The following is a 72,089-nucleotide window of genomic DNA, read 5'->3' as shown; positions in this document are numbered from 1 at the left end:
TCTTAGACTATTTGTTCTTGTGAGGGCTGAATGATTAAAAGTGCCTAGCACCTCCCTCCTCTCTCTCTCTCTCTCTGTCTCTCTCTCTCTCTCTTGCTTCCTCTCTCACCATGTAATCTCTGCACATGCTGGCTCTCTTTTGCCTTCTGCCATGAGTGGAAGCAGGCAGTCAAGCAGATGCTTGTGACATGCTTCTTGTACAGCCCGAAAAATCATGAGCCAATTAACCTATTTTCTTTATAAATTTCTCAGTCTCAGGTATTCCTTTATAGCAACACAAATGGACTAAGATAGGAAATTGGTACTGAAGAATGAAGTGTTGCCATAAGGATACCTGAAAATACAGAAGTAGCTTTGGAACTGGGTAATGGTCAGAGGTTGAAAGAATTTGGAGGGCAAAGAGAGGATAGGAAGATGAAGTAAAGTCTGGAACTTATTAGAGACTGCTTAAGTAGTTGTGACCAAAATGTTGATAGAAATATTGACAGTAAAGACCATGCTGACAAGGTCTCAGATGAAAATGACAAACTGATTGTAAACTGGAGCAAAGGTCATCCTTTTTTACTCCCTAGTAAAGAACTTGGCTACATTCTGTCCATGCCTTAGGGCTTTATGGAAGGCTGAAGGGTGATGACCTAGGGTATCTGGTGGAAGAAATTAATAAGCAGCAAAGCTTTCAAGAAGTGGCATGGCTGCTTCTGATAGCCTATAATCAGATATGGCAGCAAAGGAATGACCTAAAGATGAAATTAATAATTAAAAAGGAGCAGAGTATAGAAATTTGAAAAATCTGTGGCCTGTCCATATGATGGAGAAGGAAAGGGTTTTGAGGAGGGGAAAAAAAGGTTGCTGCTGAGAAACCACTTGCTAAAGAGATCAGCATGACTAAAAGGGAGCCAAGTGCTAACAGTCAGGACAACGGGGAAAAGGCCCTGAAAGTATTTCCAAAATCTTCAAGACTGCCCCTCCCTTCAGAGTCCCAGAGGCCTAGGAGCACACAATGGTTTGGGGGACACCTCTAGGGCACTTCTGCCCTGTGCCATCTGGGAATGATGTTCCCCACATCCTAGCCACTCCAGCTCCAGCTGTGGCTGAAAGGGCCCCAGGTACTGCTCTGTCTCCAAATGGTGCAAGTGGTAAGCCTTGGCAGCTTCTATATGGTGTTAAGTCTGCAGGTGCACAGAATACAAAAGTCATGGAGGCTTTTCAGTTTCCACTTGGATTTCAGAGGATATACTGGAAAGCATGAGAACCCAGGCAAAAGTCTGCAACAGATGTGGAGCTACCACAATCAGGTCAGTGTCTAGTGGAGTCATAGGAGCAAGACTGCTACCCTCAAGACCTCAGTATTATATAGCCACCGGTAGCATGAAACTACAGCCTGACAAACCTCTGTCATTTGACTCCAACCTGTGAGAGTAGCTATGTGGTCTGTGCCTAGGAAAACCAGGAGGCTGGGGCTGCTCAAGGCCTTGGGAACTTACCTTTCACATCAGTATGCCCAGAATGTGGAGCCCAGAGTTAAGAAAGATGATTTTGGAGCTTTAAGAGGTAATGTCTGTCTTGCTGGATTTCAGACTTGTGTGGGGCCTGCTACCCCTTTCTTTTGGCCATGAGTGAAGTGTAACATTCCCACTGCAAATGTAATTATACCCTATGAAATGGGAATGTTTTCCCAATTTCAGAGGTTGGAAGCATTTGGAGGGCTCAGAAGAAGATAGTAAATCTCCATTTCAAATGGGAATGTTTACCCAATTCCTGTACAATCCTTATATCTTGGAATTATATAACTTCTTTTTTAAATTTTATAGTCTCATAGCTGGAAGAAACTTGCCTTGACTCTCAGATGAGACTTTGGACTTTTAAGTTGGTAGTGGAACAAGTTAAGACTTGGAGGACTCTTGGGAATGGATGGTTGTATTTTGCATGTAAGAAGGACATGAGATTTAGGGGGCTAGGGGAAGAATGCCATAGTGGTTTTCATAAGAGCTGGTTGTTTAAAAGAGCCTCACCCCTTACACACTCCTCTCTCACCTTGTGATCTCTGCTCATGCTTGGTCCCTTTTGCCTCTGCCATGAGTGGAAGCCGCCTGAGGGCCTCAACAGAAGCTGAAAGTCTCACCTACTTGTGAAAATTTATCATAATCTTCAAATTGATACTCATGGCACTTTCATAGTCATTTGTGGACATGTGCAGAGGGATGAAAAATAGGAGTTGCCTGATGCACACATTTCCACCTGAAATCAAACAGAGTAAGGATACTTGTGAACAAGTATCCTTTCATGGTCTATTGAATGCTATGTTTTTGCATTTTTGTGCCTTTGTGTTACTTTAGCTATTTAAATGGCCCTGAAGTATTGTGCTGAAGTGCACCTAGTGTTTTCAAAGACAAGAGGACTGTAATGTGCCTCACAAATAAAACACAGTCATGGTGTCATTTAACAATAGGGATATATTCTGAGACACACATTGTGAGACAATTTTGTTGTTGTGTGAACATTACAGAGTATGCTTACATAAAACTAGATGGTATAGCCTACTAAACAACTAGGCTACATGGTCCAGCCTGTTTTCCCTAGGCTACAAACCTGGACCGTACTTTACTGTATTAAATACTGCAGAATACTGCAAAATAATGGTAAGTATCTGTGTATCCAAACATATAAATAATACAGTAAAAATATGGTATTATAATTTTACCAGACCACTGCTGTATATGCAGTCCATCATTGACTGAAATGTTGTTGTATGATGCATAACTGTACTCATTGTAGCTAAGCTTTTTTCTAGCATGAGTTACAGTGCTGTGAGCCATGAGTTCAATGTTAATCAATCAACAATAGAAAACAAATAACTTGTCCTTAAACGATATAAAACAAAGTTGAGTATTGATCAGTTGATGAAAATGTTGTAACCAGAGGCTTGAAGAAAACAAATCCCATAGTTTCTCTAAAAGCAATGGTTCAATATTTGCTAATTCAGCCTTTGTAATGACTTTATAGAACACAACAACCACAAACATTGGGAATCAATAGTACTTTGATGTCTGTCCCCTCACGAAAATGATTTGTGGTTGAGGTTTAGAGAATGAGAAAGATGTAAGAGTGGTATCTTTCTCTCTCTCTCTCTCTCTCTTTTTGAGATGGAGTCATGTTCTGTCACCGAGGCTGCAGTGCAATGGCACAATGCAGGTTCACTGCAACCTCTACCTCCCAGGTTCAAGCAATTCTTGTGCCTCAGCCTCTCAAGTAGCTGGGACTACAGGCGCCCGCCACTACGCCCAACTAATTATTGTAGTTTTAGTAGAGATAGGGTTTTACCACGTTGGTCAGGCTGATCACGAACTCCTGATCTCAAGTGATCTGCCTGCCTCAGCCTCCCAAAGTGCTGGGATTACAGGCGTGAGCCACTGCACCCAGTCAAGAGTGATCTCTCAATCTCTCTCTCTCTCTCTCTCTCTTTCTCTGGTGTGTGTGTGTGTGTGTGTGTGTGTGTGTATCTGCATTCTGAGAACCAATGGAAGGCAGAAACCCACAGAAGGCTTCAGAATATAAAAATTCTTCCTGCCTGTGAATGACACATATCTGAAGGGAAGAAGTATCATTATCGTGGTAAGGTAGAGATCAGTGAGTTCTGACCAGCAGCTATTCCTTCTGGTCCCTATCTGTGGTCAGAAATCAGCCCATTTCTCCTGAAAATAAGTGTATCACATAGGTTTGCAGTTCACCCAGTACTGATGTTATGCTGCTTTCCTAATGTTTATATAGTCTCATCCGCACTCATGACTTGTGTTGGAGGTCTAGGGAAAATGAAAGCAAATTTTGCCTGCACACTCTTAAATTGGCTTTTGCACCTAAGAGGTAAAATTATTGCATTCATGCCAATTCATCACTTTCCAGTTGGATGACATAAGTCCCTTTACTTAAACTAAAGAACAGCTCTATGTCTTGTTTTTGTTCAACATCCCAATGTGGGGTTGTTCTGAAGACAGTGGTGAGTCTCTAGAAATTTCTGTCTAGGGACTGTGATGTGGGATACAGATTCTAACATGAATGGAGGTACTTTAAAAGAAAGTGTGACATGAGAAACTGATATGGCCTGGGGTCATTCCTATTGGACCTGTTTTATTGGAGCCATCTTGGTTACTACATATGCCATTTTGTGTAATATGTATGATTGTGGTTTTTGGATTTTAGTCCAGCCATGGAAATACAAACCCTGGGCTCCTAAATTAATCTTAGTTCCCATTTCCCCTCTATGATCTTTCCTTTGTCTTCCATTGTGTGCCCATCCCAGCTTATACTTCATTCATTCCCTCTCACCTCTGTTGAGCATTTACCACCTAAACTGCTAGGTTCTGAAGGGACAAAGTCTTGTCTTTTGGAGACAGTTTTATTCAGTATGATTATTTTCTCTTGACTCTATTAGAAATTTCTTTTATTTTTTCCTGCATTATGTATTCCTCCCCTTCTATCTCATGTAACAACCATTTTCCAAGTGTTGGAGAGAGGAAGGTTAGAGAATTAAACATAATGGGACTGGGGAGAGAAGGATTAGACTAAAAGTCAGTGACAGTTTTGGTCTTCAAGTAATTCATAATCTAGTGAGTTTGCATCTTATTCCCCCAGACTATACTTTAGTGCTTTATTCTTCTTACATTTGCATCTTTGTGTATGAGCATCACTTGAATTTTTGTCATTCTCTCTCATCTCCTTTCCCTCTACTCTCTGCTTAGGCAATTTAATTCCACTTCCATGATTTACATTATCAGCCTTTTAATCACTATCCAAAATACTCCTTTAATCCTGACCTCTCTGTCTTTGCCAAGGTCTGGACCTGTGTTTCCATCTCTTTGTTGTGCATTTTCCCTTGGATAAGACCACTGAATTCTCACATGCTGTACTGCTTATGAAGACAGGGCTTGGGAATGAGCCTATTAATTGAATGACAAACCACGTTCTTGATACATTACTTCAAGGACTCAAGGAAACTTACCAATCCAAAAACTCTGCATTTTTTTTAAAATAAATATTTCAGTAATGTAAGCACTTGAGAAGACACTGGAAAACATTAAGTAAAATGAGATTTTTATGATGAACAATGGAAAAATTGCTCATGCTTTGGTTTTTATTAAACATAATTGCTCTAAGTCAAAGAAGTGGATACAGTTGAGAACAAACAATAAAAAATTGGAACACAAAGTTCCTTTCAAAATAGAAATGCAAATTTTAATGTGAGTACACTGAAGTCTTCCGTTGTGTATGAAGTATATTTCTATAATCCTACTATCAGTGAGCTTATAGTAAATGCTCCTGTTTGTTCTAAAGATTTCAAGTAGGCTGGGTGTGGTGGCTCATGCCTGTAATCCCAGTACTTTGGCAGCCCAAGGTGGGCATATCATCTGAGGTCAGGAGTTTGAGACCAGCCTGGCCAACATGGTGAAACCCCATCTTTACTAAAAAATACAAAAATTAGCCGGGCATGGTGTCAGGTGCCTGTAATTCCAGCTACTCAGGAGGTTGAGACAGGAGAATCACTTGAACCTCGCAGGCAGAGGTTGCAGTGAGCTGGGATCACACCATTGCACTCCAGCCTGGGTGACAAGAGCGAAACCCTGTCTCAAAAAACAAAAAAAAAAACAAAACAAAGCAGATTTCGAGTAAATGATTCAACATTTGAAAAGTTTAAACTAAAATCTTTAGCCCCCTGATTACACACATCTGTTTTGCTTCTTCTTCTTTTTTTTTTTTTTTAGAGTATTAGTTGATGGCACTATAAAAATAATATATGCACATTCTTTGAATAATTGAAAGTCAGTAGTAAGTAAAAAATTAACATTTCTTCATTCCCTATTTATACCCTCCTTTGTGAGTCCCATTTCTTAGTAGGATTACATATGGTTTTATTTCTTCTAATGGTTGATAAGATAATATTAAACAGTATATTATTGCATATTTCTTGACGTATCTGTTGACTCTTTGCTTTGACAAATAGGACTGGGTTCACATACAGTACTTCCCAGTTTTGTTAAATAGTATATTTAAAATTGTGTTTCTTGTTTCATCAAATTTGTAGAGTATATCTTGATTCCTCATTACTTCCAATAGGGAAATTAGGGCCATAGCACTACTACTGACCTCTCTTCTCCTTAGTATTTCCCAAATTGTTTCAGCTATACAATTATTTATTCTGTATCAGAGTCTTAGTATTTAAATTCTGTTTTGTGGTTGTATTTGTTTTATTTTTTACTTTTTAGAAAAATGATGCTAAAAGTTTGAAAGCAAACAGTCTTTATAATATTATGATGTTGTCAATGTAATAAGTATAAAGATGCTTTAGGAGCAAGTGGTAGGTTTGTAATCACAGTGAAAGAAATGTAATCCTTAGACCTAATACCATAAAAACCCTAGAAGAAAACCTACGTAGTACCATTCAGGACATAGGCATGGGCAAGGACTTCATGTCTAAAACACCAAAAGCAATGGCAGCAAAAGCCACAATTGACAAATGGGATCTCATTAAACTAAAGAGCTTCTGCACAGCAAAAGAAACTACCATCAGAGTGAACAGGCAACCTACAGAATGGGAGAAAATTTTTGCCATCTACTCATCTGACAAAGGGCTGATATCCAGAATCTACAAAGAACTCAAACAAATTTACAAGAAAAAAACTAACAACCCCATCAAAAAGTGGGCAAAAGATATGAACAGACATTTCTCAAAAGAAGACATTCATACAGCCAACAGACACATGAAAAAATGCTCATCATCACTGGCCATCAGAGAAATGCAAATCAAAACCACAATGAGATACCATCTCACACCAGTTAGAATGGCAATCATTCAAAAGTCAGGAAACAACAGGTGCTGGAGAGGATGTGGAGAAATAGGAACACTTTTACACTGTTGGTGGGATTGTAAACTAGTTCAACCATTATGGAAAACAGTATGGCGATTCCTCAAGGATCTAGAACTAGATGTACCATATGACCCAGCCATCCCACTACTGGGTATATACCCAAAGGATTATAAATCCTGCTGCTATAAAGACACATGCACATGTATGTTTATTGCGGCACTATTCACAATAGCAAAGACTTGGAATCAACCCAAATGTCCATCTGTCACAGACTGGATTAAGAAAATGTGGCACATATACACCATGGAATATTATGCAGCCATAAAAAAGGATGAGTTTGCGTCCTTTGTAGGGACATGGATGCAGCTGGAAACCATCATTCTTAGCAAACTATCACAAGAAGAGAAAACCAAACACCGCATGTTCTCACTCATAGGTGGGAACTGAACAAGGACATCACTTGGACTCGGGAAGGGGAACATCACACATCGGAGACTATCATGGGGAGGGGGGAGGGGGGAGGGATTGCATTGGGAGTTATACTTGATATAAATGACGAATTGATGGGTGCTGACGAGTTGATGGGTGCAGCACACCAACATGGCACAAGTATACATATGTAACAAACCTGCACGTTATGCACATGTACCCTAGAACTTAAAGTATAAAAAAAAAAAAAAAAAAAAAAAGAAATGTAGTCCTATGTTCTTTAGGATTGACAGAGAATGTTTCCAATGTTAATAAATTCAAATGGATTCTCCTTTCTTTTAATTGCTCAATATCATATCACATTTTAGTTTGCTTTCTACTTGAACAGTGATGTTCTTATACATCCTTTAATTTTTCTTGTTGATTCTGATTGCTATTTTTCACTTGCTGACAAAAGAAACACACACTTTTTCAACCAAGTCCATAGGGTTTTCTGGCTTTTCAATTCTATTATTAAATATTTAATAGTCTTCTTCCTTCTTAGAGATTAAACCATTAGAGTGCCCCAAATTACATTCAAATTTGGATTTAGTGTTTTATGATCCTGCTGCAGAGCTATTTTTCCAGAATTTCTTCCCATTTAATTCTTTATTAATCAGGCTAGTTTAAATGTTGTAGCATCTCCACGTTTCAGATGCTTAATTTTTTAAGAAGTCTGCTTTTTTTTCACTCCTATCCCAATCCACCTAGAACCAGAAGGGAGTTTCACTCCATTCAGACACTCCGAAGCAGAGATTTCCATCAGGTGAGTGAGCTGTCTTCTAAGTCTGCCTTCTCCTCTGCAATCAGCCAGTGGAAAAGAGAGGCAATGCAGAAAGCACATATGCTCTTAATTTTCTTGGGCCAGAAGTGGCACTCGTGACTTCTGATCATATTCCATTGTCAAGAGCAGTCATATGGTCTACCTTGTTGGAGAGATGACAGAAAACGGATCCATTGTTTGCCTCAGAAGAGATAAAGACCACAGGCTATACTCATACTCCTGAGTTAGTCCCATGGGTTGCTCTTTTTGTACTTTCTTTGGTTGTGTTGGAGTACATTATTAAGAATTTTTTTTCCTCAGAAGGCTGCATGAAGACAAATGGCCTGAGTCCTTTCCTGTCTGGGAACTCTTACACTTAGTATTGTGTCTGGGTGTGGAAATCTGGGTTAAAGAGAATATTTTCCTTAAAATGTTATAGTTATTGCCCTGCTGTCTTGCAGAATCTCCTTCATATTCTGTTCTCTTCTCTAAAACTCCTTTGGCTAGATGATGACTCTGAAACTGACCCAATCATTCATAGAACTAATATTTACATTTTTTGAATACACATACAAATTGAAACTCCTGGTTTTAAAACTTAAAACCCATTTTTGTCTCATCTGAGTTCCTTCCTCAGGAAACTAACCCTCAAGAAAGCAACTGAAACTCTTCAGATCACCACATCCAGACAATGAGATGCTAGGCCCTTCATCCATCATGATTGCTTCCTTACCCCTCTTTAATTCTTATTTTCCTGCCTTCTCTGCTATGCCCCCTCAGTTTTTGTCAGTTGGGGACATGGATTTGAGACTTTGTCTCTCGTTCTCTTCAGCTGCAGCACCTGATTTAAGCCTTCTTCCCTGGCAGTACTCAATGTCTCGGTGATTGGCTTTCTGTGTAGTGAGCAGCAGGACCTAGAAAAAATCCCTGACATTCTGGTAACAATCCTTCTGGAATGATCCTTTAAAACTTTACTTTTATATTTTCTTTTCTTTTTCTCTGCCTTACGTTCTGTGGTATTTTTCTCAGGCCATGCTACCAATTTTTAAAGAAATTTCAGCTATCATATTTTTAATTTCCATTAATATGTTCTTGTATCCTAGTCCTTTTATATCAACCCATTAATATTATTTTATTGATTTAATCTGTTCCAAAAGTCTCTGAGAAGTCTTATTAAAATAGTTTGAGAGAACCAGGCACAGTGGCTCACACTTGTATTCACAGCACTTTGGGAGGTCAAAGTGGGCAGATCACTTGAGTCAGGAGTTGGAGATCAGCCTGGCCAACATGGTGAAACTATCTCTACTAAAATCACAGAAATTTGCCGGGCATGGTGGCATGCACCTATAATCCCAGCTACTCAGGAGGCTGAGAACAAGAATTGCTTGAACTCAGGAGGCAGACATTGCGCCACTGCACTCTAGCCTAGGTGATGGAGTGAGACTCAAAAAAAAAAAAAAAAAGTTTTGGGAGATCTCATATTCTGTAGATTATCTATGTATTCCAGTATCAGGCATTTTGTGTGTGCGTGTCCATATTGATTTTTCTATCCTGTCCTCTTTTTCTCTCAATGTTTGGAGACAGATGATTAAAAGAAGTAACTTAAATGAACTTTCTTTATGGTTTAAGTCTGCTCTTCTAATATCTTAAATGTTCCTTATATAATTCTTATAAGGGAGACATTTTTCAGTACTAAGGCTTTTTGTACAGTATAGACCTAATGATGTAAGAAAAATATGTTTGGTGTTTGCCCTAGGTTCCTGCTGAAGAGCTCTTAAAACTGGGATAAGAACCTAAATCAGTGGCAAATACTGCTAAGCCATCATTATGCACTAAGTAGTTATGAGTCATCTCTTCGTTTTAAACAGAAAGCTTAAGGGTCTGAAGTCAAAAGCTTAGACTCCATTACAATGTCTTGTGAGACCGAATCCATAACTTGTGGGGTCTATGTTAACTTTGGGTAGTTAGTGTCAGAATTGCATTTTTTGACACAATACCCAACTGGTGTGGGAGAATTGAATTGGTTGGAGCTGGAAAAAGAAAACACAGTTATATAAAGCAGAAAGTTAGCCTGAGCTCTTCTCTTAATATTCTGTGAATATAACAAAGGAGCCTTAACTTTTCCCTAAAACATCTATCCTTGTCCTCAAAAGCAAAGTTCATCTTATTTGGTGTCAGTGGTAGGCAGAATAATGGTCTTCCAAAGATGGCTGCTTCCTAATCTCTTGTGAATATGTCATGTTGCATGGGGCAAGGTGGAAATTAAGTGAGCAGATAGAAATGAGGTTGCTAATCTGCTGACCTTGAGATAGTGACATTTTCCTGGGGTATCCTGGTGGGCCCATTATAATCATAAGCATCCCTACATGTGAAAGAGGAAGGTAGGAAAGTTAGTGTTAATGCCTGTGTTAGTCTGTAGATATACCTGAGACTGGGCTATTTACAAAAGAAAGAGGTTTAATGGACTTACAGTTTCATGTGACTGGGGAAGCCACACAATCATGGTGGAAGGAAAGGAGGAACAAGTCACGTCTTACATGGATGGCAGTAGGCGAAGAGAGAGCCTGTGCAGTGAAACTCCCCTTTTTAAAACCATCAGATCTCATGAGACTTATTCACTATCATGAGAACATCGTGGGAAAGAACCACACCCATGATTTAATTATCTCCCACTGGTTCCCTCCCATAACACATGGGGATTATGGGAGCTACAAGATGAGATTTGGGTGGGGACACAGAGCCAAACCATGTTGATGCCCAAGAATGATTTGAAATTGCTACAGTGTTGGCTTTGAAGATTTAAGAAGGGACCATAAGGCAAGAAATGAGGGTGGTTTCTGCAAGCAGAGAAAAATTAGAAAACTGGCATTCCCTTAAAGCTTCCAGAAGAAACACATTCTTGTTGATACTTTAACTTTAGCTTATTGAGGCCTATTTGAGACTTATGATCTCCAAAACTGTGAAATACATTTTGTAGTTTTAAAGTCCTAAAGTTCATAGTAATTTCTTATAGCAGCAGTAGAAAACTAATATAGTCTTCTATCAGTGTTTCACCCAGTTAAGTATTCGCTATGTATTTTTTAAAAATCTCCTTTCTTGGATGCTATACTCCCATGTCTTTCTGTTTTCTTGCCTCGTTTCTAATTCATCCTTCTTTGTTTTTGAAATTTCCATCTCATAACCTCTAAAAGTTGAAGAGTTTCATGATTGAGACAGAGGCACTTTTGTATCTTTCTTTCTATGTACTCTTCCTAGATGATTTCATTGGTACCCTTGGTTTTAAGTATAATGTTTATGCTGGTAACTCCAGAAGTTTCTTTTTAGTTGAGCCCTCATCTGTACATTTATGGAATTGTGTATCCAATTGCTTACTTGATTTCCTCACTTGGGTGTTTCACAGTTCTCCTAAATTTGACATTTGGATATTGGACTTAGGACTTTATTCTGAATCTTTTGATTCCTGCCTCAGTTAGTGTCTCACTTCATTTAGTGTTGCTCTAAAGGAATACCTGAGGCTGAGTAATTCATAAGAAAAAAGAGGTTTATTTGGCTTATGGTTCTGCAGACTGTACAAGAACCATGGCACCCACATCTGTTTCTGGTGAGGCCTCTGCTTGCACTCATGGCAGAAGTTGAAGGAGAGACTTTGCGTGCAGATATAACATTGTGGGGGAGGAAGCAAGAGAGCAAACGGGGAGATGCCAGGCTCTTTTTAACCACCAGCTATTGTAGGAACTAACAGAGCAATAATTCATTCATTAATGCAAGGATGGCATCAAGCCATTCATTTGAAATTTGCCCCGGTGGCCCACACATCTCCCACTGGACCCACCTCCCAACACTGCTACACTGGGGATTAAATTTCAACATGATATTTGGAATGATCAAATATCCAAACCATAGAAGTCAGCTATGACCATGATAAGGCTTCATGATAAACTGCCCCCAAATTTAGTAACAGTACACATTTATTCTGACATGCACAGGTCTGTAGAGGCTGAGTCATTGTGATTCCAGCTACAGACCAATAGTTGAACTCACCTGTCCTCCAAGAAGTTTTCTTTTCCCAGGAAATGCCTTTGCCAATTACCTTGTTGTTCAAGCTGGAAATGAGGATATTGATCTTCATTTGTCCTTCTCTCTCCATCTTTGCATCCATTTGCTCTGTAAGTCCTTTATTTTTGCCTCCAAAATAGATCTCAAATCTGCCTGCTTATCCTACTCTCTCCACTTTATTACTATAGCCAAGCTACTGTAATATTTTCTTCTGGAGTACAGTTATCTTCACTCATTCTTTTTTCATCAATAAATATTTATTGATAGAGTGTCTTTTCAGTGCCACATAGAGTACTTTTCTTATTGATCCTAAGTAAGGCTTTGCCTTTATTGACTATTAGAACGTGCTAATTTCTTGGGACATCTCTGTTTTAAGAACCACAGAGATATTTTGAATAAAACTGATGCAACTCTTTGCCTTCATGGAGCTTATAATCTAGGCAAGGGAGCAAAATATTTTACCTATGTTTCTTGTTCCTCTTGTGTCTTCCACCGTTCTATCTACCTCACTGAAGCCAGAGTAATTTTAATAGTGAGAGAAGAGTGTTGCTTAGACTCTTTAATGGCTTCATATTGCGAGTGAATCAACATCCAGATTCCTTTTCCGGACCTACCAAACCCCATGTGATCTCCGCTCAAGCAGCTGTCACCTGATCTCAGCCCCTTTCCATCTCACATACTGTGCCGCAGCTACAGTGAGCTCCTTTTCAATTTCTAGAATCCATCAAGCTCCTATCTAGCCTAGAGGGTAGCACATGCTAGTTTCCAGCTTAGAATACTGTGTCCCTGGGTCTTTCCAGATCTCTGCTTAAAGATTATCTTTTTGGTGGCTTTTCTAATGACCTTAATTAAGACTCAGACTTTTTATTTCTTAGAGTGCTTTGTTCACTAACCTTACAGTGCATGTATGTGTGTGCGTGTGTGTGTATATATATACACACACATATATACACATATATATACACATATATATATATACTTACCTATTTAATTTAGTGTGTTTCTGCCAGCTATATACTGCATAGGGTCTATGCTTGTTTTACCCACCCTTGTATACTTAATTCCTAGTACCATGTCTGGCATAAAGCAGGCATACAAAGCATGCTTGTAGATTAAATATACTCAGGAATGGTGGTGTTTCAGGTGTTGGTGCAAAGTAGAATGGGGAGATGTAAATATCATGGAACTGGACCTAAAGTCCCAGTGGTGCCGTCTTAGCAACTCTCAGAACCACAGAATGCAGGCTTACTAGTAAGCTTGGCCTCATTAAAAGAAATTATTTTGTAATTAGGCATAAATAGGGTTGGGCAGGGTGAATGACTTGTTTAGGGTAATACAGGAAAATCGCTGTGGAGCTGGGTGAGAGCCAGCAGCCCAGGCCCATCTGCTGGAAGCCAGGTCCTCACATGTAGTTCCCAATATAGGCCCCGTGGGATAGCTCAGCATCCCAACCCTGCTGTGACCCACTCACCCACGAGGGGGGTGGAAAGCGGAAGGCTCACACCGAGCTTGAGGGTTTCCAGGCCACTTTGCTTATGATTCGGCTTATGGTTCCTGCTTCTCTTCTTTAATGCTCCTTGGGCTCCTGACCTTAAATCAAGCTCTCAGGCTTTTCTTCTGCTCAGAATGAGCTGGTGACTTTTAATTGTATTTTTCCACTCGAGGTCTTTGAAATCTGCATTGCTTTGCATTTGTGGGTTTAGCGTGACCTTTAATGTTCTCTTGGCAGATTTCTGTTATTGGAAGGGATGGGATTTTTGATTTGTTAGAAAGAATGGAGTCTAAGCTTTGGACTTCAGACCCTTAAGCTTTCTGTTTAAAATGAGGAGATGACTAATAACTATTTAGTGTGTAATGATGGCTTAGCAGTATTTGCCACTGATTTAGGTTCTCTGGCTCCATTGCCTAGAATATTTTTCTGACTTAAACGTTTCTCAGTTCTTTAGCCAGCAGCTGTCCACATTTTTTAAATCCCCAAACCTCCAGAAATTATGATTTCACATTTCTAATAGGCCCCTTTCACTTTTCAATCAAAAAGACCTCTTGTACCTTGTAGTGTGTGTCCCAAAGTGAATTGAATACAAATCACAAGTGGAGAACACAAACAAAGGATACAGCCTAAATCTTCCCTAATGGGGCCCACACCCAGCACCACTATCCTTTACTCTTGGCTATGCCTGAAGTAGGTGTGTGAAAGAAATAAGGGGTAAGCACAGAAGAAAAAAAACACAAGAAGCCTCAGCTCTCAATGGAGTAGGAATGTGTGATTAAATCTTCCTCACCTTCATCAGCTGTGGGAGTCTCTTTCCCAGTGAGAGAGGAGAGAAGCCCACATAAGAACTCAAAGGCAATTATTCCCTTAGGATTTTATTTCAAATTAATGCCTTAGAATAGCAATTATTTGTTATTGAGACATCCAGGAAATATGAATTGATTTATGGCTGTAAAGACAAGAGAGATAGTCCCTGGTCTCAGTGGCACATGGATGTGTGTGTGCATGTGTATGCATTTTAAGTTTATAGTATGAAAAGGCAGGCAGGAGTGAAGAAAACACTAGAAGTTTAGAATCCTGAGGTTATAATAATAGTAATCACAACAATAAATAATTCCATAATATGTACCATGCACACTGAGGTTTCCATGTGATAGAAACTATGCTAATTGCTTTACCACACTTAATTCTCTTTACAAGCAGAAGAGGTAGGCACTTCCAGGACCTCTATAACACAGATATGAAAATGAAAATCAGCAAGATTTTTCATTTGCTTGTGACCACAAAGCCCAAAATTGATAGATTTTAATCCAAATCTCTCTGAACTTCCATTCTATGCTTTTAACCACAATATTGGTAGAAATTCTGGAGGGGTAGAGGTTGGGATTTCCAATGACTGTTCTAACTTCATAACTCTATGTCTTGGTAATATACAGGACTCTATCAGTGGAGACCCTGAGAGATGACACAGGTTCTGGGCATCAGGTCTGTGAGGTGGGGAAAGCGAAGCTCTGAGCTTGGGGTTAGAGGGCTGTGGTTTTGGTCCTCACTCTACTTTGTGGCTGTAAGACCTTGATTTATTCTTTAAAGTGATAGTTGTCACACCAACTTTGACTACTCTTGAGCAATGGGGAAATGGGAAAATGAGCTAATGGGTATGAAAATATTTTGAAAGTGTATTGAGTTTGCAGTTGTAAGGAAAGACCATTATTACACTCATATAAGACAATGTTAGATGTGGCTTCTGGTTCCATGGACAAATAAAATTATAAAGTAATGACAGCTGCCATCCATTCACTGCATATTGTGTGTCAGGAAATTGACCTGGTACACAATGTCTTAATTTAATCTTGGAAGGCAGTTCTTCAAGCTACATATCATTACACCATTATAGAGAAACACACAAGCTCACTGAGGCCGAGTGACTAGGCTGTTAGAATGAGGCAGTAGATAAGTTGCGATTCAAACTTAGGTCAGCCTGATTAACACAGTCACTGATCTACTATGTGGCTTTTCTTGGCCAGATTAGTTTTATCTTCTTTTTTAAGTTTCCTTTTTTGGTTGGTCAAGTTAGTTTTAAAGATACACCGAATGATAAAACTGGAATCTATCTTAGAGATTGTTAAGTCTGTCAAAACACCCACTAAAATTTCTTGAAAAGCAAATTCAAGGGCCAATGCTTGCCTTTAGTGTATAACTCATGGATCTTCTGGTTTCAGGTAGTAGAATCCCAATAGAAGCTGGCTTTACTAGACATGAAGAAGTCACTTCAGGCCTGGCTGAATTAAAGGACTCAGTCCATATCATCAGGATTCATGCGTTCCTTTGTGTTGGCTTGTTTTCATGTTTCATATGATGGCTCCTAGCAGTTCTAGGTTTACATCATCCTTGCTATGGGTAGTACCAGGAGAAGTCTCTCTCCAACCTTGAGCTAATTCTTACCAGCCTCAGATGGGTCATGTCCCATCACTGAGCCAGTCACTATATTCAGAGGAAAGACCATGTGGTTGATTGAGGCTTGACTACCCTATCCACTCCAAAACTATGTGTACCATGTGTAAAGGAGAAATTCTTCCCAAAAGTAAAGTTGGACTGCTGTTTCTGGAGGAAGTGGGTGTGAGTGGTGGATGAACAAAAACAACAGATGTTCCCCCATGCCTATGAAGGTACAAATTTATGTGAGGATGTCATTCAAGTTACTTCCTTGCTTGGCCTCCATCTTGAAATTTCCTCTTGACATCTCAGAGGTAGAGTCCATGGCTCTTATTTTGGCATAGTGCTTGCTACCTGATGCCTCCTTACTCACACACAGTATAGTATCTGCGAATGTTGATATGCCAAGCATAAGAAAGATTCCTGTAGATGGACTAGTGGGAAGGCAAGGCAGACATGGTAGAGTAGGAGAAACATTAAGCATCATACATTCCTAGCTGGTATTGTTGAGCAATGACAGTTACTCATACAGGTGACATAGAAATTGAGGAAGAGTGAAGATGCTCTTTCTGTTCAGACTACTGAATATCTCCAGGTAAAAAGCACTGATCCTATTTTCTATGTTAGAAATCCTTATTCAAGTGAAGTTTTAGTGATATTAAGTTGGAAGAGCCCTATAGAGAGACCTAGCTTAACTCACTGTTTGGATTTTTGACTGTGTCCCCACCCACATCTCATCTTGAATTGTGACTCCCACAGTTTCCACATGTCACGTGAGGAACCCAGTGGGAGGTAATTGAATCTTAGGGTCAGGTCTTTCCTGTGCTGTTCTCCTCATAGCGAATCAGTCCTATGGGATCTGATGGTTTTAAAAATTGAAGTTTCCCTGCACAAGCTCTCTCTCTTTGACTGCCGCTATCCACATAAGATGTGACTTGCTCCTGGCTTTCTGCCATGATTGTGAGGCCTCCCCAACCATGTGGAACTGTCAATCCATTAAGCCCTTTTTCCTGTATATATTACCCAGTCTGGGGTATGTCTTTATTAGCAGCATGAAAATGGACTAATACACTGATACTGAGTGAACTCAAGTGGCTTCCCTAACATCACACAACTAGTGAAAAACACAGCTCAGCCAAGAACCAAAAGCTCTTGACTTGATACTCACTGAAGGATGACTGGCTAATGCTGGTCCTCTGTAGCACATCCTATATGAATAAGTGAGAAACTGTACCCAGCAAGGATAGCAGTATCCACTGAGGACTCACATGTTCTTTCTTTCTTGGCCTTGAATGTTCCCATAAACATTTCAGTGTTGGAGAAATGGTTACAGAGTCAGACCTCAATGTTTGTGCTGCTGTTCTGCCTTAGATTAAGTTAAATATTGTTTGTAGATGATACAGATAAATTGGCTCAACTGTGAGCCTGTCTAGATGGTTAAAAGGATGCTGTTTATTTCTCTAAGGAGGTTGCCCAGCTGGGTAAGAGGGCTGTTGGATTATTGCCTTATTTTACACACAGTCTTCCTATTTATTTCAGGACTTCGCTTCAGAGAATGCACTTAACTAGTCTGCCTGGTTGTCATCTGTCATGCATCTATTGGATTCAGGTGCCCCAATTCCAATGACTTTGTCATCTTCCTCCCTCCTGACCACTGCCCGCCAGTGCCAAGGATGGTGCCAGCAATCTGTGGCTGTTCCATCAATGGAAACTAAATTTAGTATATATAAAAGTGTGATTGATTAATTAGAAAATTAGAAGCAGTTCTCAGGCTTCAAATGTCTGAAAGTGTAATAGATGAGTGACGGGGAACAGTTGGTCCCTGTGTTCATTCAGGCAAAGAAAACAATAAAAAGAGATTTATATAAAGCAGTTGGAATATGGATCAGCCATTAGGAAGGATATACTGGCAATGATTATGAAACTCGTTGAAAAACTTTTGGTTGCTGTAAGGAGACCAGATTTAAGAATCTACTCTGCCTATATTAACAGTATAGCCTTTGGAAAAATCACTGACTACCTCATCTTCTCCTCTGTAGAGTGGTTTGAGATGGAAATTAAACTCATGAGGCTGTTACAGCAATCAAAATCAGATGATATATGAAGATTCCCATCCAGGGTTCATGCGCAGTAGTTGCTTTATGTGTTAGCTCCTGTCTTTTTCTTTCCTTTTTAATTGTTAATATTTAACACTTTTTATTCAAATAAAATAGGCATTTAAATAAGAAAGTAAAAGATTATGAAGGCTTGGAAGAAGGCGGTATAAATGAAGAGGGAGATGATGGCAAGGATTGAAAAACACTAAGAAAGTTGGGTTGACCAGATTTGGGGTGTGAAGGAATGTGGAAGTTAAGGGAGAAGAAATGTCAGTGTCATTCCTAAAGACGATGCACTGGCTGGAGGGATGGTGTGTGACACTATCCAGGTGGGCTGACAAAGTAATAATCATACAGTCAAAGAAAGGATCTACCTTCTCATGCATGATATCAAATCATCTTAGAGTCACTTTTGCATACTGAGGAGCCCAAACCAGATGTGAAAAGGTTTTATTCCCCACTTCCCAACCCCTCAACCCAAATTCAGTGATGCTCTGCTGCAGTGTTTTCCACTCCTGGCTGTGATTCCTCAATGTACAGCTCCTGGGCTGTGCCCTCAGAGATTCTGTTCAGTGGTTTCGTGTGTGTTCTTGGCATCTGCATTTATACACAAGGTGATAGGAGTGCACAGCTAGGACTGAAGAATAGAAACAGGAGATACAGGGTTCACTGTCAACGTTCTATCAACCCAAGCCATGTTTTCAAAGTCTATTCCCTATAAAACACTCTAGGGTGTTCTAAAAAAGTATATTCCCCTAATTTGCATCTGTCTTTTTGATAACTCTGTGGTTGAGTTAAACCACTTTTCATTTTCTCTTTCCCCAGTCTCTGGGCCTGGATTCTCTTGGTCCTTCTGGGTTAGAGCATCACTGGTGGGGAGGATAGGAGATTGCTCATTCATCAATTTCTTTAGGACTGGCACAGAAGCCAGGGGCATCTCTTTTGGTTATCTCTGTACCCAAGAGCAGGTGAATACCCACAATTATACTTTTATTAAAGCACTTAACAAATTTCTGTTCTGTTCACAAAATAGGTATTATTGTGCCTATTTTATGGATATGAAAACTGAGCCTGAGAGAGTTCAGTAGCTGTCCCAAGGTAATCCAACAATGAAATCAGAGGCCATATTTACATCTGAGCTTCCTTCCTTCCTCCCCTCCCCTTCATTTCCCTTCACTTCCCTTCCCTTTCTTCTCTTCCTTTCCTCTTCTTGCCACACCATCTGTCTGCTTCTTGTACCTCATTAGAAGATTTTTGAAGAGAGGGCTCGTATATTCAGTTGTTTTCCTTTCATACCTACACCATATTTTGCACATAGTAGATATTTATCAAATGTATGGTAAATAAGGAAATAACTCATTTTCTTTTCTTAGTGATCACATTGATTTACTAACTAAAGTGAAACTCCCAATATCCTTCTTGGTTTTACCAGTGTGCGTACTTGAAAAACTGTACAATTAATATCAAATGTTCAGAAATACTTGTGAGATGAATATAAAAAGAATATCTGGCACAAAAAAAGAAACATCAGGTCCTATTGCCCATTGAAGCCTTACTTTAATGAGCTATTGGCTTAATCCAAACACTAAGTGGGGTCTGGGATCCATGCCTGCCTGAGTGCTGGCAATTGCCAAGACTCTCATGGTTTCCTTTTGTGCTCAGAAGCCAACAGAAATTGTAATTATAGAAGTCATCCCCTGTTCAAAGGCTGTCTGCATGACAGCCAAGGATTGCTCTCTCCTGAATCTACTCTGTCTACACAAAGTCTTGATCTCTCCTCTGGCCCCAGGGTGCATGCTTGGTGCCTACAAGGAAAAGGGTGGACCATGACAGGAGATTGAATCTTGCTCTCTGCCCAGGGCACAGCATGGAGCTTATGATCTGGACTTAGCTAAAGTCCATGCCAGCCTCAGTGGCATTATTCTGGGTACAGACCTTGAGTTACCACTTTCATAGCCACACCATCCCAGCTCATTGTGCAAAGGTTGCTTGTGAAAAATAATTCAATATTAAGCACACGGGTCTATCTCAATTGTAGTTCTACCAATCTTGGTAAGGCACTTCCTTCAATAAAATGTGACCCAACCATGATCTTCAAAACACTTTAGGCATTAATACTCTTTTAGAATGGACCTAGCCCTTGAGATTTTCTTAGGTGGACTCCATCTTTCTCATTAGCTTTCATCATGTATAACATATATGCAAATGCCTTTGCCATAGTCTACCAAGAATTACTCAGGTCCCTTATCTTAGACCCTAAAAACAATGAGTTATAAATGGACAAAGGAGTACAACAATATTTTGCAAAATGATGGATTTCTATTATCATTAGTATTTTGATAAAATGGATAATATTTTACGTGTGTGTTTATGTGTGTATGTATGTATTTATTTCTTTTTAGAGATGATACCTTGCTACATTGTCCAGGCTGCACTTCAACTTCTGGGCTCAAGCAATTCTCCTGCCTTAGCCCCCTGTGCAGCTAGTACTACAGGCATGAGCAACCATGCCTGGGTAAAGTATATAATACTAAATATGCATTTCAAGAGCAAATATTGAATGTGCACTCTGGAATTATATTATTTGAGATCGAATCCTTAGTCTGCCGTATATTAGCATAGTATTTCTCAACCTCAGCAGGATTGACGTTTTGGGCCACTTAGTTCTATGTTTGGGGGAGAGGGGCCTGTCTTACACACTGTAGGATATATGGTAGGATCCTGGGTTTCTACCTTCTAAATGAGAATAGCACCTGCCCAGTTACAACAATTCACAATGTCTTCAGACATTACTAAATAGCTCTTGGCTTGGAGTGGTTGCGGGGTGGGGGGTTGGTGGGTGGAAAGGGTACATTTGCCCTGATTAGAGAGCCACTGCATGAGGTGATGACCTTGGGAATGTTTAGATCCTTCTGGGATGCTATTCTTTTACCTGTAAATTGTGTATAATAAAACCCAACTTACACTATTGGATGTAAGCACAGAAATTCATTAGCATACACTTAGTATAGGAAAGAACACAACAAATATTACGTATTTATCAGACATTTACTATTGTTTTATGAAAGATACATACTGTAGCTAAGTAATAGAGGTCTATGTGTGTATGTAGCTGAAACTGAAATGAAGCCACCTTAAGTGTTTTTTCCTAAATTTATGTAGGAAGTTTGAATCACAGTCAGATTTCGAACAGTCAGATCTAGATTTTCAGCAGGAAACAAAGCCATAAAGTGGATGTGACTTTCACTGCAAGAAGTTTCTTTTGCCTCCAAAAGCACCTCTCAGAAAGGACCCAGTGGGAGTGAAAGGATGATGTTGACCATAACCCTGTTTCTTTGATTTGGGGAAAACTCATAAAACATGAATTTCCTGGTTTTGGTAGTCCCTCAGTACCCAATAATTTAGAAACTGTTCCTTTTTCCCCAAAGAGTAAGTGGTGCACTCGTATTTAACAAAAAAAAAAAAAAGAAGAAGAAAAAAGAAAAAAGAATTCAAATCTCAGAGGCAAATTTAGTTCAGTGGTGAAATCTTAGAAGACATAATATTGTTTTTCTTAAGAGCATGCAGTGAGAAAATAATTAGTTCCTGTTTAAGAATCAATTACTATTAATTAATACATTAGCCTTACCCTTGATTGATTATAATAGTATTACATTTGTTTTTTATTGTTATTAATGCCATCATAAAGATCAGGCTGGGGAAACAGAAAAATAATTTCCAGAGGGTTATTCTTTAGTCTTATAGGGAGAATAATTTACTTAGGTGATCTAGATTATTGCTAGTGTGTCTTCAGGCTCTGTCTGTGAGACATAAAGTAGGGTAAAGCTGAAAATAAAGTTTTATCTCCGGCTTGTGGTAGCTAGACAAAACCAGAGAATCCAGAAATCTGCAAGAAACAAGTGCTGGTTGAATAACAGACACTGGTGAGGGCAGAACAGTAACCTTGAACAAAGTTGCAGCAAGGTATGCTTCATTTCAATGAAAAGGTTTCATTAATTTCCATTGTTCAACAATGGTAGAGTAGCCAACACACTGCTTGTTTACTCAGGACTCAGGGCATCTGCAGGATGTGGGATTTTCAGCTTTAAAACCAGAAAAGTTCTGGGGATATCAGGCCGCATTGCCTACCGTAACAACAGATGGAGAAAGCTTTTAAAATCGTGAGTGCGCCCTCACTAGAGGTGTTCAAGCAGAGGCTGACTGATCAGTTCTCAGGGATGTGTCAGAGAAGTCTTTGTTTCAATGAAGGAGAGTGGGCTCAACAACTTCTGCAGGTGCCATCCAAGTCTGAGACACTGAGAACGCCTACAAAGAAAACCAATCCGTGCTAGATCCAGTCTCATTGCTAAATCCTCTGGATTAATAAATCCTTCCATATTTAGAACTCAAGCGAATTGAGTTTTCCAAGAACTTAATACCTTCCAGTATTAATCCCTTGGAGAAATTTCTGCAAAAAATCATCAATCATGAAAATATTTTATACAGAGGCAGACATTCATAATATTACAATGAGAAAAACAAAGGATTTGGAATCAAAAGACTCATGCTTTAATTCTAAGTCTAGCACTCACTATATTTGGACAATTTGTTTAATTTCCCTGGTCATTGATCTTCTTACCTCTGAAATGAAGATATTAATGTTTACCCTGCCTGTCTCTTGAGGCTGTGGGAAGGACCATACAAGCTAGTGTGTGTCAAAGCATTGTGAACTGCAAAGCACACTCATGTTAATTGCAGATTTTTGTTGACACCATTCTGCCTATCATTCTAAGATGTTGACAAAGCTTGTATTGTGCTCATAAGCCAAACTGGTGGATACAAGTTGTATTACTTAAAATAGGCTAAATTATGACACCAAAATAATGACATAATATATAACAGATCAATCCCAATGCAGGTATTTCTGGTTGGCATTGATTATTCATTGCAGTAATTCATAGGCCCAAAGATTGTCTATGAATTACTGTGTCTTTGAAACTTTCTAGTTTTTGGTTCTGACATTCCCTACAGTTTCACTGCTCTCATCACTGCTGGTAGGACAGTGAAAAGGGAATATGGAAATGGGATGCTTCTCAAAAGCTATATGTAGAAATGAACACCATAAGTTCACTGACATCTGTTGGCTAGAATTCAGCCACCTCCCTAAACCATACAAGGGAAGAATCTGTCCTAACATGTGTTCAGAACTGTTGGAAGGACCATAGGAAGGAGGACACATCAAACTATTTTGAGTTGTAATGTTCACGCACGTAGGCTTTAGGTTCATTCATTGTGACTCTTCCTACTATCCTGGGAAGCTGAATATAGCTTTTAATTTTAATGAACAGTCATCAGTTTCTGCTTTAAAATTTCCATGGCTATACCACATTTGCAGCTCTTGCTTAACAAGTTGTCATGTTTAGATTTAGTTCCTGGTACCAATGTAGGCCCATACACGAACATACTATAAGCAACTGGGAAATGCCTAAATGAATCTGAGAATAAATATTAATTTCTAGATCTCTGATGTCTTTCAATTAATTAGTTCTGCATTTACAGAGTACCTACCATGTGGCAGGCATGTTGCTAGTATTGGATACTCCAAAATGGGGAAACCATGGTACCTGGTCTCAAGAAGCTCACAGGCATTGTTTCATTTACTTTGCTTTCCCCAGGGAAAAAGTTTTCTTTCTCCCATATTGCCTACTATGCATAAATATTTAAACTTTTCACTTAAAATTGGGGAGGAAGGTTTTAACTTAATCTTACAAAACCAGCCCATGTTTCTCTTCCATCATATTTCTTGGTCCTTCTCTACCCAATGAATATCTGTTGCTTGAAGAAAAAAGTTTCCGCCCCGCGTGGTGGCTCACGCCTGTAATCCCAGAACTTCGGGAGGCTAAGGCAGGTGGATCACGAGGTCAGCAGATCGAGACCGTCCTGGCTAACACCGTGAAACCCCATCTCTACTAAACATACAAAAAATTAGCTGGGCGTGGTGACAGGCTACTCTGGAGGCTGAGGAAGGAGAATGGGGTGAACCCGGGAGGCGGAGCTTGCAGTGAGTAGAGATCGCGCCACTGCACTCCAGCCTGGGCGACCAAAAAAAAAAAAAAGTTTCAGTTCAGTGACAGGTACAAAGCAATATGTATAAGAAATGCTCAGGGGATAGCAATTGTGACTTAGGGTGTAAGGCTTCTTTCTACCTTCCAGTATCAATTGGGATGCTTAGTTTACCACTAAAAACTTTTTTCTTAACTTACCCAGGAAGTAAGCAAAAACTGGTATTTTCTCTAAAGAGGAGCCCAAAGTAGGACTTGGGCAATTCAGTGATGCAACTTTGACATCAAGGATGGAAGATGTTTGTGTCAACATTATCATCCCGTATGTTCCTTTTGAGTTACAGATGACTTCTTTAATTCGAGGTGTCTAGACAGAATATCTAAGATAAGAAGAAAGGCCGTCTCATCACAGCTGCGCCATTATCGGAGCAGGATAATTCTCTACAGAAGCCCCCTTTCACATTTCTTCTTTGGCCATGATGGCATCATATTCCTAATCAATATTGCAAGGGGGATGGAATTCCTATGACTGGTCTAGTTAAATGCAAGGCTGGATGGAGGAGAGTGTATTTTCCAAACAAAACATTTCTCTTAACAAGAAAAAATGATGGTATGCACCTTTGGTTTAGAAAATAGCACTGTTGGTTATACCATCAGTACCCAGTTTCATCCTTGAGGGTCTCATTACCTACTCTGGCTTTATTTTCTACTCCTTTCCTGTATTGTGGTTTGGCGATTCTCTCATATCTCTTTTTCACACTATTTACCTTCTGTCTCCTTGCTGTACTTCCTGCCTTGAACTCTTTAGACTGGGCTGTCTCACTTTACTGGTACATAAAAGGAAGCCACAGAAAGTGTTCACAGACCGCACATCCCATACTCTGCTGAGACAGACATGATTATGGCATTTGTGAAGAATACTGAGTCACATGGATGTGAAAGGTGATAGAACGTTGCCTTCAATAAAACAAGCTCTGAGTTCTGCGGGTAGAATTCCTCATTCAGGAGCTTTAACATCTCCCTTTTGACATGCTCCACCACAGAATACTCATATAATGGAATCTTAATTCCACAGTTGAGAATTGGTGTTTTTCCTGGAAGTTCCACAGCATTGCAGCAAGGGCCTCTATAGAAATAGGTGGATTTAAGCAGGAGGCCTAGAGCATTCCCCATGCATTCCATCCTGTCTCATGTTTCACCCAGAATATCTCCGCTTTATCTGTCGTATATATATATGTCTAATTATATGTATATAATTAGACTACCACATAGTACTTCTTTTGAACAAAAAATGACTCTTAAAGACAACCATTTAGGAGTTCCTCATTCCTTTTGGCCTAAACCTGTTTGTACCGTATCTTATTTTCTCACTCCCAAACTCTTGTCTCCATAGGCTGCCTTTGATCTTACTTTCAGACAGACTCTTAAAATTTTAATACATGTTCTGATTCTGCCTCTTGGCTCTTCACATAGGCTTTCTCTTAGTAGGCCATTGTCCTCCTCTCCCTACCACCTCCCAAAGGCCAAATATCTTCTGTTATCTATAATAACCTACAGAGGCTGGGCGTGGTAGCTTACACCTGTAATCCCAGCAGTGTGGGAGGCCAGGATGGGTGGATCACTTGAGATCAGGAGTTCGAGACCAGCCTGGCCAACATGGTGAAACCCTGTCTATACTAAAAATACACACACACACACAAAAATAGCCAGGCATGGTGGTGCACACCTGTGGTCCCAGCTACTGGGGAGGCTGAGGCATGAGAATCGCTTGAACCTGGGAGGCAGAGGTTGCAGAGAGATTGCACCACTGCACGCCAGACTGGGCTACAGAGTGAGACTGTCAAAAACAAACAAACAAACAAACAAAAAACAAAAAAACCTACAGCTTTGATTTTCAGCTCACCTCTTTTTTTCCACACCTTAGCTAGTTCCTGGTGACAACTGTTCCACTGTCCTCTGTAGCATGGAGGAAGGATTTGAACCCTGACAGAGAATTTTTCTAGACTAATTCTCAAAGCTCCCTTGAAAACAATTCTGAGGCTCCCTTAAATCTTTGTTAACAGCTCACAGCAATTCTTCTTTCCATCTCAGTTGTGATTCTCCCTCTGCCTTAAGCTGTCTTTTAATGAGAGAACTTTCACTTTAAAAAACCTATACTTACGTTTCAAAGGCCGAATACAGTTTTTTTACTGACTGAAATCTCTACTATGTCTACTTTTGGCTCTTTAAATATGGTAAATATCTTGCTTCCAGAATCTGTGGAATTTTTGTCTCTTGAGACATGTGAAATTGAACTGTACTTGGTCCTCAAAAAGATGATTGTTGTGTTGGTAAGAGGATGGAAGGGATGACCTGGAAGGTCTACTCCAGCTCTGATTCTGATGATGTGATTCTAACCAGATGGGGCCAATGGCATATTAGACATCTATTGATGCTACCTCTGTGCTTTTCATCCTGGGTTTATTCTTCTGGTTACTGTATATTTTTCTTGGCCAGCCTCTCCATTTGTGATGCACAGCATGTGCGTCACAAAAGCTCTTTATGTCCCACATGGAACAGGCTGCAAGGATCTTGTGAAGGAACTGAGCAAATCAGATGTCTGCATCTACATTTTCATTTTCTTATGGAAACCCTGCGATCCTTCACAGATTGTGGCTTTTAGTGTATATTATTTATTTGAATACGGCCAAAGACATGACTTCTTAATGTTATGGTGTCATGTCTGTGTCTGAATAAAAATAATAAACCATAACACAATATCACACCATGTATGGTTTTTCCTTAATAAGAGCAGAGGGTAGTTATTAAATAGTAATTTAAAGACAGTTGGACAGTCATTAGATAAATATAACTTGTTTGGAGACCAGACCTTTTATGACTTTAGCAATTATATTTTAGGCATTACGTATTCTTGGAAAAGCATATACTTCTGTATGTTTTTTTTTTTTTAATTCATCTGCTCATGTTACATGGGGAAAAATGTGAAAAAGAAGATGAAATCTATTGGTGATAATAGATGAGGGATTTTTTGTAGCATATTATGTAGGTCATAACTACATATCGTTGTGTTTCATCATGGACCCAGCCATAAACAGAACATGAAGGCTGGCTCTAGAGGTGAAAGCATTTGTGCTTACAGAGAATGGTGCCAGTTAACATGGGACATTGCTAATGGTAAGAAAAATCTTATCATTCCTATTTATTTTCCATGTTGAAAAGCAACCCATGGCACTCACTTGTCTGGCCATCTTCTTGTGCTATAACTTCCTGCCTCACTATTTCATATAGGATAAAATTAAAATTTCTTACACTAACACATCATGTTTTCCTTCATTTTACCTCAATTTTTTTTCTAATCTCATTATATCTTGATATTTCTCCCTAAACGGTAAGCTAAGAAACCTTAAACTATTTGCCATTCCAAAACATTTTCTAGCACTGGTCTACTTTTTTTTTCTTCTTTGGTTTCTTACCCCAGTCATCTGCTTTTAGGGAACTCCTCTTCATTCTTTGAAACATAACTTAAATGCCCTTCTGTTTCATTCAAAACATTCATCAGACATCTTGTATGTGCCAGATGCTAGGGATGTCCCTGCCCTCATAGAGCTAGTTTAGTCAGGTAGAAAATAGAGGAGACATAATAAGCAACTGCAGCACAGCATGCACTTTATGATGAGTTATCTATACTGCTCTGAGATGGCATAAAGGTGTAACATGGTTTTATAAAATTCTCTCTTGATTTAGTTTTGAAGTCCCAGCTGGAAGCTGGTCAGTTTCTTTTTTTGAACAGTTAATTAACTCCATACCCCCAACCACTTTTATCAGGCTTTCACATGCCTGAACACTATCCACCAGCCTAATCGCCCCAGGGCCAGGTACCAGACAATCAGGGATGATCCCATGCCTCAGAGCCTGCTGAAGGTATTTAGACTCATTAATTCTGAGCCTGCGTGCTCTGTATTGCCTGTTTCTTTCCATGGAAAGCACCATAAAGGTACTTGCCCGTGATTTTCCTTTCTCCCTCTGCTTTGACTCTGAGTGGCATGTAGTACTCTTACTCAGATCCTGTAATGTACACAGGAAAAGAGTAGTCAAGAGATCGCAACCTTCTTTTTAAATTTATCATCATGGGCCTGAATCCTTGATTCATTTGTCTTGTCTTGTCTGCCATATTACAAACTCCTTTGGGCAGAGACTTTATTATTTATCTTTATGCTCTGAGACCTCACAGAGCCTGGCATAAAGTAGGTGTTCAATAAATAGCAAATAGTAATAAGGTAATAGAGTAAGCAAATAAACAAACGAATACCACAAAGTGGCACAACTGTTTTGGTCTTGTCTTTTTGAGAGTTGTCTTATATCCAATTCTGCACCATGTTGATTTTGTCAATTACATGAAATTTAATTTAATACACTCTTTTTTCTTCAAGTTTAAATTATTTCCATACAACCAGTAATATCTTTTTAAGAATAATGCCCAAATATTCTGACTTTTCCTCTCTATTCTGAAAGCGAAAATTATCAGTGAATGAGTTAAGAATTCATTGCCTGCTTTTCTCTTAAATGAATGAGATTTCTAGCAGATGTTTGGACTGTTAACGGTTTTTGCCATGACCCTATCAAACCTGACTGCAAGAAGCCTCTGAGAAATTTCTCACCCATTTCTTTTTTCTGGCTGGGGGCTGCAGTATGCTCTCACAGTTTTTCACTTCACTCTGGCTTGTATCTTTCCAACATAATTTTATGTCCAACAATGAAATGAACTTCCTTGGAAGTACTGATGTCTCTTGCTGGATATCTGAAGCAACAGTGGTTCACTTCTATCAGGATATCTTTCATTAGCAGGAAGATTAAAATAACACTTAAATTTTTTTTTTCTATATATAAAACTTAAGCAATTCTTCACACTTTGAGGGAGGATGAACTCTTCTCAAAATGTTGTTAGTCAGAAGCTGAGTAAGACCCCATACTGGCATTCAGGAAAATATTTAAATGGTTCCCTTCTAGTTATTTTAGCAATAATGGAATTCAGCTCAGGAAGTTTATGTTAAATGTAATCTCACTGGAGTTTTCAGTGAGCTTTTCACCTTGCCTGATGGATGATGAAGAGTCAAGGCCTCTTTGAGCTGAACTGTACTCTTTTTTTATTACCATTTTGTCTATTCTGACTAAAGAGCACATTTGATGTAAATGGAGAGTTTCATTTAAGACAGATCACAATCCAATTTGAATTCTTCTTATCAGATTGGACTACTCAAAAATGGTGCAGCAGGAGATTCAAACCTTGCTTGCTTACAAGGTTAATATTTACAAATATTGACTTCTGTTGAGCCCTTTGGAACTTAAAAAAAATGGTCTCTTGATTTCTTAGTGATAACACAGAAGGGTTTTTTTGCTGTTTTTTTTTGTTTGTTTTTTTTTTAGTTCGGCAGTGCACAATTTTATATTTTTACTCTGAAAGCTGGTTTGCAAGGAGGTGCTTAAATATTATTTATCAAATTACTAGTATTTTTTGCAATGCAACTGTTTTTATAATGACACCAGATTAAGAAGAGTGAAAGAATTGAGCTGCAAATCTAAGCTTTGCACTCCCAATCTTATGTTAGAATAATAAATTCAGTTCAGCCATAACTTACTGAATATGTCTAATATTTCTGAAAATGTCTAAGATATTACTGGATATGTCATAGAAGAAACATGGAGAAATGGAAACTAGAATGATCTGTGTGATTCTAGGTAAATCTTATAATCTTGCTGTTCCTTCTTTATTTTCTGTCAGATTCAGAGAACAATTTTTGCCTTGTTAGTTCTATAAAGTTAATGTAAAGATTACATATGACAGTGAATGTGGAAGTGACATGCTGTTTGATAAATAATTTGGGCTTATTCACTCTGAAGTTGAGAGAGAAAGAGAGAGACTTGGGAAGCAGGATCTGATTCGAAGTGATATTTCTACTCAAATTAGCTAGTCAACAATAAGGTATCTTTCATTTGATAATCAGCCTCAGGGAATGTGCAAATCCATACCATTGTTTGGGCCTTTTCTTTTCCATTTCCTGTTTAAGAAATTTCCATCTTGGATCACATTATTTTGGGGAAGTTAACTAATCAAGTAAACTTATTTAAGCTGAAGTGTTAATGCATGGTGGTTATTGAATGCTATGCATTTTCATCTGTACACAGGGATGGCAAAGCTTCAGAAAAGCTATACACACACACACACATACACACACATCCATAGATGTCCATACATATGCACATATTTAATTCATAGATATTGAAAAATAAAATTCTTATATTAAAATCAATATGGACAAATTATAAATTATGTCCATCATTTAAAAAACAAATTCACATGACATTTTAAGATTAAAAAAAGTTTAAATGAATTCCATGCTTTTTGTAGGATGCTATGGTTATGTTTCCACAACTTCCAGGGGCACAAGTAACTTTTTTCTGTCATTAGAGTTGAAGGAAAATGGTTTACAAATACTGGCTTAAGAATTGACTCCTTAAAAATAATCTATTTATAGAGGGGGAATCCTGGAAGCCTCGTCTTCATAAGTGAGGACTCATACAAAGTTTAGTGGCAAGATGCAGGTATTTTAGAGTATGCCTACAACTTACAGAGAAACAGAGATGCATTAACAGACACTGAGAACTCAAAAGAGAAATGGGGAGAGGGAGCTAGGAGAGAGAACTTTCAGGTTCATTCAAACCATGTTAATCTGGAAAATCATCTGACTAGTTCTGTTTTGTTTTGGTTTTGTTTTTGTTTTTTTGCCTAGACTTTCTAGAATGAAGTTAACCATCACTGAGCTCTTTCCAGAGCAGATTTCATAATTTTCATATAGGAGAGGCTTGGTGGGATAAATCTGTTGAAAGGGGTGCTTTAAGCTGAGGTTACATGTTGTGAATATATGTCTACTATTCATAAAATGAAATGGAGAGATGAAAGGATGAAGGGGAAGGGAGATGATGGTGGGGATATTTAAAGTCTTTTAGCGCTTTGTCTCTCTTGGGGCTATTTTGAAGCTCTTGTATATTTTGACGCTTCGGATATCTCTGGAAGGTAGAATGGTGAGGTGGAGGATTCAGAGCTCCCTGGCTCAAAAAACCACCTGGTGTGATTGTTAAAATTTCACAAACTTAACCCAGACTTATCCAGATGAGATCTCTTAGACAGAGACCTGCAAATGTATATTTTTATCAAGTGCTTCAGGTGATTTTGTGAATCAGAAATACATGGGAAATACTGCTTTAGTAGAAAAAGACAGAGGTTTGGAGCCAGACAGACCAAATAAAAATCTCAGCCACTTAGTAGCTATGTGACTTTAACTAAAGCAGTTTATATTTCTCTAGAATGAAAATAATAAATCCCTTTCTTATAGGATTGATTTAAGTCATAGAAAAGCATCCTGCGGACAACCCGTGACATAAAGTAGACGTTCAATACACATTTGTTTTCCTTTCACTCTACCAGGAACCTGGTGTTTGTTTTCTGTTTTCCTTTCTGTGCTAGCTGCTTAGCACCACTCCATAACTCATGGAAGACCCTGCCCTTTCTCTTCAGTGAACATGGATGAAGTTCAGGCAGCATCAGCGTGTACAATAAGTGAAACAGAGATTCCCTGAGTTCAGTAGACTTTTATCTTAGGCAAATGTCTATGCTTACTTTGTGTTTTGTATACTATGTTTGCTGGGGTTGTTTTGACAATTAGAAAATATTTTAGTATTAAAATCTCAAATAGATCTCCCCAAATAAAACAAAATTAAAAACCTCAACCCAAAGGATAAATCTCTACCCATGCCAACCACACCTTATTTCCTCATTATTTTACAAAAGATTCAAATTTAAAGATGATAAATAATGGCCACTAGAAAGAAATGCAGCAAGAGGGATGAATATTTACATAGTAATAAAATAAAGTGGATATCATTGTTTGATTGACAAGGTGATTTTTTTAAAATGGAAAGATCAGTTGTGCATTCAACACACACTTCATGAACACCTATTGAATATCACTGTGTAGCAGGTACTGCTGAATGCTTGGAATAGACACGGTTTCTCACTTCAAGGATTTTACAAATGTGAAGGTAAATGTATGATAGGAATATATTATATTGGTGGTGTGAGTAGTTTTAACAAGTCTTTATTTCCATAGGTTCGTACTAGCTCAAGAGTTTAGATTCCAGATAACTTTTGGAATCTAAAGCCTTTTGCATAGATACGCTGCCATTATAATCAACATCCTTTGCATTCCTCTCAATTAAACCAAGTTATATCCACATTATTAGTGTTCTGCAAAAAATGCATAAAAGTTCTCAACTCACTTTGCCAATACATTTTACATAGCAGCCACTGTTATTAACTCACTACTCTCTGCCAGCGCTTATTAAATACTTGTTCGTAAATAGATTGCAAAGGTCTTCTATACCCCAAGGTAAAAGAGGGAATTAACATTTATTGAATATCAACTAGGTGCCAAGTTTATTACACTTATTTTCCATCCTCAAGGCTACAACAAATTGTCTTCTAAGGACTTCGGAACAAGGAACACAAGATTACCTTCTGAAGGCTCAACTACAAAGTCAGCACATGATGGAGGAAATTAGCCCTAAAAAAACCAGGCTAAAATAACAGAGTGGAAATGCCTCAGGAGGTTATTCAATCTTGAGGTAGCTCTGGACCTAACAAAGACTAGGCTACACCTGCCCAATAAGGTTGAATCACAGGCAATGATGCTAATAAACTCCAAGAGAGAAAACATACCATCTGAGGTTGGTCTGAATATGTGTAGTTAGTAGATTCAAGAGAATGTAGATAAGGACCTGGTCAATTTGTTCTAGCACTGCCTGGAAGACAGGGAATCTTGGTCAACAGAGGTTGGGTAGGTCATTCTTAAATTGCCAAAGTCACCCCTATTTTACAAACAGAAAATATCTTAGAGGATACCTTTTCTCAAGATTATTACATTTCTATAATTCCGATCTACTCACCTAAGTAAAATTCTGATCAGGACTTAGCTTTGTAAGGAAAGTGATGGCTGAAAGTAGGCATTCATCATGAAGATTTCAAATAATTGAATGCCTGGAATACATTTTTTTTTTTTCCTGATTAAAGTTTTACACTTACATCTACCCCTTGGAATCTAGATAAGATTGTTTCAGCCTCCCATGTCATGCTTCTTTTAAAGTTTAATGCTGTTTCTAATATTTCCATGAGTTCATGCTGAGGCAGAGAGGGCAGGTTTACATTCATAGGATTACCTTTGGTTCAAATTTCCCCACTTTGGATCTTCTAGTTGTTCCTTTACATCTGCTCAGCCATTGATCCAGGAAAATCAACCTCTTTTCTTCATAAACACACAAAAAATATCCGATATATATAAGGTAAGAGTAGGCATGTGATCTTCCCTGAAGTTTTGAGATAGTGGGACTTTAGGGCAGAGCAAATAACATTAAACTGAGCCTTAGGTATCCTTATTTCCTTTCATTATCCTAGTGGTTTCTTCTTTGAAAGCCCCTTCCCCCATTCTCCTTCTCTTAGACCTGCCCGCATACCTACCTGGAGAAACACACACACCAGCACACACACACGCACACACACTTTCCCATTTTCTTGAGAAGATATTTTTGCTTTCTCCAGCACCTACCTAGAACCCAACTGAAGTTTCGAAATATCTACCAATGTGGATATTTTCAAAATAGGTCCTCTTTGACAGCACAGTTTTGAGATATGGTTCAAGATCAGATTTCCAGTTACAGTAGCATTCTGTTGTCTGCCTCCATCTTCTGTATGTTTTGGTGTGTTTTTCATAAAGTGATCACCTCTAGGGCTGTCATAGACTAGATCACTTGGCTTTCAGAGCAGAGGCCTAGATCCAGGATTTGAGGTCCAACTCACCCTTGGCTAGACTGTCTGCCATTCACAGTACAGGCTCTCTTCTCTCTGTCACAGTTCCTTATACTTATACGTTCAGTTATCTCTAAGGATCTGGTTTCCAAGGCAAGTAGCTTAGATAATGTCTTTGAATAATTATAGCTTCTCTAACATCTACAAATTCTAGAAATTATGACTATTCTCAGGTTACAGCTGATTGAACTGAGACTTAGTGGAGTTTAGGTACTTGCCCAAAGCTGCACAGGATGTCGCAAAGCTGGAATTTATCTTCAGGTCTAGCTCCATCCTTGTGATCTTTCCGTAGCACCTATGAAGCTTACGTTTTACTGAGATCCTGTTTCTGTGTCTAGTGGTGCAAATATTCCTTAAAGTACAAATGATTTTTTACAAAGTCCCTTGTATAACTCTGCTAAGATAATACTCTAATGTGGGATTTTAAAAATTGTTCTTCAAAAGTTCAGAGACATCCTTTGTCAAAAGGACTAGCAAAACTACCTCCACTTGTCTATTTCACTTCCAAGACACATAATGCAAATGCACCAAGCCCAGTTGTCCCATTTTCCCAGAGCAGGCATGAGGTCAGCTACATGTGGTTATTTGGAGTTAACGTGTGACAAAGTAGAACATCATATTTGTAGCAGAAATATGTAGCTCAGCCCAAAGAGATCCACTGCAGTTGCACTTAATGCTTTCAAGAACAATTTGAGAAAACCGAACTGAAACTAGGAAGTAGGATGCATAGAAGATCTTTGGCAGCATTGATTTATAATGATTTGAACTGCTATATTCAATCATATCTATGGCTATGGTTCCAAATGCAAATTTCTTGATAAATACTCAAACTACATTTGGGGAGAGGAATAATAGCACATTTTTAGGGATGTGGTCTGTATTCACTGCCCCTCTAGAAAGTCAGCTCTTTCTAGTTTAAGGTTGGAACAGAGTCCAGGGTCAATAAATATTTGAAGAATGAGACTTCAGTTGGAAATTTTGGGGGAAGGCTTATACATTGTAGGAAAGGTAGGAATGGAAATCCTACCCTCATTCTATAGGGTATAGAGAGGCTATCAATAAATCATCTTTATTTTATTCCTTAATACTTAAGCTGGAATGGGTTTCTACAAAGTCATTGCTTACTGCAGCTTGCCTCTGTAATCCATGATGTTTCCTTTCTGACGTGGGTCTTAAAGGAGCCTGAGGTATCATTTACGATGAACAGAAGAAAAGGAGAACATTAAAGGCAAAATAGATGGCAAGGTCAGAAAAAAATTTGGCTATAGGAGGGGAGGAGTCTTTTGAAGAGCAGTGAAGAGCTAGATGAGGCAAAGGGAGTATATGGATGACAAAGTGGTGGGAGAGAGTGAGGAAAAGAGAAAAGATTGGAAGAATCTTGCTAATCTGATTGGCAAGAATCAGGCCACAGAGGCACTCAGTGTTATGTTCAAGAGCCTGGCCTTATCCTATAGATAACACCTACTGGTCAACTAAGCATAATTCCTATTAATAGAACTTTCCTCCTAATCACCGAGGCAGAAAAACAATGATCAGCAAAGATCAGGTAGGGAAATAAAAATAAAATAGGTTGAGGTAGAAAGAACAAAACTATTACAGTCAGGGAGACCTGGTTCAGATCCCAGGTGTGAGCTTAGACAAAGCATCAGTTTCTTCTGATAACAACAACAATTCCAGTGTTATTTATAAGAAATAAATGATAGATACCCAAGTCCTTGTTTATTGCCTGGCAAGTAATAGTTGCCCCAAAATTACATCCACTGAAGGATCTATATGGTGGTGGAGCCAAGGGTAAGAATGATATGCATGCAGGCTAGATAATTGCTTTTATTGTGACAACAACAATTACCTTAGTAATAATACTAGATAAATATGTATTGAACACCTGGTGCATGCCAGGTACTGTTCTAAGCACTTTACATGCATTGACCCATTTCACTTTCATGACAGTTCTATGCGGTATACATTATTATCATCATTCTTTTGCAGATGGGAAAACTGCAGCAAGGTGAGGTTAGGGAACTTGGCCAGTATCAGACACCTAGCAAATGGCAGAGCCAGGATTTAGGGCACCCCGCCTTCATATCTACACTCCTAGTCACTACATCATACCATTTTATGTTTGGATAGTGCCTTCTAGCAAAATACATGACACAAAGAAATTACTCTGTTAATATTTATTTAACATGTGGATCCAGGATCTATGTTGAAGGTAATCTTTTGAGATAAGCACACACTGCTTCATTTTATAGCTGGGTAGTCTCAGTTTGCCTAAATAATTCAGAAAGGCCACAGATATAGTAAGTTGTGGAGCTGTGCCAGGAAATCAGTTTTCCTCAACTCCAGTCCAGAGCTGCCTCCCTTGCTTGGGATGGGAGAGCACCTGAAAAATATTTCTTATCATCAGAAACAATCATTTGGGATACTTGAGATTTTGTAAGGTACTGCCTTCACTTATAATTGCAAAAAAGGTAAGATAACATTAGTTATTAATACGACTACTTTTATTACATGTGAGTGGCACTTTACAGTTCACAAGATGTTTTGCAAATATTTTCATTTAATCTTTGTCATTGCCTGCACTGACCTGGACTTTAACACTGGGTTGATTCTTTGAGAAACATACCTCTGTAAACAAACATCCATTACAAACAAATATTCAATGCTACTAAGTGTCTGCAGTTCGAGGCAATAACTTTGGTCCTTTCTTCTCTTTCCCAACTCCTCACATCACCTGTGGTTTGATTTTACCTTCTTAGTGCTTACTTTTATTCCATCTCCATCCCATCCAAAAGTACCTCTTTTCCTGACTCAGTGCTTAGCATTTGGACCTCCACTCTCCTGCCCAGGTTCTAGTTGAATCTGTACTTTGTGCCTCAGAAGCTCACATATGAAAAGAATAAAGTCCCTGATTCAGGCACCATCTGTCCCAAGGCTGGTGATCAGTCAGGCCAGCCTCAGCCCCAGTCGAGGACCAGCTTGTGGGGTAAAAAATTCATGCATTCACAGATGAAGAAACAGGCTCAGCAAGGTCATGCAATTTGCTTGAGATTGTAGCCGTCCTTGTTGGTTGTCTCTCAAAATCCGGTTTTGTTGTTGTTGTTGTTTTTATTATTCTTTATTATATGACTTGTGATTTTTTAGCTGGGCACCTGCCTGAAATAAGACCCAGCCTCCCTTGAAGTTAGTTGTGGTCACATGGCTAAGTTCTAAGGCCTATTTTGTTAAGTGGCAGGTGGATGTGGTGACACAGAGAACACTTGCCCTGCACACTCTTCTTCCTTTCTGATGGTTAGAATGTGGACAGGGTGGCCTGGAGTCCAAGCAACTATCTCAAGACATGAGGTGGAGGCTGCAGGTTGAGGATCAGTATAAGAGTGGTGCAAATATTCTATGAATTAAAAATACAAATGCTCTTTCACAAAATCCCTTGCACATCTCTGCTAAGATATCTAAGAAAATGTGAGAAGCTGGTTCTCTTATGATCATTCAGTCACCTTACATTGGACAGCTTACTTCTGGACTCTGTTATACGAGAAATAAAGAGACTTCTATTTCGTCTGAGCCACTATTATTTTAGATTTATTTTTTGTCTCTCAGAGTTGACCTAAATCCTAACTGATTTGAGACCACACAACTAGTTAACAGTAGAGCTGCACGTAAGGTCAGTTCTTTTGACTCCAAATTCAGTTGTTTTTATTTTACCCTATGGAGACTGGAGCCTTCATCCACCACACTTTCAGGGGTTCCTGCAAAGATGAAATAAGGAAACAGGTAAGAGAGCTCTTTGTAAACGGTAAGGCCTCATTTATATGCGAGCAGAAGCAACATTTTGCATTTGTGGAGAACTGTGGAAAAATACTTAATGTCTCAGCTTGCTTGTTGGTTGAACAGGTAGGGAAAAAAAATTTAAAAAGCAAAAAGCCATGTTGTGCTGGAGACCTGGATTCCAAATGAACCGGAAACTCCTTTGGCTGATTCTTGGGCAAAAGATGCCTTTCAAGTGGGGAAGGATGAGTTACTCCTGAGCATCCAGGACCTCTCTGACTAGCTGTGGTTTAATGCTGCCCAAACTTTTGTGTAAATACACCTACAGCTTAAGTAAAATAGGAAGGATTGGGAATCTGAATTGCCCTGGTTGGGATATTCTCTGTGTCCAACATCTGCTCATGAAGGAAATTGTATTAGTAATAAGTCAAATTCCTAGTGTTGGAATTTGAGTTGCTTCAGTAGTGAGTGGCCAGGTTTTCAGAGGCTTGTTTGCTTTATGAAGAGTATTGAGGCAGTCTTTGCTGGCCAGAAGTCTCTCACCAAAGACCGATTTTCACACAGGGCTTTTCATAGTTTTTGCCTTGAGCCAGGTTCAAATACCAAGTAGTCTCTTGGGGATATTTTTGTAAGTTTGCTCTTTTTCCTTTTGCAATTGGCAAAGGGCAACAAAAGCCAATGCTTAGAAGGTATGCATATGCCCCGCACACTTTGTTGGGCTCCTTTGAAAGGTGTTGGGTTGCATCTCAAAGCAAACCACTGTTTTGGAACATGCTGAAGTTGTTTTCAATCTTCATTGCATAATTCAGGACTGGTAGTGCCCCAGTGTGAAAAGATAGGGCAAAATATAGTCATGACACAAGAGATAGGTCAAGGAAGACAGGGACATAAAAATGAGGTGAAGAAATCATGGTGATAATAATATGTAACATTCACTGAGTATATTTATGCACCAGGCACTGTGCTAGCACTTTACGTATGCTGTAGTAATTAATCCTCCTAATGATGCCACATGCCAGAATGATATTTAAAATATTTAAGAGCAAGTAGAACATAGATAGTATCAATGGGTGAAAATAAATGTTGCCTTAGTGCTGGGTCTGGGTCCTGGAAGTTCCGTGCCATGGCAGATACTAGCCCTACTGTGTCTGGACTGTGGAGGAGAGAATTAGGGTAAGAAGGAGAGTATGCTTACTGATCCAATCTTCTCTCTTTGCTCCCCTCCCTGCTCCTCTTATCCTGTCTGTTCTTTTTTCTCTACTTCCCGTTGCCTTCTAATCAAGCATTCTGGAGAGAGTATGGTTCTCCCACACATGGACTATACTAGCAGGGACTTCCAGCTATGATCTTGAAATAAACAATATGAGCCTAACTTAAAGCAAGCTGGATTCAAAGAGCAGGGGAAAGGAGCATAAAAGGATATCAATGATTTTCAGATCAACAGCTCTCAAACTGTTTGATCTCAAGATTCCTTTTAGTTTTAAAAATATTGAGGACCTCAAAAAGATGTTTTTTATCTTTATTTGATATATAGAGAGTTTTTGAAAGCTTATTAACACATTCAAAACCAACAAGTATGATCATAGTTCTATTAAAAATCATCGTTTTATATTTTTGCAAGCCTTTTACTTTATTTTTTTCATTGCAAACATTTATAATGGTTGATTTAATAGAAGACAGCTCCTCTCCTATCTGCTTCTTCATTCAGTCAGTGTGATAAATTGTTTTTGTTGAAATATATGTAGAAAATTCAATCTCTGTCACACAAACACACACACATAGTTGAACTCAAAATCAGCTTTTCAAAAAACTTATTGATGTTCTTCTTTTGTACTATATCAAACTTGCCAAGGATCATTTGTAAAAGATTAATGTGTAATCTTAAATGATATTGATAAACTTTTGATTTTCTATTATACTAAAAGCCGTTGTTTATCTTGACTTTTGAATGGGTCTTTTACTCATATTTGATTTTTTAATATTGTTCAATACTTGAAAATTTCGTTATTTGAATTATTTAGATTTGCTAAATTAACACTAAAATTTATATTTGTTAATATCATCACCAACCTCATCAGAAAAGTCTGTAAGTATTTAGAAGCTGTCAGTCTCATGGTGGAGGATACAGGGTTTCCAGAATTCTAATTTTGACTCGAAAACTTGAATTTTATTATGACAACAAATAGTGTCATTTGTTTACCTTGACTTGATAGCTTCACTTCATTCACTTGCAGGAAAATGTTTGCCAAATACTCAAGTTTGATTAAATATAGTTTGTCAGTTTTTATTTGGAAAAGAAATGGCATTCTGTGAAAAACAAAAACAAAACCAAAAAAGCAATAGTTCAGCTTGCAACTCAAATAACTGCACCAGTGTTTGTCCTGGAGACAATCATCAGACTTTCTGTAGCCAAAGTGTTTTATGCATACTTCACATTTTACCACACAAAATATTGAAACATAGCTAATAATCAAAAATTGAAATTTAATAAAATTAATGTTTTATTGCTTTTTCTAGGTTATTCTTAAGTGACACTGGCTTCTTTTCCTCTTTTAAAATTTCTTGCAAATATATAATGGTGAAAAATTGCTACTCAGCTATGTAAAAAGGATATTCACTCAGTTTTATTTTATTTTATTTTATTTTATTTTGTTTTATGTTATTTTATTTTATTTTGATACAGAGTCTCACTCTGTCACCCAGGCTGGAGTGCAGTGGCTTGATCTCGGCTCACTGCAACCTCTGTCACCCAGGCTCAAGTGATTCTCCTGCCTCAGCCTCCCGAGTAACTGGAATTACAGGCGCACACCACCATGCCTGACTAATTTTTGTATTTTTAGTAGAGGCGAGGTTTCACCATGTTGGCCAGGCTAGTATCAAACCCCTGACCTCAGGTGATCCGCCTGCCTTGGCATTCCAAAGGGCTGGGATTACAGGTGTGAGCCACCACTCCCGGACTAATGTAGTTTTCATACATTTTTAATTTCACAAGTTACTGTAACTTGTGAAAGTGGTAGTGCTATGATTTATTTTACTGACTTTTCATTCAACAGGCATTTGTAAATGTCAATTCTACATAGTTTTATTAAGCTCTTAGTTATTGGGTGTCCTCCTTTAGCCAATGCAATATATAATTTATCCTGTAAGATGCTTCAATAGCTTTGTTTGTTTGTTGGTCTGTTTCTGAGATGAGGTCTTGCTGTGTGGCCAGACTGGTCTCGATCTCCTGGGCTTAAGTGAATACTCCCAAATAGAGTAGGTGGGACCACAGGCACACATTACTGCACCTGGCTCGGCTGTTATATGTTAGTTTGAAAAACTGTAACAGACAGTTGCTGTCATAAGGAGCTCATCGTGCATTCATTTAAAATATTTGGTTTTCTTAAATTCTGAATGATTGATCTCTAAATGGCACCTCAATTTAACTGGCACCATAGTACTATTTAAAAAGTATGTGTTGCATAAGACACAATAAAGTAAAATACTTTCTGTTATAATATCACTTTTTATTTTAGTTTTTTAAACTTTTTTTATATTATAGTTTTCTCAGTTTCTTTGGTGTAGATTCCTCTCTTGCACTGGTCAGAGAACTCTGAAAAATCACTTTAGTCTTTTTTAGAATGTTTAGATGTGGATTGAAATAGTCTTCTAATCTCCCTTTTTAAGCAAAGGATTTATCTTCAAATACAAGTGTAAGTAAGTACACGACTGTGTACTATTTCTTGTTGTGTTTTACATAATTATAAGACAAATTTTGGAATTTTCAGCAAATGATTTTTTTGACAATAGTGAGGTTACAATGATTTTAGCAGTTACAACCAAGTACAACTAATAGGAGCGCAGTAGAGGTTCTAGGAATAAATCTAGTTATCTCTGAAAGTATACAAATCTATTCTGTAGCACTACATCAGAAAATTCTAGAAAATATAACACAAATGCACATTCCATTAGTCCTCAGAGTGATGACGTTATTACATATTGTGAAGAATTTGAAAAGGATCACTGTATAGTTGCCCAGAAGTGAGAATAAAAAGGTCAAATAACTTAATAGTACTACAAAAATAGTTTTGGCCTTACAGATCTCCTGAAAGGGTGTTACAGAACATGGGATTACATTTTGTTTGAAAGTATTACTAGCATTTAAGGTTGAAGTATTTTTATAGACAGAAAGAAACATAATATATGAATTGATCAGTGCTATTAATTGCGTTTAACCCTCTCCAAAAGATATGCTGAATTTCTACCCCTAGTACCCCAGAATGCAGCCTTATTTGGAAATAGAGTCATTGCCGATATAATTCGTTAAGAGGAAGTCATACTAGAATGGGGTGAGCCTACTCTGATATGTTTGGTGTCCTTAGATGAAGAGGAGAAAATCATACTGTAAAAAGATTGCCATGTGACAACGGAGACAGAGATTGCAGGGTTTTAGCTGCAAGCCAAAGAATGCCAAAGATGGCCAACCATCACCAGATACTAGGAGAGTGGCATGTAACAGACTCCTCAGAGCCCTCAGTTGGAACTAACCGACTCTGCCAACCCGGGATTCAGCCTCTGGTCTCCAGAACTTCAAGACAATAGACCTCTGTTGTTTTAAGCCAATGAGTTGCTGGTGCTTTGTTATAACAACACTAGGAAACTAATACAATTAGAACACAATTAGCTTGCCCTAAAGAGCCATAGTGAGATAGACATTCAGGGTCTGGAAGTCCATCCTCATTACCCAGCAGCGCTTGGGCTTCCACCACCAGATGTTACCATTGCCAGGGCCCTGGGAATTGTTTGACTCTTTGGAGTCCTGGGGCCATTTAAACGGAAAAACTGCCCTCCCTTGCTCACAGAAACCTAAATTAGTATACTAATGTTCTCTTGATGGCTGCCTGGATAGAATGGGACCAACACATAGGGTCTGAGGCATGTTTTTTCTGTAGCCTAGCTTCAAAGTGGATATTCTGAATAATGCTTAAGGCAGGAAGAAAAAAAATAGCGCTCACTTTCATCCTTGTGCTGAGACCTTCATCCTGAACTCATATGTTTGCCTCAGAAGATCTCTTTTTATATTCTCCCTAGAAATCTTCCATGTTTTGTCACATTCAGTTTGACATTTTGGGGTTTGGTTTTCTCCCCTGTGTCTAACGTTCATTGATGATATCAAAATCAATCTATCAATTTACCAGTCACTAAAGGGACCAGCAAAGGCAAATGTCTCTTAGGAAAAGTGGGCTGCAGATTATCACCAGCTGGCTGTTTAATAGATAGGGAAACTCAAGTGACAGAGAAAGACGTTTACATTGATTAATACTGGAGCACAAAGAGAAAATAAATACTATCCAGAAAAGCACCTATTGCTTTAACCGGCAGCCCCTCCTCCCTCCCATAAAACAACCTCGTTTCTATTGAAACTGTCTTCAACATGAGACCTCCCAATGACTTTAGTTTCAGAGGTTAGGAGCTTTCCCCTGCAACAAAACACAGCCTCATGCCTTTTTTTTTTCTTTCTTTTTTTTTTTTTTTTTAACTATTCATGGTCACTACATGTGGGTTACCCTGGTATTACTCTTTCAGTACAGACACAAACTATTTTGCCACAATTAATGTTTTGGTCAACAATGTGCAGACTTAAAGCCCTGAGTTATATGACTAGGCAAATAAAACCAGACCGCAGAATTTGGTCTACCCTGGTTGGCTATGATTCACCCATATGGGCAAGCCAGCAGCAGGCTTGCTGCTATCCAACAACCCTAGGAAAATCAGACTGTCATATTATACTTCTTTGTCCCTTTATACAGATGCAGAGTCAGTCTGTTGAAATTGTGGAGCTCAAATATTTAACTTGTGTAATGCAGTGGAACAATTTCAACAGGTAGAGATTAGTCAAGTATCCACACTGAAAAACATTCACACATCACTTAGAGAAGTGTGAGGTTCTGGCCATTATCGCAGGAAGGGAGCAGCTTGGGAATCCATGATATTTATGGATTCCAAAAAATTAGTTATAATAGGTCTCTCTTTTTTTGAGAGGCTCAAACTGAAAACTGAAAATTATTATTGATTTTGTGAATAAATATATTTTCTTAAATGATTTAGAAAGCTCTGTTTATTCATTTACCGACAGTGTTTAGAATATATAGTAGCCAGTATGTCTGCAGATATATTTATGTTGGACTGTTTGGCTTGGTTTCACCTCTGTAATAATTTATAACAGTTTCAATGTAAACCCACCACTGAACAGGTCAAGAAGGTCCCGGATTTTAACCATCGTCGTTGTAGATAAACCCCCAGCACTCTTCCCACCACAGAGTTCCAGCTCATCCCTCACTATCAGGCCTGTGAAAAGTCTTCACTTAGGAAAGTTTAAATGTTAAGGAATTTTAATTCATTTCCTTGTTTCGCATCTTTGTGTTCCCTTTTAAAAGCAGGTTATATTTAGTTTTAAGAAATAGATCTTTGGAGACCCTACTGAATGAAAAATTTTATTTTCTCATAATTTTTAAATTGATGAAAAAGACTAATCTTTATGCATTTACTTGTGCTACATTTGCATAATTGACAGATACCGGCCTTAAAAAATAAGAAAATAACTGACTTTCAGACATTCTCTTAGTATGTATCATATTCAATCAGCTGACGAGACACATCAGTGTTTGGACTGTAGTTTTGCTATGATTATTTTTTCTGGATTTTCTAGGTATTAGATTTATGTATACTTCTAGATATAATGTTGACAGACTCTTACTGTCAAAACATCCTTATTGTTAATGTCTTGTATTTCAGTTATGAAATAAGTAAAACTCCTTTAATAAAATTTAAAAATGTTTGTTTTAACTACCCATATAATATATGTATTATTTTGGCAAGTAGAAGAAATAGTATCTTTCCCAAGGAAGAAAATCCAACTTTTTAAATAGTTTACAATATGCATTTAAGACAGAATGAACATTTTTGAGGGAGATTAAACTGATAAGAAAGGAACACTTAGCAGTGAGCAAAATGTATAGAGTCCTAGATCTTATGGTGAATAATCCTTGTAAAAGATGTTTCATAATTAGGAACTAGTGTGTTGACAAACTGGTTGTCACACTCTGTTTAGTAACATTTATTGTTCCTACATTTGTTCATCTACTTATTCAAAAAATGTTTATTAAGCATCTATTCTAAATTCTGGCAGTATTTTCTTCTTGCATGATTTTGGAAAGTAGGTGTTGTTGCCTCAGGTTTGTTTGTTCATTTGTTTTTGATAGAGTCTTGCTCTGTTGCCCAGGCTGGAGTGCAATGGTGCAATCTCAGCTCACTGCAACCTCCGCCTCCCAGGTTCAAGTGATTCTCCTGCCTCAGCCTCCTGAGTAGCTGGGATTACAGGGGTGTACCACCACACCTGGCTAATTTTTGTATTTTTAGTAGAGATGGGGTTTCACTATATATTGGCCAGGCTGGTCTCGAACTCCTGACCTCAAATGATCCACCCGCCTCATCCTCCCAAAGTGCTGGGATTACAGGTATGAGCCACCGCACCTGGCCTCCTCGGTTTTACAGATGATGAAAGTGAAGATCTGAGAGATTACTTAAGTTGCTTGATATTCACACAGCTAGGACACAGCAGAATCGAGACTTGAACAAGTACAGACAATTACAGTCTGTCTGTTCCCAGAACAACGTTGAGTGGTTGTAAAGCTGGGTTCGAAATTAAACAGATCAGTACATGAATCCTGGTGAGTCTACTCACCAACAATGTGACCTTGGTCCAAGTTGTTCAACCACTCAAGACTAGTTTGCTCCTGTTTACATTTGCATTCATTTGTTCCCCAATCAGCTGGTTAAGACTCAAAAAGCTAAGCTGAGTGTGGTTGCTGATGCCTTTTATTCCAGCATTTTGGGAGGCCAAGGTAGGCAGATTCACTTGCGGTCAGGAGTTCAAGACCGGCCTGGGCAACATGGTGAAACTCTGTCTCTACTAAAAATATAAAAATTAGCTAGGTGTGGTGGTGGGCACCTGTAATCCCAGCTACTTGGGAGGCTGAGGCAGAATAATCGCTTGAACTGGGGAGGTGGAGCTTGCAGTGAGCCGAGATTGCACCACTGCACTCCAGCCTGGGTGACAGAGCGAGACTCCATCTCAAAAAACAAAAAAACAAAAACAAAAAAACTCCAAAAAGCTTTACTCTGAGTATGGGGCTGGATCTAGGCGCCTTTAACTCTGGGCATTAAACTTAAGAGTCAAAAGGAAGTTCATGATTACTGACTGATTCACCAGGATAAGATATTCCTTAAGAATCTAAAAATTAAAAAAGCAAACACAAACTATAACATTAAAATTAGATTGTAATATTTCATAAAATTAACTAAAAAGAAAAACATAATAATAATCTAATTTTCCACTTTTTTCCACTATCGAACCCTAATATTTTCCCAACTACCCTTTCTATATATGTAGATGCCTGTGTGTGTGTGCATGTATTTACACAAGTAGCATCACATTACAATTTTATAAAAACTGTGATATAGATGTAATATTTCCAAATGCATAATTTTAATGGCTATACAATATTGGATATATGGATGGAGCACTCCTCATTTAATGACTATCAAATTGATAAACCTTTAACTGCAAGAAACATTCTTATATATTTTCTTACTTGCATGTTAAGCATCACAGGAATAAATCTTGGAAATGAGATGTCTGAATCAATGTGTATGCCTCATTGAACTATTAATGCAAAATGCACTCTAGAAAAATTATGTGAATGTATACTAAGTATCCATTTTCTATTAACACTAAGTTTCTGTACCTTTAAAAACCTTTTGCCAGTATAATATGGGAAAAATTATAACTTTAAAAAAACTATTTACTTAGTACAATGAGAATGAATATCTTTTAAAAACATGCTTTTTATTTTAGAACAATTTTAGATTTATAGAAAAAATTTGAAAATAGAGAAATCCCAGACACTTATTTCTCTTATTATTAACATCTGACATTAGTATGGCACAGTTGCTAAAACTAATGAACCACCACTGACACATTATTATTAACTAAAGCCCGTGCTTTTTTCAGATGTTCTTAGGTTTTACCTAGGGCCCATTTTCTGTCCAGGACACCATATTACTCTCAGTAGTCATGTCTCCCTAGGGTCCTCCTCATCTTAAGAGTTTCTCAGACTTTTGTTGTTTTTGATGACCCTGACACTTTTGAGGTATATTTGTCAGATATTTGCAGAATATCTCTTCATTGGGATTTGCCTGGTATTTTTCTTATTACATTGGGATTATCTGCACAACAAGAGAGGTGAAGTGCTATTTTCATCGGAGTATATCCAGGACACATGCTGTCCACATGACTTAGAAATGCTGGTGTTAACCATGTTCGCCTGGGAGAGGTAATGTTAGTCAGTTTCTGCACTATAAAGTTACTCTGTTTTTCTCCATTTCCATATGGTACTCACTGGGACGAATTCACTATGAATAGCCCCCCACTTAAGGAGAGAGAAGTTACCCTTCATCTGCCTAAGAACTAGGTATCTACATAAATTATTTGGAGTTCTTCTGAAAGAGGGATTTGTCTATTATACATTTATTTATTCATTCATTCATTTATATATTTATATCAGTATGGCCTCATGGATATTTATTCTATACTTTGTGTTATCATCTGATTCTATTTCATTTAATATTTTGCTCAAATTGTTTCCACTTTGACTACTGGAGCTCCTTCAGTTGACTCTTATGTCATGTTAATATGCCCTCACCTACCCACCTTCCTTCCTTCCTTCCTTCTTCCCTCCCTCCCTCCCTGCTTCCCTCCCTAACTTCCTTCCTTCCTCCTTCCTTCCTTCCTTCCTTCCTTCCTTCCTTCCTTCCTTCTTCCCTCCCTCCCTCCCTCCCTCCTCCCTCCCTCCCTCCCTCCCTCCCTCCCTGCTTCCCTCCCTAACTTCCTAACTTCCTTCCTTCCTTCCTTCCTTCCTTCCTTCCTTCCCTCCCTCCCTCCCTCCCTCCCCCTCCCTCCCTCCCTCCCTCCCTGCTCCCTCCCTAACTTCCTAACTTCCTTCCTTCCTTCCTTCCTTCTTCCTTCCTTCCTTCCTTCCTTCCCTCCTCCCTCCCTCCTCCCTCCTCCCTCCCTCCCTCCCTCCCTCCCTCCTCTCTCCTTCCTCCCTCCCTCCCTCTCTCCTTCCTCCCTCCCTCCCTCTCTCCTCCTCCCTCCTCCCTCTCTCCTTCCTCCCCCCTCCCTCTCTCCTTCCTCCCTCCCTCCCTCTCTCCTTCCTCCTCCCTCCCTCTCTCCTCCTCCCTCCCTCTCTCCTTCCTCCCTCCCTCCCTCTCTCCTTCCTCCCTCCTCCCTCTCTCCTTCCTCCCCCCTCCCTCTCTCCTTCCCTCCCTAACTCCCTTCTCTCTTTCCTTCCTTCCTTCCTTCTCAGCATTTGTTTTTATTTGCTGACACTACAAAGTGCTCCAGGCTCTTCTTTTATATTTCCTACCCAGAATGAACATATTTTAATATGTAACCCTTGTATTACTGTTTTTCTGAGAGTTTTTTCATTTATTTTATTTGCTTATTTTTTCATTAAGATATTTGTCTGTTTATTGATTGATTTTAAAGATTTTTAAAAACACCTTTAAGGCAATTAAATGGCCTTAAATGAAAAGCTGGAATATAGTTGTTAAACTCCCACACTGGGACAGTTATAATAGTGGTAGTTGTGGGTGGATGGGTAAGTGAGAGGGGAGAGAGAAAGAGAGAAAGAGAAATGTTCTTTCTTAAACTATTCATTTTTAGGTAATTTTCTGCTTTTACCATGCCCTCATCATCTAATACAATTAATTGTTTCCTATATTTATGGAGTATTGCTCTTTCTGTTGCAATGTTAAAAATATGCTTTTATTTATTTCCTCCTGGTATAATGGAAAGGGCCCTCCATTCACAGCCATCACTTACTGGAACATCTATTTTTTGCTAAATAGAATGCTGGGCCTTTTATATATATCATTAGTAAATGTCACAATAACTCTGAAAGGTATGTGCACAATTAGTTTTGCCATACAAATAAGAAAATCCAGTCTTCAAGAGGATGCATTGCACAAGGTCAAACTTTTACAATACTGCAGATTTGGGATATAAACCAATTCCCTGACTGCACTAACTATGCTCTTTGTTCTTTTCCATGCTGACTAATTATCAGAAGATATATATATATATATATATATATATATATAATATATATATATATATATATATATATATAATATATATATATATATTTTAAACAAAGTCCCGCTCTGTTGCCCAGGCTGGAGTGCAGTGGCATGGTCTCGGCTCACTGCAACCTCCACCTGCTGGGTTCAAGTGATTCTCCTGCCTCAGCCTCCTGAGTAGCTGGGATTACAGGTACATGCCACCATACCCAGCTAATTTTTGTATTTTTTAGTAAAGACGGGGTTTCACCATGTTGGTCAGGCTGGTCTCGAACTCCTGACCTTGTGATCCACCTGCCTCAGCCTCCCAAAGTGTTGGGATTACAGGCATAAGCCACCACACCCAGCCTATATTTTTTTAATTTTGGTAAGAAACATTCAGTCTGCTTCAACATCAGGAATTCATTTGTCATTGCTAATTTCTTCATTATAAAATGAGCTACTAGAAATAACACAGAATATAATGTTTGTCATTGAAATGTGATGTTAGGTAATTGGGTAAACTGGCCATACAGTTTACACATACTGTTGCTTCTGTATCTGGTGCTGTGACTGAATTCAGCAGGGCAGAAAGGAAAGAGGATCTGTGGACCCAGCTATTGCTCCATGGTAACAAGGGAAGCAAACAAACCAGTGACAACTGACACAATGGCACCTGGTGGCCTGCCCTGACCAGCAATCCCATTACTGGGTATATCCCCAAAGGATTATAAACCATTCTACTATAATGACACATGCCCATGTATGTTTATTGCAGCACTATTTACAATAGCAAAGACTTGCAACCAACCCAAATGCTTATCATTAATAGACTGGATAAAGAAAATGTGGCACATATACACCATGGAATACTATGCAGCCATAAAAAAGAATGAGTTCATGTCCTTTGCAGGGACATGGATGAAGCTGGAAACCATCATCCTCAGCAAACTAACACAGGAACAGAAAACCGAACACCACTTGTTCTCACTCGTAAGTAGGAGTTGAACAATGAGAACACATGGACACAGGGAGGGGAACATCACACACTAGTGCCTGCTGGCAGGTGGAGGGCAAGGGGAGGGGGAGCATTAGGACAAATACCTAATGCATGTGGGGCTTAAAAGCTAGATGACAGATTGATAGGTGCAGCAAACCATCATGGACATGTATACCTATGTAACAAACCTGCACGTTCAGCACATGTATCCCAGAACTTAAAATAAAATAAAATAGAATAAAATAAAATAAAATAAAATAAAAATTATGGCTGAAGCTTTACTTTTGCCTTCAAACTTGGCTGAAAAATTCTGTCATGGCCCGCCCTAATCCAGACCCTCAAACGTGAGGAGATTCTGTGAAACAGAGCTCCTGCTTAGCTGAGTTGACACAATACAAATTCACTATTTTGTTTCGCACTATTTGAAGTAGAAACTGTGGGACAATTGCTCACTATCCATCTTCTCTTTTGTTGATAGCAATGGACCCCTGATTTTCATTCAGAGTAATAATGCTTACATCTAAAATCAAATAAAAACAAAACAAAACAAATAAAACACCATACTCCTTTGCGGGTGGCCCTGATTGGCAACGGTAATTTGTGGTAATGGCAATGAGTTCTGGTCAATGAAATGTAACCAGAAATCACTTTGTAAAACTTATATAGAGCTTAGGCTCATATGGTCCATGCCTTTTATCCTTTGCCCCTCTTATTCCTTTTTGAAAGCCTGATGCAATGTTGGAGGAAAAGCAGTCATTTTCAGCCCTTTTGCAACCTCAGTGAGATAAGCATGAAAACAAAAGCCACACACAGAATGATGAAGCAGAACGGCCATGGACCATGTGTCCCTGATGAAATAACAAAGCCACTGAATCAGCCATCAAGCGCGGTATACCTACCTTCTTGATTTGTGCAAAAATTAAAACTTCTATTTGGCTAAGTGAATGTAGTTTTTTAATTTTTTCTGAAAAATGCCACTGATCATATACTTAATTGACACACCAGAACTATTAATAATATGGCATGAGTTAATAAATAATATTTGGACTTTGGTGGGCTATACAGCATTTGTTTTACTGAGAAATGCTGGAAGGGGGCATTCTACATGCAAAGCAATTTATCGAGTTCAAACTAAAGGAGAAAGTAGTGGTGATGTAGTTGGAATGCTATAGTAGGAGAAGCTACTAGATAACTTTTTATTTATTAGAATGGGGAAATCAGGCATTTTAAGTCTGCGTAGATTACCTTTGGCGATCAGGTATTAATCATAAACATTCATAAGAATATGAGAGAAATAAGAGATATCATCTCTTTAGCTCTTCAGATACTCTGGGCTCTGTGTTTGCAGACTGGAATATATGAAATATATGAAGAACTGAAATAGCACATCCATATTATTTGATTCATGCCCTGCATCCAAGTCACCTTACTTTTCTTTGTTTACTTAATGTTTATTCTTTGCAAAAGGTTTGATTTCATCAGGCAGGTTTGTCACTGTCCTATACAATTGCTTTTTGTTGGAATGAAATTAGCACCAAGTCATTTCAGATATATCTGACCTCTGTTTTGTCCATCCCTACCTAGTTAAATGTAGTTCACTTATGGCTTCAATTACTTGTGGATAGGGAAGCAAAATTGTTTTCTTTCAGAGGTGTCCTAAGCCTTAAAATTTGTTAAAGAGTTAATTAAGTCTATTTTCTTTGAAAAAAAAAAAGGCAGTCTTGGTTGCGGTAATCTCCTGAGCCCCATAAGATTTGCCTATAGTGGGTCAAGTACAAGGATATTGTAAAGCGAAAGTGGAGAGTCATTAGAGAGAGAGAGAGTGAGCACATGTTCAGAGCAGGTGGATGACTGAGAGAACAATAGCTAAGAGGACGCAAGAAGTGATGGGATGAACCTCTCTAACGAGCGAGGTGGCTGGAGCTCACATCTTGTTGAGAGTGCAGATGCTGTGGAAGCAAGTCTCTGAGATGACCCAAATGATTTCCACAGCTCGGCACTAACGCCCTAGTGTAGCCCCCATTGAAATTACATGAATGTCAATCTGTGTGACCAGTAGTATGTGGTAGAAGTTGTAGTAGATTATTTCCATGATGAGTTTATAAAATGCTGTAGCATCCCTCTTAGGTGTACTCTCTCTGTCATCACTTTGTTAGGACAGGCATGCTAGTGCTTCTTCCTCTTCTTATAAGGACACTAGTCATACTGGATTAGGCTTTACTTTTATAGCCCAATTCAACCTCAGTTACATTTTTAAAGGCTGGATCTCAAAATATATTCATGTTGGAAGTTAGGGCTTCAGTATAAGTTTTTGAGGGGATACAATTCAGTCCATAACCCTTTGGAGACATCCAGCTACCATTTCATGAGAATACTCAGACAACCTAGGGAGAGGCCTACATTGTGAAAACCAGAGGTCAATAGCCCAACCGACAGCCACATGAGAGAGCTTGGAAGAAGCTCCCTCCGCCCTGCCAAGGCTTCACCTAACTGCAGTCCCAGTTGATAGTCTGACTGCAATGCCATGGTAGACCCTGTCTATCCATGTCCAATACGATCCAACTAAGCCAGTCCTGGATTTCTGTCCTTGAAACGCTATGCAATGAATGCTTATTGTTTTAATCTTCTAAGTTTTGGGGTAATTTGTTGCATTGAAACAGATAACCAATACCAATGGGTATGGGAAAAAGTAGATACATAGATGAGATTAATATTGGTTAACTAACGCTAATTGGTCCCGCATTTTCCATAAATAAGAGGATAGTGATTTTAGCAGAAGGATTAGACCTGAATGATGAGTTTGGAGTTAGCATAATGAAAAAGAGCAACAAAACAGAAGAGTAGAAAAAGATCCCTGTGGGTCCAGCTGATGTTGCCGACCATACTTCTGAGTTGTTCAGCCACCTACATGTAGAGTCGGGGTTTTGCACCTTAGATGTGGTAGAAGGCAGAGAATACAAGGGGATTGAGGATATTGATGAACAAGAACTACAATCCACCATTGATACTCAGCTTAACTTTTGCTGAAGATTCCTCCACAGTTGGCCATGTACACATCTTGTGCATGCCTGATTCACTTTGACACAGGGGTATAGGCTCATCTGGATACTTGCCTCCTCTTGAGGGTAGAATCTTACTTTTTGTTCTGGTCTCTGTCATCCTGGGCTTATCACTGCTTCCTGAACTCCCATTCTAACAGCACTCTCAACAATCCTGTGAGGTCTGAAGTCATGGACTGTTTTCCTAAGCTGAAGCTCAGGAAGACTAAGTGATTAATCCAGACTCCCACAGCTAGCCAGTGGCAGAGCCAGGCCCAAGACTTGGAACTTCTGGCTCCTTGTCTTATACCATGGTTTTAAAATTTCTTGTTTAGATTTTATTTATTCTCACTATAGAAGACCAGACCCAACAGGTACACTGGGAGCAGGCCACTGAAAGATGAGCAAATTGAGCTGCTTTTAGGATTTGTGCATCCTAATATCATAAAATATTTTTCTAACATTTTGGGTTTGGCATAGCACATTGTGCCAACATTCCTTTCCTTTCATTTTTAAACCCACATGTATTTTCAGGGAAATTAATCTCATATGTTTCTGATTCATTTACTGTATAACTCATCAAAATATTGTTTTATAACAGTTCTTGGCAGTTCATGAAACCATTTAAAATATAGACTTTTCCCCTCTTGCTACCATAGAAGCCATGTTTTACCAAGAGTACAGGACAAATTAACTCTGAAGGGTTTTCCGGATAACCTTTACATGAACACTTAAAGACTCCATCAGGTTTTCTGTGACCATCTAGAATGCAAGTCAACACATATCCATTGAACATGCACTATGTATATGTCAAATGTGTTGGGATCTAGAAGTATAAAGATAACGAAAGGTGGCCCTGGGTTTTCAACGCCTGCAGTGATGGAGTTAGAGAATGGTGACAGTCAAAAATATTTGTTAAGCACTTTAACTGTTCTTGCTACTGGGGTAAACCCTTTAAAAACATCTCATGCAATCCTCACAACCACTATATGTGTTGCTGTCCCTATTTTACATATAAGGAAACTGACACTTGGGGAGTTTATCAAGTCAAATCCTACAGTTGGTTGACAGTGGAACTAGGATACAATCTCTGGCAGTTTGGTTGTAGAGTTTAGTCTTAAGCTGTAATATAGATTAAGAAAGGAAGACCAGAGAGGCTGAGCTTCATGCCTAATTTGTTGGAGTTAGAGATGGAACTTCAGTGAGTTTCATTACCATTAATGACATATAATTTACTTCTCTTTAAACTTTAATTTTGACCACAAGCTTATTTCCTTCTGAGTTCTGTGTTTGTATTGGAGGAATTCTTAGGTAAAGATCATGATCATGCAACAAGAAGTCCTGCTCATGCCTTGTGCATGGCTTACCTGACATGTCCGCTCCATAATCATGTGAGTAAATCCTCCTTCTCATGTAATGAGGCCCTCTAAGAAAAACTCTGTTATGTGCACACTTTATGGAACAATCACAATGTATTCTCTCTAAATTAATTTCTGTATAAAAACATCATTATTTATATTGATATTATACTAAGAAGATTTTTAGTGTTGTCATGTACTTTGAATATTTCTATATGCCAGACATTGCTAAATGCTTTCTTTAAATTACTCAGTTTTATCCTCACAAGAGCCCCCATGAGGCACATCATGTTAGTCCCTCATTTTTCAGAGGAACTGAGGGACAGAGCAATGAAGTAACCATTAAGAAGCAGTAGTCTCTCATATTCGGTGGCATGGGATTTGCAAGTGAACTAATGATAAAGCATGATTAGGAATAATCTGCTAGTTATGGTATGGAATTATGCATCTTAATATATTGAAGCTTTATGAAATTATAAGATATTTGAGATGAAAAAGACCTACCTTAGGGAGCTGATCCTTCCCAATGGCCAATCTGAGAACTAGTAGTATAAAATAAGAAGAATTGTATATATATATGTGTGTGTGTGTGTATGTATAATTTACTAAAATTTATAAGATTTATATATATGTATGTGTGTATACATGTATGTGTATATATATATAGTCTGATGATCAATAATAATTAAATAAACACTAATCCAAGATCTAGTACATTAACAAAGCCTTTCCATGCACCTGTGGGTCCCTGTCCTGACTCAACTCCATGGTAACCAAGACCAGGTAATCATTGTGTTTATCCTCGTTCTTCCTTTTTCATAAAATAATCTAATGCCATATATATATATATATTATAAACAATGTGTTGTTTAATGTCACTTATTTTTAAGCTTTTTATAAATGGTAGATATTCTGTATATTCTTCAGTGACTTCTTTACTCAAGATTATATTTCCAAGAATAACTATGTTTTGTGCAAAGAGTTATATTTCAGTCATTTCCACTGTCTTATAATATTTTAATTAGAGAATATATATTACATATATATATAATTTGCCATCTTTATTATTAGTAATGGTCATTATGGTCATTAGGATTTTCTCTTTTCTTTGTATTTTGTTATCAACTTTAAAAAATATGCTAATTATTGTAAAAGACTTTGTTGCTTGAGGGCAAGAGTTTCTCTTACTAATACGATTTATATCTGCTGCTTATGCAAATGTCCACAAATGTAAAATAATGCTAAATCATTTTTCAAACTAAACTCGTTATTTTAATTTGCACTCCCAGTAGAAGAGTATAAAGGTTTCTTAATTCTGTAGCTATGTGAACTATTATTTACTTTTTGTCAATTTGGTTGCTGTACGGTCTTAATTTTTATTTCCTTCTGATACTATTGAAGTTGGACATCTTTTCAATCTTATTGGGCATTTCTGTTTTAGTCAAGATCTAATAAAAAATACAAAACTGACTTCAAGTGTTTAAGCAGAGGATATTATTGTAGAGCATTGGTTACATAGGCAATGGAGTTGCCAAGAGTTGAACAAGAGATTCACAACATCATAAAGCACTGTCACCCCTAGGCTGCCTGGCAAACAAAGGCAGGAAGTCTTGTCATCAGCACCAATGACCTGGGGCCTCTTCAGCTGGCTGGCTTGAGAATATCTGGCTTAATGTTGAGTCTTGGGTTCAGCTCTCTCATCTGTCCTAAGGACAGAAGAAACCTAAGGGACAGTGAGAAAGTGGTGAGTTCAATAGTTTGGAGGTCTAGTGAGGGTAGAGAACTGACAGGAGAGTCACTAGAGCAAGGACACCCAAGAATGGAAATGGGGATCAGAAAATTCAATATTTAAATGAAAGATTTTGAATGAAGTACAGGTCCTGGTGACACCACTGTGCTTATGACCCATGGAAGTGAATTTGTAAAGTCAAGTGGAAAGAAAAGTCATTGGAGATGAGGAAAGTGACTAACGAAGAGGTGAAGAGGGCCACTGTGTTGTACAACTCTAGGGGGAGCCCTTCACATAGTCAGCCTGACCCTGTTTAGGCTAAGACACAAAGGACCTCTCCCACATACACACAAGTATGTGAAAGTAGAAATGTTTCCTTTTTTTGTCTTATTCAACACTGTATCCCTAGCAACTAGAACATGGTCTGTCAACAGGTACTCAATGAACTTTTGTGGGATGACTGAATTAAGGCTGATGTCAGTGCCAATGAGAGCAAGATAATGAAATTCACAGCTAAAAGCTTTAATAAATGAAGGAAGTTGACTTGGAGGTCAGTAGATGACAGCAACAAATTGGCAGTGATGGAGATAAAACAGAATGGCCTGACCTTTATAAGCAATGGGAGTTCCTTTGCTTTTGGTGGGTGTGAGGTGGATAATGACCTAGAAGCTGTAATGACAAGCCAGCCCTCTCCTAAGACACATGAGATGTGAGATAAAAGATGGTTCACTTGAAAACACTATAGGACAAATGAACTCAGAAGGAGTCGGGTAGATTTTTAGATAAGATGGTAGAGTAAATCTTCTGGGAGGAGACCAAGGATCAAGTAGAATTTGCTGATTATAGACAGGTAGTTCCAAGGCACCATGGACAGCAATAGGAGAGTGGATATGTTGGTCAGAGTCTGGACAGAAAAACAAATTTGACTCAGGTGGTTCAATTTAGAGATTTTTTAATGACGGAAGACCATTTAGCCATGTGTAGGCAGGGTTAAGGAAATCGGCAAGAAAAGTGAAGGCATCCTGAGACTAGCAATGATTGAAAGCCATTACTATCCCTGAGTCTAAAGTGGCAAGGACAGGAAACTGTGAAAAGCCTGGTGAGAGCTGGAATCATAGAGAAAGAAATGCCTAAGGGAACAGAGGTATAGAGCCACTGCCTGGACCACATCAGAGAGCCAGGGAGGAAGCAGTGGAGAATAAGGCCCCCCCTCCATTCTTTCTACCTAACCCATGATTTCCTGCTTGGATCTTTCAATAGCTGTACTCACCTGCAAATTAGAGGGCGGGGAGCCTGGAAACTGCCATTCATAGGAGTTTGCTTCTAGGGCAAAAGTAGGGAAGATCAGGGCAAAGCATGCATTTGAGGTGGTGGTGGTGGGAGAATATAGACTAGCCAGCAGAGGGAAAAGAAGGAGGACTGAGTAAGAGGAATGATAAATAAAGAACACTAGAGATCAGAGTCTGGCTGGTAATAAGGGGCTGAGTTAAAGTTGAGTGGGGAATGAGATGGTTTGGAGTATGCACTAAATATCCTAGAGAGGGTGCAAGCACTTGCCCTCCTTGCTTTAATAAAATCTAGCTCACTCTGAGGAGTCTACCTTTTACTTCATGTCTTTGTGATGTGTTCACTGGGAGCTCTTGCTTTCTTAAGTAATCATTAGAAACATGTGCTATAGTGGAGGCTTTGGAGCTGGGACATGGTCATGTTCTACCATTCCTGGACAAGAACAGAAATGGACAAGGGCAGGGCCATGCTGATTAGAGACAGATGCTCCAAATTGCTCCAATTGCTTCCCAATTGTACCTCCAGGGTGCTACAGAAAACCTGCAATATACTTCCACCTGGAAATAACACAAGCCATTTGGCCCAGCTAAGCATGATCACTTCGTAAGTCTTTTCCGTGTCAAAGACTTTCTTTTGTTCACCATCACAATGCCTTCTTCAATCTATCATCCCCTCCTAAGTAAAATGTGTCATTTAATATGCCCCAGATGACCACCTATTTCATGCAGATTTCCTGTTAAAATTCCCAAATAGAAGTGGACCTGTGTTGGGTTGCTTTTCATTGGGATCTTGTCTTTAATTAATTAAATTGAAAATTAAGTAACTGATTATTGGAGATCCTATAATGAGAAAAGCACACTGTAGAGTGTAGAAGACCCAAGTTCTGCTCTAGAAAGCTATGGATCTGTGTATGTGTCTACACAATGACCTTTGTGTAAAAGAGCTTATTACCTTGGCAAGAAGAGAAATGTCAAGGCACTTAGGATGATGGTGTCATTGGGGAAAGGGCGTAACATTTAATATTATTCACTGATAGTTTCCATTCCAAAGGCTTACATTTGAACTTGGAGTTTCCTCATCTGTAAGAGGAAAGTAATACTACCTATCATGCTTAGGACTATAGTTCCACTTTCTCTTAGCAGCCCTACCTCATTAAGGGACATTTGGTAATATGTTCGGTGTTTTGTGTTTTTATCAATGATGAGGGATGATGCTGACATGAAGTGTTTGGGGAAAGCATTAGGCAACATCCCTCAATGTGAGTACAGTCCTGTCCAATGAAGGATTGTTTCATCCAAAATGCTAATAATACTCCCATTGTGAGGCACTACATCAATTACATACAAGCAAGAGGTTTTTCTGTCTCCTGGTTCTGTGTTTTTCAGCCAGCAGTTGCTTCTCCCCGTTCATGATCTATGCTCCCACCCTCACTTCTCCTGTGGGTCCCTGGTCACTTTTCTGCTGGCTGTAGTTCCTATTGATGGTGTGAGGGATATAGTCTGACCTTTGGAGTTGGATCTATTTGAGTAAAATTTCCAACTCTGCTACTCCTTGGCTGTATGCTTTTGACAAAATCTAACTGTTCTTAATTTTAAAACACTTCTTCAAACAAGATATTTAAGTGCATCTTCTTAGTCTTGTATCCTTTTGGGGCTCTAGCAGAGTATGTGCAAATTTAAAATAATTTCTGACTCACAGAGGTCTTATGAAAATTAAAGAGATGATATGTGCAAAGAGCTTTATATAGAATATGACACATAGAAGGCACTGAATAAATGATAACTGTTGTTTCCTGTCTGCAGAGTGAATGTATCTGGTATTTCATGCCACGGTGAGAAACTCAACAGTTAGGCTCCAGAATATCTACTAGATCCTAGCAACAATTTGAAAAAGTTTGGCAGCCAAAGGAGGCAAATATAAGTTAAATTTTATAAATCTGAATAGTGAAATCATTTTAGAGGCAGCTGAAGGTTAAGAGGCTGAATTGAGGAGGAAATGTTATTCTATCTGAATGCATTCACCTAATCATGCACATTTTAGGATAATGCCAGGTTGTATTCTCCTGAATAGAGGATTTTATGTCTAATATCTACCACTTGCTTGCAGAGAATGGTATCCTATGTAATAGTTCCACTATGCTATCTGACCCTCGCTGAAAGCTCTAAAGATGGAGCATTTAGGCTTTATTTTGAACTTCCTAGATCGAGAAAACTTTGCCAAGCTCAAAATGTTGTTGTAGCATATTTGAGTGTGGATTTTAACAAAGTACAACTCTTCGGAAATAATTGACCAGCACTAAAACGTTCACTCTTCAAGTTAGACTTTTGTCATTCTTGAAGCAGGAAATGGTTCTCTGCAAATATTTAGAAATGCTGTGGAAACTCTGAAGTTCACAGCCATGGCAACCCTCAGGATTGCAGGCTGTAAAAGGCATCATGCCTTCCTTAACATAATTATTTAATTTCCAAATATTTGTCATAAGTGAAAATACGGGGGCCGTCTTAGAAGAGGCAAGCTCTTCCAGTCCATTTTCAGAAGGCCCTGGTTGGCCTCTGACCCCCGCAGTCCTATAAACAGCAGCAGAAATTCCCTTTCCACTTAAACTGCATCTGCTAGGCAAGGTTTCAATAAAGCAGCAATTCATGAAAAGGCTTCCCCCTTACTGCAAGTGTCAAAGTTCTCCTTGTTTAAGCTAACTGTTGGCAAAATGTGCCTGTCCTCAGCTGTGAACTTTGCCTCATTGCTTCATTGACAAAAATAGACTTCACATCCAATTGTAGTATGTACGAAAGCTCTACATGTATATGAAGATGATGTGAACTGGAATAGAATGAAAAATAGTATACATTTTATAAGTTCCTGAAATGAATCTGGTCACATATAATCAATTTTATCTGAAAGTCCTTGAAAAGTTGTATTTGCCTCTATTTACTTGAGTAAATACACGAAGATGAATATACCAAAAAAATGCCAAAAAAAAAAAAAAAGTATACAAAGAAAAGCCATTTGTCTTGGAATAAGGAACTTTGGTTTTAACATCCACCTTTGCTTCTTTGTTGGCTAGCATTTTATTGATAAACTGCATAGGTTAAGGATAACTTCTCTTTTTTTCCTTTTCACTCTGTCATTGAAGAGAGACACAGTAGAGCCATTTAAGTTGGAGAAGACAGAGGGAGCAGAAAGCAATACAGGTGAGAAAGAACTCATTTTATGAGAAAGCTAATTATTTTAATTTGTAATTATACTAAGCTTCAGGTCCCTATGGAGTGTTTTTGAGGAAGTTGGATATGGTCATGTGACTTTCAAACAGGAAATGAAGTTTGGGTATTATTAACATTTAGATGAGAGCTGAGGTCTGGGTATTGACGTAGTCGCTGAGGTTGGGTTCTTTTTTATTGAGAAGAAAAAAGGGCTAAGGCTAGCACCTTAGCTTAAGAAGTGATGAAAGCAGAACAGCCAGTCAGGAAGGCTTACCAAGACCAGGTTCCCTGATGGGTGGAGAACTGGGAAAGCCTTGTCAAGGGAGACATTCAAGGAGGAATGAATTATACCTGTTGGATGCATCTGAGGAGTTCAGTGAGGTGAGCAGTTCAGTGAGCAGTTTTAGTGAGGGTAGAAACCAGGCTGCAGTAGGGTGAGGAATGAAGTCATTTAGCCCAGAGAGAAGAAGGATTATGGCTTCCTTCAAACAGTTGATAACTTCTTGTGGAAACTAGCTCTCATCTCTTTACCTTTACAAGACAAAATAATGAGCAATGCAAGGTCAGTTTGGGTTATATTTAAGTAGATATGCCTAGCAGTTAAAATTACTAAAGAAGTAAAGTAGCAGCCTTAGAAATTGGTAAGGTCCCATCACAGGGGTCATTTTGGGAGAAAACCAACAGAGAAATGGAACATAGAGATGGTTCATTGCATTCTACCTCTCTGATTCTGTGAGTCCATCCTTAAACCATCGAAGAGCAGGGGTGGTTCACTGTCCTTGCAACCTTAGGTAGCCAGCAGCTTATACCCTTGTCCATCCTTCCCAGGCGACAGAGGCCTGTAAGATTGATTATTATCTTTTCCTGTAATGTCCAATATCAGTGGGACAGAGTTCACTGGGAAGGCCTTGTGGTGAGCTGTTGAGTGTTGAGCTCAGACATGAGAAAGCCCAGGACTGTCTCAAACTTTGCCAGGACTCACCAGGGGATCCTCCGAGCATCTCTAACCTCATTTTGCTGCTGCTTTGGGAGAAGACCCTTGGCATTTATGTATGTCTGTGCTGCGTCACTAGTTGATTAAAAGAAAAATAAACACCACTGGGTTGGAAGTCCGCCTTTTACTTGGGACAAGACTACATATAGCTTCTGGGTTTTTCAGTGGGTATTTCAGAGGTGGCTAATCATTGTGCAGAGATTTTTCAGGTTGTGAGAGCTTCTCTTAGTAGGCATTGCAAACATACAAATTAGATGTTCTGACAGCAAAAAAAAAAAAAAAAAAAAAAAAGTCTAAAAACTCCAATTCAAAGGACCAAAGAAGCAGAAGCTCATGCAGACAAAAAGTGGAGAGACAGCCAAAATAAGAACTTAAGGGACTATGAGCACCAAAAAATTATGAAGTCCCATTCGCCTTCCTTTGTATGAAACTCATAAACAGTTCAAAGACATACAATAATTTTAAGAACATCAAATAAAGTTTTTATTTTTATAATGATAATGATTCTTATATTTTTTAAAAAATATTCAAAATCTTTAAATAATGGTATTCATGCAAGGTTTGCTTGTACCTATTGTCGAAACTATCCATGTGTCTATGTGCACATAGCACATGCTTGTAAGTTTGGAGACTAAAAATGTAACAGCAGCTTTAATAACAAGGAATTATATATCTTTCACAATTAATCAATTGATCTAAACTTAAGTACTTGAAGTTTAGATGGAGGGCTATAGATGTGAAAAAGACAGTTAACATCACTGCCTCAAAAGACTCCCCATCATTTTCTCTTTAAGTGACTTTATTTTTTTGATGTATACAACATATAAGCATATAAGAAAAGATTTCCACTTATTCCTTCCTTGAGTTGCTGAGTCTTATTCTTTTGAAATAATTTTAAAATATTAAATTTAGGAGACTGCAATTATATTTCTGATGGCTATTTCAAATAAAGTCAACTCATTAGTGTATAAAAAAATCTGGTAAGTAAAGAGTTTCAGAAAATAACTTATTTAATGTAGAAAAGCTTTGATGTTCATGTGGGAAAAATACTCAATTTTCCATGAGTCTCCAAGTTTGCTAATACTATCAAAGCTCATAATGTCAACCAAGACATTCAGCAAAAATTGGCTGGGTGCAGTGGCTCATACCTGTAATCCCAGCACTTTAGGAGGCTGAGGCAGGCAGATCATTTGAGGTCAGGAGTTCGAGACCAGCCTGGCCAACATGGCAAAACCCCATCTCTACTAAAAACATAAAAATTAGCTGGCCCTGGTAGCACATGCTTGTAATCCTAGCTACTAGAGAGGTTGAGGCAGGAGAATTGCTTGAACACAGGGGGCAGAGGTTGCAGTGAGCCAAGATCATGCCACTACACTCCAGCCTAGGTGACAGAGCAAGACTCCATCTCAAAAAAAAAAAAAAAGACATTTAGCAAAAATAAATAGATAAATGGAAAAATGTATATGTACATATTTATACTTATGTATATTTATGTACTTGTATGTGTACAGGAATAAACTTTTTGGAGAGCAATGAACCTTAAGTAAACTGTGGACATCAGTTAATCCTTCTAATACCTTTTGCTATGAACAGAATGTTGTTACCACCCCAAAATTTATATGTTGATGTCCTAATCTCCAAAGTATTTGAAGGTGAGGACGTTGAAAATAATTAGATCATGAGAGTGAAGACTTTATGAATGGGATCAGTAAACTTATGAGAAGAGACATGACAGAGATATTCTCTCTCAGCCATGTGAAGATACAGCATGAAGACAGCTGTCTTCAAACCAGAAAGATAACCTTCACCAGGCATTTAATCTGCTGGCACCTTGGACTTGCACTTCTCAGTCTCCAGAACTGTGAAAAATGAATGTTGCTTAAGCCAGCTAGTTTATGCTATTTGTAATAGCAGCATGAGCAGACTAAGACAATAATTGGTACTGAGAGTAGAGGTGCTACTATAACAAACATTTAAAAATGTAGAAGTAGCTTAGGAACTAGGTAGAGTCTTGAATTGCATGCTATAAAAAGCTGATATTGCCACGATGAGACTTTTAAAAGCAATTAGAGTGAGGGCTCAGTAAAGAAAGAGGAAAGCTGTAGAGAAAGTTTCACATAAATAACCATGTCTAGAAGGTTGGCAGAAATATCAATAGTAAGGACCATTCTGGTGAGGTGTTAGATGGAAATGCAGAATGAATTACTGGACAATAGAGAAAAGATGATCCTTGTTGTAAGGTGGTAAAGAAATTGGCTAAATTATGTTTATATTCTAGTGTTTTGTGGAAGGTAAAAGTTGTAACCGATGAAATTGGACATTTAGCTGAGGAGCTTTTCAAGTGTGGTGTTGAAGGAGCTGCTTGGGCCCTTGTGACTGCTCATAGTAAAATGAGAGAAGGGATAAATAAATTGAGGACAAAACTGTTATGCAAAATTATTCCAAAACTGAAAGATTTAGAAACTTCTTAGCTTGTCTATGTTATACAAAAATGAGAAAGTATGTTTGGAAGAGAACACCAAGGACATGGTGGGTCAACCATTTGATAAGGAGATTGTGTGGGTGTGATCAAAGCACTAGTCAGTCACCCAAGCAGAACACTGCCAGTTTAAATAAAAGAGAACTGAGATGAGACAGGATGGAGGAAGAGAATCAGACATCTTCGATTTTTACAGGAAGGGACTATAGAGTTATTTGACCATGACTGTGCACTGTTCTTCAAAACAAAAGACAAACAGCCATCAAGGTGATTAATAAATCATCAGTGTTACCTCCTTGATTTCAAAAGAGAAAACCATCGTCTTGATTTCAGCAGGCCAGACAGCTTCCACAAAAAGCCTTGGGGTGAGGCCACCCGGAGTCATGAGTGTGGGACACCCCATCCCTCACTGGGCAAAGCCCTGGGGATCAGACCCCTACCTCCAGAGATGTAGAGCAGAACCTCTGCCACAGTGGGTCTGAAAGGCAGAAAACAGAGCCAAGAAAATTTGTTCTTCAGCCTTAAAATACAATCTTTGCCATGCTAGGTTTTGAACTAGCTTGAGACCTCTTTTCTATTTATCTTTCTTTCCTATTTATCATTTTTGAAATGGGGATGTATATCCTACACTTGTCCTGCCATTGTATTCTGGAAACACATAACTGGTTTGGTTTTATAGGTTCGCAAATGGAGAAGAATTTTGTCTCAGGGTGAATCAAACCTCAAGTGTCACCTTTATCTGATTTAGATGATATTCACATGAGACTGTGGACTTCAGACCAGAATTGGTGCTAAAATGAGTTAAGACCCTTGGGGCTGTTGAGATTGAATGAATGTATTTTGCATGTAAGAAGAAGATAAATGTTGGGTGGACTTGGGACAGAATGCTATGGATTAAATGTTTGTGTCCCTCTCCAATTCATATGTTAAAGTCCTAATCTCCATTGTGACGGTATTTGGAGGTCCTTTGGGAGCAAGCTAATCAGATCATGAGAGTAGAACTCTCATAAATGGGATTAATGCCCTTGTAAGAAGAGACATAGAGAGATGCTGTCTCTCTCAGTCACTTGAGGATACAGCAAGAAGGCAACCATCTTCACAAAATGAGGAGGGCCTTCCCAACACATTGAATTTGCAGGCACATTGATTTTGTATTTCCCAGCCTTCAGAACTGGGATAAATCAATTCAACCAATATTAAAACAGAAGATATTCAAGAGAACTTTACTCAGTAAGATGTAGAAGACCATTGTGCTATAAGCTGTGAGACACCAGGGACTAATTCTGCTTTGTTGCTCTTTGCATCCCTGTCTTTGAGCAGAGCTGGCATGTAGCTCTCACTCAGTAAATATTTGTTGAATAACTATGTTGATTAATTGGTTAGTTATGCCAGTTTTAAAAGAATTGTGTGGAGTTGTGTAGTAAATCCTCATTAGTTACTGAGTATCTGAAAGTAAGATGCTAAGAAGTAGGGCAAGGACTAGAATTACAGTGATCCTGGCAGCCAAAACCCAGAGGCTCAGAAACTAGCAAAGGTGAAGTGTCACTGTCACATGGAAACAAAAGGAAATATGTATTTTTGTGTGTCTAGTATTTGAGTCGTTTGGAAAGCTATGGTATGGATGACACAGCCTGGTAATCTGATCACCAACCACCCTTTTAGCATCATATCCAAGTATCTTACAAACTACTATTGTGAGCTGCTAGAAATGTTTGTAGGAATGTGGGTTTCAGATTGATCATTGTGGTGCTAGAAATAGTAGAGAAGTGAAGAAAGCATTGATAGAACATAAAGGAACTTGGCTTCTGAACACCTGTGTGTGCTATCATTCTTCCTAGGCTGGCGGGGGCTCGGATTTATCCTGGCTATGTGGTTGAGACATCTGTTTCTATCATGAGGGATGCAAATATTAAAGCTAGAAGCATCATCTCTACCAAAAGTTCATGGGATCTTAAAGAAACACAGGAAAGTGTCAAGTTTGTGAAGAGTGATATTGGTACTGAAAAACAAAGACAACATTAAGGGAGAGCTAACTATCCCTTCACCTTTCTAATCCCTTTGTTGGGAACACTATTCCTTCACTACTCTGCTTGGTGAGTTACTCTTGAAGATGCTGCTCACATGTCCTACATGGAGTTTACTCCGGTTCCTCAGTTCGAACGAATGTCTTTTTCCTCTCCGTTTTGGAGAGAGGTTTATATTTTCTTTTAGCAAAATAATTAGGGAAGTTTCTGATATGGCATCTATCATACAAATATGTTATGTGCTCTCAAAGTCACATGTTACATAAAGAAGCCATCCAGTCAATCCTGGTGAATTTACAAGTAAGTGGATCAAAATACTATTGTCTTGGTCATCCAGACATTTATAATCATTTTTGATGTTTTCTTTCTCAACTGCATGACTCATATTTGATGAACTGAATCAAATTGGAACCAGAGTTCTGTGTATACAGAATAACAATGATACATACAGTCCTTTTTTTTAATTTTTATTTATTTTTATTATACTTCAAGTTCTAGGGTACATGTGCATAACGTGCAGGTTTGTTACATATGTATACTTGTGCCATGTTGGTGTGCTGCACCCATCAACTCCTCAGCACCCATCAGTTCATCATTTATATCATGTATAACTCCCCAATGCAATCCCTCTCCCCTCCCCACTCCCCATGATAGGCCCCAGTGTGTGATGTTCCCCTTCCCGAGTCCAAGTGATCTCATTGTTCAGTTCCCACCTATGAGTGAGAACATGCAGTGTTTGGTTTTCTCTTCTTGTGATAGTTTGCTAAGAATGATGGTTTCCAGCTGCATCCATGTCCCTACAAAGGATGCAAACTCATCCTTTTTTATGGCTGCATAGTATTCCATGGTGTATATGTGCCACATTTTCTTAATCCAGTCTGTCACCGTTGGACATTTGGGTTGATTCCAAGTCTTTGCTATTGTGAATAGTGCCGCAATAAACATACATGTGCATGTGTCTTTATAGCAGCAGGATTTGTAATCCTTTGGGTATATACCCAGTAGTGGGATGGCTGGGTCATATGGTACATCTAGTTCTAGATCCTTGAGGAATTGCCATACTGTTTTCCATAATGGTTGAACTGGTTTACAATCCCACCAACAGTGTAAAAGTATTCCTATTTCTCCACATCCTCTCCAACACCTGTTGTTTCCTGATTTTTTGATGATTGCCGTTCTAACTGGTGTGAGATGGTATCTCATTGTGGTTTTGATTTGCATTTCTCTGATGGCGAGTGATGATGAGCATTTTTTCATGTGTCTGTTGGCTTTATGAATGTCTTCTTTTGAGAAATGTCTGTTCGTATCCTTTCCCCACTTTTTGATGGGGTTGTTTTTGTCTTGTATATTTGTTTGAGTTCTCTGTAGATTCTGGATATTAGCCCTTTGTCAGATGAGTAGATTGTAAAAATTTTCTCCCATTCTGTAGGTTGCCTGTTCACTCTGATGGTAGTTTCTTTTGCTGTGCAGAAGCTCTTTAGTTTAATGAGATCCCATTTGTCAATTTTGGCTTTTGCTGCCGTTGCTTTTGGTGTTTCAGACATGAAGTCCTTGCCCATGCCCATGTCCTGAATGGTACTACCTAGATTATCTTCTAGGGTTTTTATGGTTTTAGGTCTAAAATTTAAGTCTCTAATCCATCTTGAATTAATCTTCATATAAGGAGTAAGGAAAGGATCCAGTTTCAGCTTTCTACTTATGGCTAGCCAATTTTCCCAGCACCATTTATTAAATAGGGAATCCTTTCCCCATTTCTTGTTTCTCTCAAGTTTGTCAAAGATCAGATGGCTGTAGATGTGTGGTATTATTTCTGAGGACTCTGTTCTGTTCCATTGGTCTATATCTCTGTTGTGGTACCAGTACCATGCTGTTTTGGTTACTGTAGCCTTGTAGTATAGTTTGAAGTCAGGTAGCATGACGCCTCCAGCTTTGTCCTTTTGACTTAGGATTGTCTTGGCAATGCGGGCTCTTTTTTGGTTCCATATGAACTTTAAAGCCGTTTGTTCCAATTCTGTGAAGAAACTCATTGGTAGCTTGATGGGAATGGCATTGAATCTATAAATAACCTTGGGCAGTATGGCCATTTTCACGATATTGATTCTTCCTATCCATGGGCATGGTATGTTCTTCCATTTGTTTGTGTCCTCTTTGATTTCACTGAGCAGTGGTTTGTAGTTCTCCTTGAAGAGGTCCTTTACATCCCTTGTAAGCTGGATTCCTAGGTATTTTATTCTCTTTGAAGCAATTGTGAATGGAAGTTCATTCCTGATTTGGCTCTCTGCTTGTCTGTTACTGGTGTATAAGAATGCTTCTGATTTTTGCACATTAATTTTGTATCCTGAGACTTTGCTGAAGTTGCTTATCAGCTTAAGGAGATTCTGGGCTGAGACAATGGGGTTTTCTAAATACACATTCATGTCATCTGCAAACAGGGACAATTTGACTTCTTCTTTTCCTAACTGAATACCCTTGATTTCTTTATCTTGCCTGATTGCCCTGGCCAGAACTTCCAACACTATGTTGAATAGGAGTGGTGAGAGAGGGCATCCCTGTCTTGTGCCAGTTTTCAAAGGGAATTTTTCCAGTTTTTGCCCATTCAGTATGATATTAACTGTGGGTTTGTCATAAATAGCTCTTATTATTTTGAGGTACTTTCCATCAATACCGAATTTATTGAGCATTTTTAACATGAAGGGCTGTTGAATTTTGTCAAAAGCCTTTTCTGCATCTATTGAGATAATCATGTGGTTCTTGTCTTTGGTTCTGTTTATATGCTGGATTACGTTTATTGATTTGCGAATGTTGAACCAGCCTTGCATCCCAGGGATGAAGCCCACTTGATCATGGTGGATAAGCTTTTTGATGTGCTGCTGAATCCGGTTTGCCAGTATTTTATTGATGATTTTTGCATCGATGTTCATCAGGGATATTGGTCTAAAATTCTCTTTTTTTGTTGTGTCTCTGCCAGGCTTTGGTATCAGGATGATGTTGGCCTCATAAAATGAGTTAGGAGGATTCCCTCTTTTTCTATTGATTGGAATAGTTTCAGAAGGAATGATACCAGCTCCTCCTTGTACCTCTGGTAGAATTCAGCTGTGAATCCATCTGGTCCTGGACTTTTTTTGGTGGGTAGGCTATTAATTGTTGCCTCAATTTCAGAGCCTGCTATTGGTCTATTCAGGGATTCAACTTCTTCCTGGTTTAGTCTTGGAAGAGTGTAAGTGTCCAGGAAATTATCCATTTCTTCTAGATTTTTTAGTTGATTTGTGTAGAGATGTTTATAGTATTCTCTGATGGTAGTTTGTATTTCTGTGGGGTCGGGGGTGATATCTCCTTTATCATTTTTTATTGCATCTATTTGATTCCTCTCTCTTTTCTTCTTTATTAGTCTTGCTAGCGGTCTGTCAATTTTGTTGATCTTTTTAAAAAACCAACTCCTGGATTCATTGATTTTTTGGAGGGTTTTTTGTGTCTCTATCTCCTTCAGTTCTGCTCTGATCTTAGTCATTTCTTGCCTTCTGCTAGCTTTTGAATGTGTTTGCTCTTGCCTCTCTAGTTCTTTTAATTGTGATGTTAGAGTGTCAATTTTAGATCTTTCCTGCTTTCCCTTATGGGCATTTAGTGCTATAAATTTCCCTCTACACACTGCTTTAAATGTGTCCCAGAGATTCTGGTATGTTGTATCTTTGTTCCCATTGGTTTCAAAGAACATCTTTATTTCTGCTTTCATTTCGTTATGTACCCAGTAGTCATTCAGGAGCAGGTTGTTCAGTTTCCATGTAGTTGAGCGGTTTTGATTGAGTTTCTTAGTCCTGAGTTCTAGTTTGATTGCACTGTGGTCTGAGAGACAGTTTGTTATAATTTCTGTTCTTTTACATTTGCTGAGGAGTGCTTTACTTCCAATTATGTGGTCAGTTTTGGAATAAGTGCGATGTGGTGCTGAGAAGAATGTATATTCTGTTGATTTGGGGTGGAGAGTTCTATAGATGTCTATTAGGTCTGCTTGGTGCAGAGATGAGTTCAATTCCTGGATATCCTTGTTAACTTTCTGTCTCGTTGATCTGTCTAATGTTGACAGTGGAGTGTTGAAGTCTCCCATTATTATCGTATGGGAGTCTAAGTCTCTTTGTAAGTCTCTAAGGACTTGCTTTATGAATCTGGGTGCTCCTGTATTGGGTGCATATATATTTAGGAGAGTTAGCTCTTCCTGTTGAATTGATCCCTTTACCATTATGTAATGGCCTTCTTTGTCTCTTTTGATCTTTGATGGTTTAAAGTCTGTTTTATCAGAGACTAGGATTGCAACCCCTGCTTTTTTTTGTTCTCCATTTGCTTGGTAGATCTTCCTCCATCCCTTTATTTTGAGCCTATGTATGTCTCTGCATGTGAGATGGGTCTCCTGAATACAGCAGACTGATGGGTCTTGACTCTTTATCCAGATTGCCAGTCTGTGTCTTTTAATTGGAGCATTTAGTCCATTAACATTTAAGGTTAATATTGTTATGTGTGAACTTGATCCTGTCATTATGATATTAACTGGTTATTTTGCTCGTTAGTTGATGCAGTTTCTTCCTAGCCTCGATGGTCTTTACATTTTGGCATGTTTTTGCAATGGCTGGTTCCGGTTGTTCCTTTCCATGTTTAGGGCTTCCTTCAGGGTCTCTTGTAAGGCAGGCCTGGTGGTGAGCAAATCTCTAAGCATTTGCTTATCTGTAAGGATTTTATTTCTCCTTCACTGATGAAACTTAGTTTGGCTGGATATGAAATTCTGGGTTGAAAATTCTTTTCTTTAAGAACGTTGAATATTGGCCCCCACTCTCTTCTGGCTTGCCGAGAGATCTGCTGTTAGTCTGATGGGCTTCCCTTTGTGGGAAACCTGACCTTTCTCTCTGGCTGCCCTTAAGATTTTTTCCTTCATTTCAACTTTGGTGAATCTGGCAATTATGTGTCTTGGAGTTGCTCTTCTGGAGGAGTATCTTTGTGGCGTTCTCTGTATTTCCTGAATTTGAATGTTGGCCTGCCCTACTAGGTTGGGGAAGTTCTCCTGGATGATATCCTGAAGAGTGTTTTCCAAGTTGGTTCCATTTTCCCCCTCACTTTCAGGCACCCCAATCAGACGTAGATTTGGTCTTTTTACATAATCCCATACTTCTTGCAGGCTTTGTTCATTTCTTTTTTTTTTTTTTTTTTTTTTGAGGCAGAGTCTCGCTCTGTCGCCCGGACTGGAGTGCAGTGGCCGGATCTCAGCTCACTGCAAGCTCCGCCTCCCGGGTTTACGCCATTCTCCTGCCTCAGCCTCCCGAGTAGCTGGACTACAGGCGCCCGCCACCTCGCCCGGCTAGTTTTTGTATTTTTAGTAGAGACGGTTTCACTGTGTTAGCCAGGATGGTCTCGATCTCCTGACCTCGTGATCCGCCCGTCTCGGCCTCCCAAAGTGCTGGGATTACAGGCTTGAGCCACCGCGCCCGGCCTGTTCATTTCTTTTTCTTCTTTTTTCTTTTGGTTTCTCTTCTCGCTTCATTTCATTCATTTGATCCTCAATCGCTGATACTCTTTCTTCCAGTTGATCGAGTCGGTTACTGAAGCTTGTGCATTTGTCACGTATTTCTCGTTTATGGTTTTCATCTCTGTCATTTCGTTTATGACCTTCTCTGCATTAATTAGTCTAGCTGTCAATTCTTCCACTCTTTTTTCAAGATTTTTAGTTTCTTTGCGCTGGGTACGTAATTCCTCCTTTAGCTCTGAGAAGTTTGATGGACTGAAGCCTTCTTCTCTCATCTTGTCAAAGTCATTCTCTGACCAGCTTTGATCCGTTGCTGGCGATGGGCTGCGCTCCCTTGCAGGGGGAGATGCACTCTTATTTTTTGAATTTCCAGCTTTTCTGCCCAGCTTTTTCCCCATCTTTGTGATTTTATCTGTCTCTGGTC

The sequence above is a fragment of the Trachypithecus francoisi genome, unplaced genomic scaffold (assembly GCF_009764315.1).
Source record: "Trachypithecus francoisi isolate TF-2019V2 unplaced genomic scaffold, Tfra_2.0 Lachesis_group1, whole genome shotgun sequence".
In the NCBI taxonomy this organism is placed as follows: domain Eukaryota; kingdom Metazoa; phylum Chordata; class Mammalia; order Primates; family Cercopithecidae; genus Trachypithecus; species Trachypithecus francoisi.
This window is presented reverse-complemented; position numbering follows the sequence as displayed.